The sequence below is a fragment of the Triticum aestivum genome, chromosome 5D, assembly GCF_018294505.1.
Source record: "Triticum aestivum cultivar Chinese Spring chromosome 5D, IWGSC CS RefSeq v2.1, whole genome shotgun sequence".
NCBI lineage: Eukaryota > Viridiplantae > Streptophyta > Magnoliopsida > Poales > Poaceae > Triticum > Triticum aestivum.
In genome coordinates, this window is record NC_057808.1 from 410,317,807 (window position 1) to 410,389,895 (window position 72,089).

The window sequence follows — 72,089 nt, forward strand, 5'->3', positions numbered from 1 at the left end:
TTCACATTTTCATATTAATTTCATAATTTTTGGAGTTACAGAAGTTTACTAAACTCCCAGATTACTACAGACTGTCCTGTTTTTGACAGATTCTGTTTTTCGCATGTTGTTTGCTTATTTTGATGAATCTATGGCTAGTATCGGGGGGTATGAACCATAGAGAAGTTGTAATACAGTAGGTTTAACACCAATATAAATAAAGAATGAGTTCATTACAGTACCTTAAAGTGGTAGTTTGCTTTATTACACTAACGGATCTCACAAAGTTTTTGTTCAAGTTTTGTGTGGATGAAGTGTTCAAAGATCGAGGAGGTATCAATATGAGAAGAATAAATAGAGGCAAGAGTTCAAGCTTGGGGATGCCCAAGGAACCCCAAGTAAATATTTCAAAGGATACTCAAGCATCTAAGCTTGGGGATGCCCCGGTTGGCATCCCATCTTTCTTCTTCAACAAATATCGGTATACCTCGGTTTTTTTTTGTTCACATGATTTGTGTCCTTTGTGTTTTTGTTTTTTTTTCTTTAAGAACCATGATAGTATGATTTATACCTTCATTGATTTATAGAATACTTCATGTGCTTCACTTATATATTTTAAGTATGATCTTATAGAATTGCTCTTTGTGCTTCACTTAAATCTTTTGAGTATGGTTTTATAGAATGCTTCGTGTGCTTCACTTACATATTTTGAGCTTGGATATTGGTTAGTCTATATTAATTGTAGAATGCTCCATGAACTTCACTTATATCTTTTGGAGTATGAATAATACTATCATCTAAAGTGGGTTTGTAAGAGTGTCAATTTTAGGAATTAGTGATCCCACTATTCCGAATGAGAAGAATTTTGCTTATGTGGAGAGTAGAAAAATTTCTATGCTTGTAGATCATGAAAAGAATGCTTTATGTGATGTTTATATTGTTGAATTAATTCATGATGCTACTGAAAATTATTATGAGGGAGTAATTTATGCTTGTAGGAGTTGCAATAATACCAAGTTTCCTCTCTATGTGCTTAAAGTTTTGAAGTTATACTTGTGTTGCCTTCCTATGCTAGTTGATTCTTGTTCCTATAAATTATGTGCTCACAAAATCCCTAGTCATAGGAAGTGGGTTAGATTTAAATGTGCTAGTCATATTCTTCATGATGCTCTCTCTATGTTTCAATTCTTTTCTTTTATGTGAGCATCATTGAAATCATCATGCCTAGCTAAAAGGCATTAAAGAAAAGCGCTTGTTGGGAGACAACCCAATATCTAACCTTGTTGTCTTTGTGTGTTTACATGATTAAGGTACTGTAGTAATCATGTTTTATAGCTTTTGTTTCAATAAAGTGCCAAGTAAGACCTTTGGGAAGACTTGGGTGAAAGTTAATGTGATCTTGCTGTAAAAAACAAAAACTTTGTGCTCACGGGATTAGCTGCCATTTTTTAAAGAAGAGTGCTTTTGAGTTGATTATTTTTGCAGAAGATTGATAGAAACCTTCCTCACGTGCACCAATTTATTTCATAATTTTTGGAGTAGCAGAAGTATGGTTTTTGTTCAGATCATTACAGACTGTTCTGTTTCTGACAGATTCTGTTTTCATTGCATAGTTTGCTTGTTTTCTAGTTTCTATGGCTTATATTTCTCAATATAAATTGTAGAAATGATATGGTACAGTAGGAATTGTGTGATAACAATTATGAACCTTGTCTTTGACAGTACCAAAGTGAATGGTTTACTCTTTATCATACTAACCTATCTCACGAAGTTCCATTAAGTTTTGTGTGATTGAAGTTTTCAAGCTTTGGGTGAGATATTGATATGAGGAGAATAAGGAGAGGAAAGACCCTAAGCTTGGGGATGCCCAAGGCACCCCAAGGTAATATTCAAGGAAGACTCAAGCACCTAAGTTTTCATCTTCAAAACTATCGGTATACTTTACTCGGAGCTATATTTTTATTCGTCACATGATATGTGTTTTGCTTGGAGCGTATTTTCAATTTTACTTGCTGTTTGAATAAAATCATTGGATCTGAAATCTTGAATGAAAAAGAATCCTCCCATGGCTAGTTAATTATTTGACTACTCAGTGTTCTTCACTTATATCTTTTTGGAGTAGTTTGTCATTTACTCACGCGCTTCAGGTATATCCTATGAGTAAATGGTTGAATGAATTGAATATCATAAATCTGAATTTATATATGTTTCATATGGTTATACCATGGGGAGTAATGACTTCACACAGAATAAGTATAGGTAGTAAACTTATTGAAAGTTAGCAAACGCAGAATTGGTCACTTGAACAATTCATGAAAGAATATTGAAGGAAGACATATTTCACATATAAATATACTATCTTGGACATCTTTTGTAATTGTGAGCACTCATTAAATTATGACATGCTAAAAGGTTGATGTTGGAAAAGGAAGACAACTTAATGGGATATGTTTTCCTATATCCGAAACGTTATATTGTCTTGGATCATCCAACATGTTGAGCTTGCCTTTCCCTCTCATGCTAGCCAAATTCTTTGCACCAAGTAGAAATACTACTTGTGCTTCCAAACATCCCTTAAACTAGTTTTGCCATGAGAGTCCACCATACCTACCTATGGATTGAGTAAGATCCTTCAAGTAAGTTGTCATCGGTGCATGCAATAAAAATTGCTCTCTAAATATGTATGATCTATAAGTGTGAAGAAAATAAGCTTTATACGAACTTGTGATAGGGAAGAAATAAAAGCGACGGACTGCATAATAAAGGTCTCTATCACAAGAGGCAATATAAAGTGACGTTCTTTTGCATTAAGATTTTGTGCATCCAACCTTAAAATCGCATGACAACCTCTGCTTCCCTCTGCGAAGGGCCTATCTTTTACTTTTATCTTCTACCCTTATACAAGAGTCATGGTGATCATCACCTTTCCTTTTTACACTTTTTCCTTTGGCAAGCACTTTGTGTTGGAGCGATCCGGATATATATATATCCACTTGGATGTAGGTTTTCATAAAGTATTATTGTTGACATTACCCTTGAGGTAAAAGGTTGGGAGGCAAAACTATAAGCCCCTATCTTTCTCTGTGTCCGATTAAAACTTTGAACCCATAAATATCACATGAGTGTTAGCAATTGTGAAAGACTATATGATAGTTGAGTATGTGGGATTTGCTAAATCAAAGCTCTTACATAGACCCTTCCTGAAAATAAGATGAATTGCAATTGTTTGATGACTAAGAGCACTGTTTGTTAGTTTTCAAGAAAGTTTATGATCTATACTTTAACATGTGAATAGCTTGTTACTTGATCATGAAAAGTTTTATGAGATGAGCTACTGTTATGACATATAATGATGCTAGAAAAGGTGATTGAAATTATCATTGATCAAACTTGTGCACCTGCTAGCATTCACACTTCATAAATTATTTCTTTTATCATTTACCTACTCGAGGACGAGCAGGAATTAAGCTTGGAGATGCTGATACGTCTCCAACGTATCTATAATTTATGAAGTATTCATGCTATTATATTATCCATCATAGATGTTTTATATGCATTTATATGCTATTTTATATGATTTTTGGCAATAACCTATTAACCTAGAGCCTAGTGCCAGTTTCTGTTTTTTCCTTGTTTTTGAGTTTTACAAAAAAGGAATACCAAACGGAGTCCAATTGACGTACCAATTTTTGATGATTTTTTATGGACCAAAAGAAGCCCCTAGAGTAAAAGAGTTGGGCGAGAAGAGTCCCGGGCTGTCCACGAGGGTGGGGGCGCGCCCACCCCCCTGGGCGTGGGCCCCTATCTCGTGGACGATTCGGAGACCCCCCCTGATGTGAGACCGGAGCCAAAAATTCCTATAAATACAGAAACCTCCAGAAAATAACCTAGATCGAAAGTTCCGCCGCTGCAATCCTCTGTAGCCACGAGAAATCAATCTAGGCCCTCTCTGGCACCCTGCCGGAGGGGGCCATCATCACCGGAGGCCATGGAGGAGGATCCCGGAAGGGCCATCATCACCATGAAGGCCAAGGACCAGAGGGAGAACCTCTCCCCATCCAGGGGGGAGGCCATGGAGGAGGAATCACAAGGGGGAGGACCTCTCCTCCTCTCTCTCTCGGTGGCGCCGGAGTGCCATCGGGAGGGGAATCATCGCCGCAGTGATCGTCTTCATCAACATCACCATCCTCATCTCTTTTACGCGGTCCACTCTCCCGCACCCCGCTGTAATCCCTACTTGAACATGGTGCTTTATGCCACATATTATGATCCAATGATGTGTTGCCATCCTATGATGTTTTGAGTAGATATCTTTTGTCTTTGGGTTGATTGATGATCTAGATTGGTACGAGTTGTATGTTTTATTTTGGTGCTGTCCTATTGTGCCCTCCGTGTCACGCAAGCGTGAGGGATTCCCGCTGTAGGGTGTTGCAATACGTTCATGATTCGCTTATAGTGGGTTGCTTGAGTGACAGAAGCATAAACCCGAGTAAGGGGGTTGTGGTGTATGGGATAAAGGGGACTTGATGCTTTAATGCTATGGTTGGGTTTTACCTTAATGATCTTTAGTAGTTGCGGATGCTTGCTAGAGTTCCAATCATAAGTGCATATGATCCAAGAAGAGAAAGTATGTTCGCTTATGCCACTCCCTCATATGAAATTGCAATGACGACCACCTGTCTTATTAACAATTGCCTAGGACAATTCCGCACACCGACCCATCATTATTCCACACTCGCTATTTATAATATTTAGTAATATATTCTAACTTTGTGATAACATCACCTACTTTTATATTTTAGCTCTCCGATACCATGCAAAGTTATCCTCTTCACACCCGCAACGTAGTTTTATTCCTCGTTTCTAGTTGGAAGCAAACGTTCGGTGTACGTAGAGTCGTATCAGTGGCAGATAGGACTTGAGAGAATATTGATCTTACCTTTAGCTCCTTGTGGGTTCGACACTCCATACTTATCACTTCCACCTTTGGGAATTGCTATGATGATTCCCTGCACTTGGGGATTATCAACGACCCGGCCAGCATTCGCTGGGCGGCCATCCTGGAGATTGTTGAGCAAGTCCCCGCCGCCCGCTCTGGCCTGCATCCTGTCACCCGCACCCTTGAGTACCCCATCTCTGTCCGGCTCATCAGGTCTGCCCCCCTCCCCAACTCGGCCGACGGCACCGCCAACAGCAGTGGCCGCGCCAACGGCAATGCCAACGAGGTGCGGTGGCCGTGAGGTGGCGCTTCCGGCTGCGCCAACAGCGGCTGTCGACTCGGCCGGCTGGACGCGCCCCAATGGTCGCTCGCGCGCCGACATCATGGCGGTTGTCCGCGGCTGGCCTGCACCCCACGCCGCCACCGCTGCACTTGCGCCGCCGCCCGTACACGAGTCTGCGAGATGCATGGATGCATGGCCCATAGAGGATGGGCCCCACCTCCCTCGTCGCAGAGCCAAAAGAGGAAAGCGGGGAGGAAAGAAAAAGCATCCAAGAGTTCTGGCCGCGCTCGCAAAAGCTGTGGTAGCGGCGGATCCGAGGCCGACCGCGCCATCTGGTGGATCCTACCTCACCAGTTGGCCCCAGCACATTGGTGCCAATCCGCAATCCTCCTGCAGCCGGGCCTGCTCTGAGCCTGTCTCGCGTGTCACCGTGCGCGCAGAGGGACAACCCAACCAGGGATGGGCCACCAACGACCGGTCCACGCGTGCTTGGGGATCAGGACGGCCTGTCCTCCACCAGTGAGGTCCCAGATTCCCTTCCTATGGAGCACCGAACTGCCTCCGAGGATGATCCGCTGTCGGGACAAAGCGGGGTTTCGCCCTCATTAGCTCCTGCTGCAGCAGCGGGCCCGACTGACCTGTGATCCAGCCCCACCTGCGCGCTGCGGGACAACGCGCGGGAATTTCGAACTACCGCGCTCCCAACCCCTGCTGCCTCCAATGACAGGCCCTAGCTGGGCCGCCCCCCCTCTTCGGCCCAGCCCCACAGGCGCATTCTACAGTGGCCCCAGCCTGTGGACAGTGACATTGACGGGGCCACCCCCCCCCCAGGCCCATCATCGCCCACCTCCCCAGGCCCATCATCGCCCGCTCCAGCCTCTGCACCCCACGCGATTCAGTTCGGCAGCGCCGCATGCTTCGCCTTGCCACCTGTCACCCTGCGTCGATCTCGCCAGCGCGCCAGCTCCATCAGCTCCTGGACCCTGGGAGACTTCCTCGCCGCTGCCACCAAGCAGACTTGTCCAGCCCTCCCCAACCCTGGACGCAAACGGCAACGACAACCCCTGAACTTCTCGCCGCGGCGTGGACGCTCTGCCTCCATTGCGAAGGCTAAAACTGCCGATCCGCCTACCGCCGAGCGGCATGCGCAGGTCCAGCTCCTACGTACCTTGGGCATCATCGGCATTGACCAGGTGATCTCTGCTGAAGCCATGAAGGCCTACGAGGGGGTTTTCGCCGCGCCCCTCCCACACACCGTCCTGGAGGCCATTGCCATGCTAATCAGCCGCGAGCTGCCATCTGATCCTTCCACGGTGCCAATCACCACGGTGATTGCTGGCAGCCCGATCGCAACATAGCCGCTCTGCTGCGTGCCCATCTGTCGACCTCTGTTCAATGGATCAAGGCCTCCGCATCATCAATTTGAACGTCTGCGGCTTAAACGCTCACTCCAGGTGTACTGCCATCCACTCACTTATTGTAACCTCCAGCACTTCGATCGCTTGCTTCTAGGAAACAAAGATGGAGTTCATCTACTCGTCGACTGTTCTCGAGATGTTGGGCTCCGAGTTTGATGAGTACGTTTACCTCCCTGCGAACGGCACTCGTGGCGGGATTCTGTTGGCTTGGAAGAGCCGGAACATGTCGATCACGGACCCGATGTTCACCACCAACACTCTCTCGGCCCGGGTCGCGACCACCGTTGGCTTCAGCGCACCCTGGTGGCTCACCATCGTCTACGGACCCTAAGATGACCCGGGAAATATCGCGTTCCTCCAGGAAATCCGTGACGTGCGTGTTGCGTGCCCTGGGCCATGGCTTATCTGCGACGACTTCAATCTCATCTATCGGGATGAAGATAAGAACAACGACAACCTCAACCGACGCATGATGGGTCGTTTCCGACACGTTCTCAACGGCCTCGCGCTCAAGGAGATTTACCTCAACGGCCGGTGGTGTACTTGGCCTAATGAGCAGAATCCGCCTACCTTGGTCCATCTTGATCGGGTGATGTGCTCCGCAGACTGGGAGGAAATGCATGGCGAGTGTCACTTGCGTTGTGTGGCCACACTCGTCTCTGACCACGCCCCCCTCTTGCTGGACTGCTTGTCCATGCATTCGGTTCATTGACGCTTCCGCTTCGAGGAGTTCTGGACGCGCCTCGCCGGCTTCCAGGAGGTTGTCGCTAGCGCATGGAACTCGGTCGAGGACGCTAATCCTTTTCGCTGCTTCATGCGACGCATGCAGGCCACCGCGCGCAAGCTCACAAGCTGGAGCGTGCGCTCGGTTGGCAACATGCGACCAGCTCGCGATCTCCCGTGAGTTCCTCCTACGCTTTGACACTGCGCTGGAGCACAGGCCGCTGTCGCTGCATGAGGACTGGTTACGTCGCCAACTCAAGCTCACCTGCTTGGGCCTTGCCTCCCTCGAGCGTACAATCGCCCGCCAGCGCGCGCGCATCGCCTCCCTTAAAGATGGCGACGCGAACACTTCGTTCTACCATCTCCAGTGCACCTACCGCAAGTAGAAGAACTTGATTCATTCACTGTCGGTTGATGGCGCCGTCCTCACCGACCCTTGCGACATGGTTGCGGCGACCTTTGCGCACTTTGATGCTCTGGTTGGGACCGATGTGCCCCGGGACTGCACCATCAACCTTTCTCAGCTCATCGAGCCATCTTTCCTGGAAGACCTTGATGCGCCCTTTAGCGAGGACGAGATCTGGCATGCTATCAAGCGCTTGCCGTCGCGCAAAGCGCCCGGTCCCGATGGATTCATAGCATAATTCCTCCATTCCTGCTGGCCCATCATCAAGCAGGACCTCTTGAAGATCTTCGAGCAAGTGTACGTGCTCCGCGGCCGTGGTTTCAGCTGCCTCAACCAGGCGCTTATCACTGTTCTTCCCAAGCGCGCTGACGCAAGTGGCCTTGGTGACTACAGACCCATAAGTCTGATCCATCTTGTAGCCAAGGTCCTCGCCAAGCTGCTGTCGCTCGGCCTCGCGCCCAAGCTCAATAGCCTTGTCAGCAAAGTCCAGAATGCCTTCATCCCTAGCCAAAGCCTTCATGACAACTTCATCCCTGGTGCGTCAATCCGCGCGGCTTCTGAACCAACTTGGTGCCCCACGTGTGCTTCTGAAGCTAGACCTGGCGCGCGCCTTCGACTCCATATCCTGGCCATTCCTGTTCGATGTACTGCGATGCCACGGCTTCGGCAATCGCTTCCTCGACTGGATCGCCCTCCTCTTGTCGTTGGCCAGCACCAAAGTCCTCCTCAACGGTGCCCCTGGACCTCTGATCTGGCATAGGTGTGGATTGCGTCAAGGCGACCTTGTGTCCCCACAGCTCTTCGTCTTGGCTGTCGACACGTTGGGGAGGCTCTTCCACAGCGCCATCGAGCTCCGAGTCATGCAGCCGCTCTCCATCCTCCATGTACTTATCCGGTTTCAGTGCTGCGGCAAAGCCACTTGCCAAAAAATTCCTACACATTATAGGTTTTTGGATTGCTGAGTAAATAGGCAATTTTTGACTAATTCAATCCATAAGTATATGACTAGCATGGCATTAACAGAATGAACGACATACTGATACTTATCTAAACAAGCACGTACTACGCAAACAGTAGACAAATCTACACATGATGCTAGTACTGCTAATACAGAAATAATCAGGAGAGGGATAAATGCGTTATACCCTCCAGTAGGCAATGCAGAAGCCCCGGCGGCGATGACAGCAGCAGCGGCATCCTCGACGGCCTTCTCGTCAGCTTCAACTTTCTCCTTCTCGGCGGCGGCACATTCGGCGTCGGTGGACATGGTGATGATGAGGGTGACGTGGACGTAGAGGAAGTAGACGAACAGCAAGCAGTCGCGTAGTCGCTTCCCAAAAACCTATTCGCCTCTCTCCCGTACAGGAATCGGAGAGACAGGGTTTTGGAGACCTACTCTCCCATCGACCGTATATGCGGCGGACGGGATGGAGTCACCGGCGGCAGCAGCAGCAAAGGAATGACGGTGGGCGGTTCGCGTGGAGCAGATGTGATCTGATCGTGGCGGCTAGGGTTAGGAGACACCGCACACTTATATAGGCACAGCCGCGTGGAGAGACGTGGGCTCGACCCACGTCCGAGTCCGTGACAGCCCACGATCTGACGTCTCAGATCGTGGCCCAGCTGTCAGAAACTCTCCGCTAGTGACTGGCAAAAATAAGCGCGTAGGTGTGAGCTCGGCTCGGCTCATTCCCGCAATCCGCGGCGCGGCACGGCACGTCGTGACGAGGCATGGCGTGGCGAGGCGGGTGGCGGAGGAGGACCACGCGAGGGCCTCTTCTCTTCTCAAGCTCCAATAGCATGTAGTAGAGCCACCCTTATAAGGAGGTCCAACTCCTCTTCCACTTCCGGGGTGGGACTAAACTTCCCACCTCCACCTAGTGCCAATAAACCCACATGGGCCCTTAGAGATTTTTCAGAAATTGCTATATGGGCTTAAGGCCCATCTCAAATTTCAGCAATTTGTTCTCTCTGTTTGTACACTTGTACAATTGTCGTATAATACCAACTTCTATTCATTAAACCTTCTTCTAAAAATTGCAAGATACGGTTAATGCAAGGAGAAGACGTCTCGTCACCGAGTTCGTTCTCTCACCTACCAACACGCTTGAATGTGTGAAAAACAAAATCCGCGACATCGCAAAGAAAAGCAAGGCATGAAGACGACATACATGATTCAAGATTCTATTTTTAGTCGTTTATTTTAAGTCCGGAAGCACGTTTCCAGGGCATGGACAACTTTGATTTTCTATCATTCATGTAATAAGCATGATACCTTGGATTTTGTGTGGATTTTTGGTCGCTTACGCATACATCTATATGTGTAATCCAGTCAGACGATACGTTCCATACCAATACATTTTTGTTTCCCTTCATTTGTTCTAGCTTAATATTTTTTGCTGCTGTGTTCATTCTTTTCTTCCATGGAAGAGTATTGTTGATGTTGCTATCTTCCTTTTTGTGATGCTGCCTGAGAATCCCCCTCGGCTATCGTGCGATCTGGTGTGGGATCCCGCGCCAGAGACAACAACAGATCCGGCTGACACATGGGCGATACACGCCCTGGCGACTGCCTGCTGGCGTCATCATTGCGTAGCAGACCAGGCGCGGGCGACCCAGTCGACGAGCGCCAGTTGGCGCGGGGGGACGCGCCAGGTCCGGTCCCGCCCGACCGCTCGGTGCAGACTGCCCGCATATCGGACGAAGACGGGCCACCCGTGAATCCTGCGGTGGGTGGAGTAGGCGGATCCGCCTGGGATCCCATGTGCATGATTGCCGCTGGATCTCTCGGGATCGGCGTCCCCAGCTGGATCTTCCTCGTGTCTTGCGCCAGACTCCCTGGGCGTTATGTGTTGCATGAAATCACGTTGCACAAATTTTTGTGCTGCATTTTTGTTACCCTTTTCCTTTTCTGCATCATGAAGATCAGGATTAGTAGCACCATCAATCACATGATCAACAACTCTTTCGCCCCCTTGATCAGTAGGATTTAGGAGCTCCAGTGGAAGCAAAAGAATTCCTGCGCTCAGCCAATGTCTTGCACCCGCATTAGGATGCAGGTCAGAGAAGGGAAAGCTGTTTTGAAAGTGATATAATTTATTAGTTAATATAATATACTCGCCTTGCCCTAACTCGCGTCGTTCACTGCAATTGTCAGCATTTGCAAGTGATAGGAAATTGATCTGCAAGTCATAACAGTGTGCAGGGAATCATAGTCAATACATACTTAGGCCTTAAACAAATGAACTGCCCACAATGCAGATAGGACTTGATTATTCAGTTCAACAATAAATCACAAAACATACTTAAAATTCATCACAAATCTCCTTCAGCCTCTTGATCTTATCAACATACCCATGTTTCTGTTTGAGAAAATCTGCAATAATATACCCAAGTTTTTTCTTCTCTTGCTTCAGTTGGTCCCTCTCTCTCATCACTTGGTCTCTCTCTAGCACCACCCAGTCCCGGTCTTTTTCTCAGCCTTTGCCCTTAGGACCTGATGTAGATTGGCACAACCATGGTCTGCCAACTTATTCTTCTCCAGCTCCCCTTTGAGATCGCTAAGTGACAATCCGGCACTGCCCAACTGTGTGAAGCATCCTCCTTGTCAGCCACCATTTTAGCAAAGTCCATTTTGAAAAATCTCAGCTCTTCCTCTATCCTCCTCTTTTCTCCAATTAACTTGAAGTTTTCTTCAGCATTCTTAACATTCTGTCTCAGCTTCTCGTCATACATGCTCCACAGTTCTCTGAGGCAGAACTTTGTAGCCACTAACCACTCCGGGTCTACCCATTCCACATAGTTACATTTCACTTCTTTCTAGAGTATGAAAAAATATGGTCTCAATTATGGGCTAAAACAAATATTAGACCATAAAAAGGACAGCATAAATACGGAATTTGTAAATGCACAAATTAATTGAAATTGCATGCAATTATGGGTAGAACAATGGATTACTATGAAGTAAATCGAGAACGAGCTAATGTAAACATATATTTACAGTACGGAACAACATACCTTCTGACCACAGGCAAGAAAACGTCTGCCAGTGTCCAAGGAATCAAAAGCAACTAGCCTGACGCAAGGTTCTCCATGCAGATAACGAGAAGGCAGATCGTGAGCAATGCCACTCCATTCATAGCAAGGGATAGTCGTGGGAAGCTAAACAACAGAGATAATGCACAAATCAACGCCTTGCGTTAAATACCGGAAATGAAGAACCCTAACCCCAAGCCTAGCACTATCTGGAGATTATATAGTAGGAGCGTACCTGTAGGCTAGTCACGGATTCACCATCCGAAGAAGAGCTCGACTGGTCGCTCCATGAAGCCATGGCGTAATGCGACCGGCGGCAAGACGTGGATAGGTGGCGGCGGCGGCGGTCGCAGTGGATAGACAGAACGAGCGTGGAGATCGCGGGGGAAGAACCGCCCCGACCAGGTGGCCAGCGCGGCCCATTTAAATGGGTTGTAATCAAAATAAAAATTGTTAAATGGGCTCGGCAACGGGAGCGGCCGTGTGTCGCGCCGTCTAACGGCATCCGTCGCCCCACTCCACATCATCGCGACAAGCGGCCCGAGTTACACAACAAGCCATAAAATGGTGGGTTTTTCTTTTCTTTTTGCGGGGAAAATGGTGGGTTTTTCTGTACCAAGTCTATACTCTAGACCCAAGTGTGTTGGTTTTCGGTAAATAAACCAGAGGAGTGAAAATAATTAATTATTACCACACATAATTACATCTTCTATATCTAAATAACTAGCCCCCACTAACCTATTTCTCTTAACATACAAATATGCCACCTCATCATTCAACATGCATGGAGAAAGGTCCACCACAACCTGCAATCAATAAATTCCCGCAACAACATATACATGTTCCACGTAACCAATTCTCTATGAATATATTTCCAAACATTCCCGCACCAACGTGCGGGGTATCATCTAGTTTTCTAATGTGGACAACACAAAAGATGCCATCATTACAAAGGCTAAAATGCTATCCATTTTCCATGATTAAAGTCCCTAGTGACCACCTCATGTTTAGTCCATATATGCTACAAGCGCTATCTCAAGGTCCTGGCCTCTTGCAAGAGTATATATCATGTATGCAGTAACACATTGTAAACACCTCACTATTACATCACTGGATTCATCCATACATAACTCTAGCAAGTGTTCTACTCTTCTTCGTCCACCACGTTTCTGCACATGATAATAGATAGGAAAAGTTAATGAATGACAAGTTAAAATAATTATAACCTACAATGCATACAAAAACTTACTTCTTATTTAGTTTGCATTTCTTGCTGCGTTTAGTGTGCCCTAGCAATTTGCAAGCGCCGCCCCTGATTCTGAGCTCGTCGTACCAAAGTGGCCTACCATTTTTCGACATAGGGCGGTTCTCATCTACCTTAGTTGCACCTTTCGTTGATACTTTAATAGGATCTTGAACTTCAACTATGTTGCCTTCACCATCGTCTACATATTCAATTGCACACCTACTGAGATCAGTTGTTTTCTTACTTAAATTTTCCTTTAGCTGATCATACTCATGGCTCTTAGCTATCACGGCCTTCAAACTCTCCTATAACTGATCCCACAAAGCTGGGTGTTTGCATGCCGCATGCATAGCTTCTGAAGCCAACACACTGACTTGGCTATATTTCATTCTTTCAGCTACCCCAGTCCAACCAAATCCCAACAGATTGCTTGTGCGCCTCGCGGGCAGTCCCAACCTTGCGTCTTTCGTGAACCGAGCAGGAACTAAACACTTTGGTATTTCATATATATGCAAGTACTTCAGTACATGGAATATGTGCTTGCAAGGTGGACCCTTTCGAATCATTCTTCTGCAGCTGCACCTTATAGTTTCTGTGAAATTTACTGGAGTATACTCCACCCAAAAACGGCTCTTCCGGTTATTCTTCCAGGCCACGATGTACTATTGTGATCCGTCTCCGAGCTTTATTTATACAACTTACATGCCGCCAATTTTCCTAAGATCATCTTGCAACATATAGAAGTTTGCTGGAGTGAAGACGTGAGAAGCAGCTATCTCAAGTTCCCTCGAGTAGTAACTGGCACCGGTAAACTCTATGAGGCCGTGCAGCCATCTCGCGCCTCGTTCTCACGGATACGTACAACGGCGTTCTCATAGTGCAAAATCATATCCACCAGGGTCATTTCACCGTCTAGGTGGAGGTGAAGGCATGAGTTTAGACTTTCACTCCTCTGGTTGCTTTTCATGCCAAGCCAAAACCCCTCTGTCAGATAAGCTGCGGCCCATAGTCTCCTCTTCTTATACATCCGTCTCAACCATGTTACTGTTTTTTCCGACTGACATCTTTTGGAAAACGTGTGCCATCTCTCCTCAAACGTGGTCGTGGACGTGCTGTAGTATAGAAGAGTTCGGAACTTCTTCAAGGACTTGTGACTGAGGTGAATCTTCATTTTTTTTCTATATGCCACGTACATATACGGTGCCACACGTCTGGCAAGGCGAATTGCCTTGATCATCGCAGCGTCGGCGTCCGTGATTACACTCTTCGGCATCTTTGACACATGGACCTCAAAAAAGTCTGCAGCAGCCACACATATGTCTCTTCAGTCTCGTCCGAAACTATGGCACAACCAAAAACAGTGGTCTTCCGGTGATTGTTAAGACCAACAAAAGGTATGAATGGCATACCATACCGGTTCATCTTGTACGTGTTGTCAAATACAAGCACGTCGCTGAAATCCTCATAGTCATGACGAGACTGGGAGTCACACCAGAACATTCAATCCATATGTCCTTCCTTATCTAGCTTGTACTCGAAAAAGAAGCTAGGATCCCTCACTTTCCTACTGGCCATGATGCCTATGGCTGTGGCGGCATCACCTTTTGAAAGCAGCTTCCTCTTCTCCCTGGAGCAAAGGTTGTATATATCATGCCTGGCAAAACCAACACCGCCATACCATAAATGTTTGCTGAGGAAGGAATCCATAATGTCGTGAATTCTAATCCCTGCAGCTCCCATGGACAATATCTCTGCTTTCTGGTACTCTTTGATTTTTCTGTGGGACCAAAGAAAAGGTACCTCATCCGGTCTTGCCATCATATGGCTATGCTTGTCCTCAAAACTATCAACATACCAAACCCCGCGCTTTTGGTCAAGCTTGACAGGTAGGTGCGCTTCGCAGTTGCAGCATGTCCCGGGTCTGAGTCTACGGCTGTGTCCTTCCTCGGTTATTAACTTGGTGTCACGTTTTCCTTCTGTGGAACAAACAAACCGCCTATAACGCATATGATGTGACTCGGTTTTGCTATACCTGACCTTGCCCTGTCTAATGCTGAAGCCATTATCTCTAGCATAGCTGTTGTAGAAATCAAATGCAGCATCGTGAGACATAAAAGTCATTTGTATTATCTGCATGAACATATCCCTCTTATCATCTGCACTGGCAGTATCTTGGACATTCTTTTTCCCCTCATCTTCTATCACCTACACAATCATAACATAGCCATGAAAACAATTTTCTATGGTTTAACATTACTTCCATACAACATTGATTACATACATACCTCACTCATGATGACCGACGACTGCGACTCCCCAGAATCAGGTGCATCTAATGATTCGTCATCAAGGCCTGTCTCCGCGTCGGATTCACCGTAATAGTCATACGCATTATGACATTCGGAAATGAGCTGAAAAATACAACACAAATACATAAGTACTTAACATATAATATTCCAGGATAAATTCAATTTGCATGCCAAAAAAAATTCCACTTCCATATATATCTGACTAATATAATCTTCATTCGAGATCTCCGAGTTGTTTTCCTGACCATCATCATGCTCGTCCATCTATAAATTTTCAACACAAAAATATAACCTTGTCCGATGCCACCAAATAATTACAACATGATAATGCCACTCACATTAAGATCTTCCCATTCGTCCCCATGCTCTGACCAATCTCCACGATCTGAATTTTCATCATCTGACGAATCTTCTATCCAGTCTTTCATCAGTTCTCCAAACTCCATGTCAAACATGATATCAGTTAACTCATCATCCGCCATTTCCTACAACAAATAATATGTATCATCACATCTGCAAACATTATCAATGCTTAAATATACAACACATAGCACATGATCACGGATGTTAAATAAACTACCCCAGCCCAGGGCGTTTAGATCATGCACACAATTGACGCCAATGACCTCTGACCACCCATGGATCCTCCCCCCTCTCCACACAGGTCATCGGCATTAAGGTACGTCAACCCTAGTAAGGAAGATGCCCATGGCACCAGTCGTGATCACATTGGATCGCGAGAAGCAGCGTTACTCGTGATAACATGCGCCACCGGATACCTAGCCCACGGCACCAGTTGTGATCACTTGGATCGTCGGATACCTAGGTAAGCCGCCACATCAAATAACGGAGCCGTCGTGCACACAACCAATGACAACCGACGCTAGTTTAACCCTACAAAGAAGAAACCCACTTTAGCCCGCGTGATCACTTTGTATCACGACGAGCAGCACTCCCAGAACAAGATCTGCGATGGCCTGGACCACCGGAAAGCAAGGTTACCCGCCCCGCTAGGTTAACCACTACGACGAAAACGGCGGCAGTTTGTTTGATGCTGCCGCGAGCGAGACAGATGTGGGGAAACATGATGCGGTACCTGCGAGCGCTGGAGGTTCACGATGGTGCCGCGCGCGCTCTTGGACGAGATCGCCACCGTCGATATTCCTACAGAACCTCAACAGAATGATGGAGGAGTTGCGTGAATGATGGAGTTGCGTGATTGATGGATCTGCCGTCGGCAGGTCGTACCTGGTCATGGGGTCGTGTCATCTTTTTTTGGAAGGACACCGTATACATACGTATGGGTTATACGAATTATACGGGGCTTGGATATGGGCAGCGGAGGGTCGGAGAAAAAATATATGGCGGGGGTCAAGGGGGAGCACTCAAGCAAGGCTCCAGTACTGATGGTTTGGTTAACTCTGATGCTTCGAAGGGGGCAGCAGGTGGTGTCGCCCGGTCTCACCTAGCTTCCATTTGCTTGGAGCAAACCACTACCTAGAGTTTCTGATCCTTTTAGTGCAGAGTTGGCAGCTCTTCGAGAAGGTGTTGTTTTTTCCCAGCTTCGAAGCTATTCACATATGATCATGGAGGTCGACTGCATGGAGTTAGTCAACTTACAGAACTCGCGCAGCAATTCGCTTAGTTGCTGCACCTATCTTGAAGGTTAGATGAGCTTGTCCCTAGTTTTGCTTCCTTTTAGGTTACACATGTTGGACGTACTTTAAATGTTCTCGCTCACAAGTGTGCTAAGCTTGATAGTACATTAGATGGGACAGAAAGTAGTCCTGGTCGAAGCCCTGATTTTCTTATCAGTAGCCTTTGGGCGGATTGTTACCTATTTTTGATTAATATATTAGGGTTCCTCTGTCTCGCATGAGTGTCACCTTCAGTCCGCCTCGTCTTCAGTGGCCTTAGGGCCATGGCAGCGTGATGGATCCCGGCCCTTGCTGATGGGAAGGCTTCTCTTTTAGATGTTTCTTTGAGTTTTATTAGAGTTTGTGTCCTACTCAGAAAGAGGAGACGGTGGGGGCTCTTTAAAGATGGAACAAGGTTGATGCGGAGCATCCCTCGACTACCCGCACCGACACTCCATCACCGCCGCGAGCACCAAGAGGACCAATGACAAGAGCACGTGCGCGCAACATCGAGAACGAGGTCACTTCTTTCCTCTCCGAGTTTCGTTCGGTTTCACTTGAGGATGGGATTCTACCTCAAAGAGATACACTATGCGTTCTTAGGTACAAAGAAGATGATCGTGAGGAGGAGAATACGGAGATCCAAGCATACACGGAGGAGGAGAACGAAGAAGGAAGCAAGGAGGAGAAACCCCCCTAGACACCCCGGGTGCCCGGGCTCACCACCTGGGAGCTGCCACGGCCTACCCCGGGTGACCGGCCCCTTGGCTCCCGGGTGCCCGGGCCCTCCTCTCCCAGCCGTTGGCTGCCCCACCGGGTGCCCGGGCCTGGGACCCCCGGGTGCCCGGCCCCTCCCAGTCGCCCGCCTGGCCCCACCCCGGGTGCCCGGGCTTGCAACCCCGGGTGCCCAGGCCACCTCCAGTCGCGCCCCTGTACGGGCCGGGTACCCGGTCCCCTCGCCTCTGGGTGCCCGGCCGAACCTGTGGATGGCCCCTGGCCGGTCCGGGTGCCCGGGCCCCATGACCCCGGGTGCCCGGACAACTCCGAGAGCCTGCGTGCCTCCTTGGGGCTTTGCCCTTGTATCCCCCCTCCTCGCTTATTTCGCCTCAAAACTATAAGTACCCCCCACCTAGCTCATTGGAGAGGTTAGCAAAGTATTAGATAAAACATTGTGAGCTTTGCTCCTTGTATCCCCTCCTCTTTGGAGATCAAGCCCCCACCTAGGGAAGAATCCTTTGGATTGTCAAGGCCTCCTCTTGGAGATGATCATCATCAAGACCTCACCTAGTGGGAAGAACTTACCTAGTGCTATTTTCCTTGAATTGTTCATGTAATCTTGTGGATCTCATGTATGCTACTCTAGTGGATGTGATATTTGGGTTTGTATGAGTGTTTTGTTCCTTGTGTTCTTGAGTGTTCTTCCTCCTTTTCCCCCTCCAAGTGTGAAAAGATCCCCTCTAGGGTTTGACCCTACAACATCTTGTTATCATGAGCAAGGTTGATTCACATCTTGGGGTCCCATCCCCCCATTTGCTAGCTTGATTTTGTTGTTTTTTCGTCCAAATTCAAAAATCCCCACAAAAATAGCCCCAAAAAATTTTCTTGCAATTTGTTGGATCTTGTGAGATTTGGTTGTTTTGGTCCATGGATTTGATGTTTGGCAAGTGGATCTAGCCCCTCCCCAACAATGCCCACCCTTCCCACCACGAAATCCACGGAATCTTGCATTTTCCCCAAAATTTCCGCCCAAATCGACGACCACCGGGTGCCCGCACCTCGAACCACCGGGCACCCGCACCCCCGGGTCATTTCTCCCCTGACCAGCCCGGGCACCCGCACCCCCCCCCCCCCCCGAATCAGCCCACTTCCAACACCGTTTTGGCCATAACTTCCACCTCCCAAGTCCGTTTTTCGTGTTCTTTGGCTCGTTTGGAAGCTCTTGACATCCCCCTTCCACACATATCATTACCACCACCATTAACCTCCATCCAAAAAATCATCAAAAATACCCACCTTCCGCATTTGACCGATTTTGAGTTGCGATTTGCGTTTCCTAAGGTGTTTCGGCTACTTAGGAGCGTATGACATCGACATCATCGCCTCGGAGTCATCTTCACCGCTAACCGTAAGAAAGGACGGTAACCTTGATGACACTTACCTTTGCTTTTGCATTGATAGCCCGAGCCTTTTGCATTGCTTAACCATTGAGACTAGCGATTTGAGTATTGTCGGGCCACGCTATTGTGCACCGTAGTGATCTTGTTATCATCTTAGTGCCATAAGTCTCTCCCGTGCATATCTTACATACTTGTCTCATATCATACTTGGCTCAAGCATCAAGCATAGAAAAAAAGAGAAAGAAATAAAAGCTTTTAAGCAAAAGAGGAGACACAAAGAGCTTATAAGCAATAGCATTGAGCCATTTTGCATATCATCTTGGTCACCGCATACATAGCATAGTCGGGATTGAAGACGGCACGTTTCTCTTATAGGTTGGTGCACATGCGTATCTCGCCCATTTGAGCAATCGAGCTAGTGTCTCTCTAGCATTCGCACAACAAGAGCATTTTCCATGGTCACTCCCATTTTGAGCTCACCCCTTGGTTGTGCGGATCCCATCTATCTTCCGTGTGTGTGTTCCTAGTGATACTCTTGGCTTTGATCTATTTGCTTTACTTGCATTTTTGTGAACCTTCTCAACCTTTTCGATATCTTGACTAACATTTGCTTGAAATTTTTGCCACCATCCTAACCAAGCTACTCCATAAGCCTTTTACTTGTAGGTGTGAGAAACAAACCCGGTTCCAATTCTACTATTGTGGCATTACATTGAGTGACACTTGTTACATCCTCAATCCACGGAAAAGGTAACTTTGATATAGTTCTCTCATTTTCCTACTCACCCCACTTGGTTATGATGGATAGGCCAAGTTCGTCGGCGAACCCGCTTTTCGAGGAGCAAGGTGATGATTCCGGCTACGTCACAAAGAACGACTTCTTCATCGCACAACGACCGCTACATCAAGAGGGTGAAGCATTGGGTGAACGCATGGAGCAACTCGCCTCCGACCTTCATCAATCGATCGACGACAAGTTCACTACACAAATGGAAGAACTACGCATCATGATCGTGCGACGCCCGTCTTCCTCATCCTCTTCATCAAGACGGCGCCACTCAAACCGCCGCTCAAGTAGCCAATCTTTGGAACGCCATCGAGCTCAAGCACTAAAACACCACCAAAACGGCGCTACGGCTACAACAACCACTTCGACATCTTCACCAAGTGCTATCAAGGCATCTTCGCTTTCGGACGTACGGCATCTTCGCCTACTTCCCACGAGTACGCCTACAACAACTTCCTCAAGTCCAAGGCGACCACCTACGAGCGAGGGTGCCACTTCATCTTAGGAAGCCCCTCAAGGAAGATGCCCGAGCATGGGAAATTCCCTTCGGTCATGGAGACGAGCTACGACGTGCCACATCATAGGGGCCTCCAACAACAAGACGGCGACAAGAAGGTTGAGCATGGGACCATCCCTTCAACCAAGGCGACGATAGGAGTTGAGCATGGAGACATTTGCACCAACATCTCTCCGCCACCCACATATGACGAGACACCCCAATTACCATGTGAGGAGAGCCACCCCACCATGAGTGATATGAGTGACTCCACCATACACGACATTGAGTGCATTTCCTATGAGAGGATGAGTGTGACCACCACTAGCCCCACACATGAGAGAATGCCACACACCCTATGTGAGGTTGAGAGCCATTTGAGTGACTCCATCAACCATACGAGTGAGAGCATCCACGAGGGATTGAGTGAGCCACAACACTTAGTGAGTGAGGTAGTTGAGAGGGCACGTGAGGCCACTATGATTTCTAACAACTTAACCTCTACTCCGAGTGTGTTTTTTTCTTTGGTGCTAGGTCTCCTACATGACGACATGCCTATCCTCGACGAGTCCATACCTCCAATGGAGACAACGATAGCCATGGTGGAAGATGATGCACCCCCCACATGGTTCCATCAAGATGAAGATGACAACGAGTGGATCTTCGACACCTCACCTACAACACATGAGCGACGCTTCAAAGGTAACATAGGTGATGGTGCTTCTCTTGTCCCACTAGTGGACTCTCTTAACATTGATTGCTCCCATGATGATGATCACCTTATGGATTCACCACATACTATGTCTTCTACATGCTTAGATATGCCACCTATTTATGATGAATATGATGATGAGCATGTTCATTTGCCTAGTTGTGATACTATGCTCCATAGGATATCTTGTGAAAATTCTAGCGGTCATGTCATGTTTGACAATCCATTAAACTTGTCATATGCTATGGGTGATATTTCCCATAATTGCTTGCATCATATGCATATCATTCATAACAATGCTCTAGATATCACTAGTGATGCATTCCACAATTTGAGTCTCCATTATGCTATACATAATAACAAACCTCTCATGATGGATGACATGTTTCTATATCACGCATCTCATTTATTTGAGCATTGGCTATTTTGTGCTAACCGACACATGCACGTGTGCATCATAAGGGATGATGTGTACATATACCACGCACACACAATTTTTCCTTTGTCTTTGTTTTGTGTAGGTACTCACGTATACTCGTCAACCTCTCAATCCCAAGAGTTGACAAAACGAGCTCTTGAGAGCAACGATGATTTGGGATCCCGTGGACTATCCTTACCAACGTTAATTTCTCGCAAGGACTACGCTCATCTCTTTTACTTGGCTCTCACACGGCTTTGGGATATATATCACTTGTTACGTTATGCCCATTTTCTCGTGTTCACTTTGCATGCTATGCCTTTGCCATGCAATTATGACCCTTGCTTGCACTTACATATGATTCACCATTATGCTACTTCTATGATTATTTGCATGCTTGGTGGAGATACTTGTTGCTATTTCCATGTTTACCATGTGCTTCATGCTATTGTTGATTCTTGTGTTGGGAGAGTCATGATGTCTCATTGCTATTCACATATGGCCTCTCACCAATCCATTGATGTTATTTTGCTCATATGTTGCTTTCATGCTTGTGCTATGTCATGTGAATTATTCATGCACACTATTTGCACCCATGACATGCTTGCCAAGATTCCTCCTAGTATGTTGCATCTTCGCACTACTAGCTTGCTTGACTTAATCGCTATGATTGCTTGCTATGTTGCATCACCCATGTTCCACTATTACTCACTTTCTTGGGTTGATGACATATATGCCCATGCCTCTCACATGATATATATTGCTCATTGTCACTTGCCTCCATTAGTTGCCTCTCTCATATCCACTTGTATTGAGTGCAATCATACTATGCTTCTTGATCTTGGAGACTTTGACAATTTACTTGTGATGCATGCTTGTTTGTTTGAACCTATTGTATTTGGTTGTTATCGCATCATATTCTTACATACCATGCCAAATTCCCTTGTTCTTTCTTATGATGAGCATGATACATAAACTTGTAGGGTATCTTACCACACGAATGATAGGTTTTGCATTTCCGCTAACCTCATTTGTTTTTCCGAGTGTTTGTCATGTTCTTTCGTTTTGAAGGATTCAGAAGGCGGTACCATGGCAAGACAACTTGGTCACGTGAAGGCGTACACGATGTGCGACACCAACATTTTTGACATCCTCATAAAGGTAAACTCCTTCCCTTTGAGCCATCCTCAAATACGCACATTGGACGGGTCACTCTTTTATTGTTGTTTCCTTCTTGTTGTCTACATGATAAATCTCGCAAATGGAGGAGCGACATTGGAGATGGACCCTTTGGACCTTCAAGTTGAGGAGCGCTTGCACTTATTGGATGCACCTTCGGAACTCCACTCATGCGACGACATCGAGCTTTGGTACATCAACACTCCTTTGACTTTTTGTACCACCACCTTCATATTGGTTGATTATGCTTCCACATGTCATGCTCGATGGACATCTCATAATCATCACAAGTTTGCACCCCATGCATGGATCGACTCACATTATGCTTGCCTTGTTGCATCTATTCCCATGTCCTTCATGATATTTCAGCTTGTGCATTTCCTTAGCAAATTTTTTGTGATCTTTCTCGATGGCATATTCATACATCATGATCTTATTGCTTACCATCAATTACATGATAACTTATTCATATCGAGCATCCATTGCCATATTCATGCTATTGATAAACCGTCTCACTATGACATCATTTTGCACCGTGGTTGCATTGATCATATTTACAACACATTTGTGTGCACAATGAATGCTTTTGATCCCATGAACGCTTTGCATCTCATTCTATATAATATTGATAAGCTTCATGCGCTTTGCCACGAACAATCTTGCCGCACGGACTCATTCTTACTTAATGGACACTTTGTATGCGCTAACCATTGTATTTTTGAGTGTCGTTTGTGTTTGCTCTTTTTGCACGTATACTCCTCCGGCGACACCTTGGAGTACTTGGATTCGCCATGACTTCCACCTCGTCCAACTACAAGTCCATCCACGACAACTGTTTCCGTGGTGATGAGGATCACGATCCGAGGTCGGATCTCTCCCAAGGGGGGAGATGATGCGGAGCATCCCTCGACTACCCGCACCGACACTCCATCACCACCGCAAGCACCAAGAGGACCAATGACAAGAGCATGTGCGCGCAACATCGAGAACGAGGTCACTTCTTTCTTCTCTGAGTTTCGTTCGGTTTCACTTGGGGATGGGATTCTACCTCAAAGAGATACACTATGCGTTCTTAGGTACAAAGAAGATGATCGTGAGGAGGAGAAGACGGAGATCCAAGCATACACGGAGGAGAAGAACGTAGAAGGAAGCAAGGAGGAGAAACCCCCCGGGACACCCCGGGTGCCCGGCATCCCCAACCCCGGGTGCCCGGGCTCACCACCTGGGAGCTGCCACGGCCTACCCCGGGTGCCCGGCCCCTTGGCTCCCGGGTGCCCGGGCCCTCCTCTCCCAGCCGCTGGCCGCCCCACCGGGTGCCCGGGCCTGGGACCCCCGGGTGCCCGGCCCCTCCCAACCGCCCGCCTGGCGCCACCCCGGGTGCCCGGGCCACCTCCAGTCACGCCCCAGTATGGGCCGGGTGCCCGGTCCCCTCGCCTCCAGGTGCCCCGCCGAACCTGTGGATGGCCCCTGGCCGGTCTGGGTGCCCGGCCCCCATGACCCCAGGTGCCCGGACAACTCCGAGAGCCTGTGTGCCTCTTTGGGGCTTTGCCCTTGTATCCCCCCTCCTCTCTTATTTCGCCTCAAAACTATAAGTACCCCCCACCTAGCTCATTGGAGAGGTTAGCAAAGTATTAGATAAAACATTGTGAGCTTTGCTCCTTGTATCCCCTCTTCTTTGGAGATCAAGCCCCCACCTAGGGAAGAATCCTTTGGATTGTCAAGGCCTCCTCTTGGAGAAGATCATCATCAAGACCTCACCTAGTAGGAAGAACTTACCTAGTGCTATTTTCCTTGAATTGTTCATGTAATCTTGTAGATCTCATGTATGCTACTCTAGTGGATGTGATATTTGGGTTTGTTTGAGTGTTTTGTTCCTTGTGTTCTTGAGTGTTCTTCCTCCTTTTCCCCCTCCAAGTGTGAAAAGATCCCCTTTAGGGTTTGACCCTACAACAAAGGTTCTCCTCGCCTAGCCCTCATCCCGGTGGTGCGTCTAGCATCGTCGGTGGGCGTGTATATGTGTGTCTCCGACGGATCTGTCCTTAGTGAATTTGCTCGGATCTGGTCCTTGTTCGTCTACGTTCGTGTGTGTCTTAGGTTGGATCCTTCCAATCTACGCTGCTATTCAACGGCATCGGTTGTTGTTCTGGTGTGCTGGTTCTATGGGGTCTTAGCACGACGACTTCCCAACTGCCTGCTACAACAAGTTTTGCGTTACTCCGACAAGAGAGAGGCGTTAACGACGGCGTGCCTTCGGCTCGTTTCAGTGCTTGTAGTCGTTCCTAGGTGGTATACGGACCTGGATGTAATTTTTATTGTTTTTTGTGTTCGCTATACTGCCATGATTAAAGATGAATAGATTGAAAGTTTTCCTGAAAAAAAATGGTTGATTAATAAATAAAGCTCTTTGATTCGTTGCAAAAGAAAGTTTAGAGTAGAATTAGGAATTATACTCCCTTGTTTAAATTAGATAGAGATATATTCTTGACACGCAAGTCAATCTCGTTGGAACGTGCAACATGTAATCTCTGCACCTATTATATATATACTAGAAGAAACCACGCGGCCTTCCCAGGGCGTGGTACAATCGCTTACCAAATTCATACAATTATAAGGTCACCGAACCAACCCGGAATCAGCCAAAGCACTGCAATTGCAGATTTGCAATGCCTCGGAGCGGTTCCATCAAGAAGCAGGCGATGGCCGGCGATGCCAACGATGCCCTCCCGCGAGACGTCCTGGCCAGCGTCCTGCTCCGCTTCCCGGCGAGCGACCTCCGGCGCTTCCGCCTCGTCTGCAAGGAGTGGTGCGAGGTCATCTCCGACCCTACCTTCATCGATGCGCACATGGTCCACGGACCACGGGCCCTGACCCACACCATTGTTTTTTTTCGTGGACGTCGGGGAGGCGGAGCTGACGGGGCCATAGAGCCGCGAAGCAGCGACGGCTACCTCTTCGACGAGCAGTGGCGACTGGTGGCCAGGTTCACGGCCGGCGAGTCAGAAGACATGGTGGGCACGTGCAACGGCCTGCTCTGCTTCCTCGACCTCCGCCAGGGGGGCATCAGGGTGGTAGAGCCCTTCACCGGCGAATCGCTTGTCCTGCCGTCGCCGCAGAGGCGGTTGTGGCACGCTCGTGGCGCCTACAGCTTTGGCTTCGACCCCAGCTCGAGGAGATACAAGATTTTGCACCACGAGAAAGATGCTTACATGTACACGATCGGAGGAGGCGAGAAGTGGAGGAGAGCGCATGGGGCCACCGTGTCTTACGGCTGCGTATTCGCTGACGGAGCAGTGTGGTCCGTTGCTACGAATCGGCGTCGGCTCAGAAAGGTCGTGCGCTTCGATCTGGCGACGGAGAAGATCACGTCGGAGCCCATGGAATCGGCTGGCTGGGGTACAGCTCTGTCAACGGTGTCGGACGCGCGGGTGTTCTTGATGGGCTTAGGGGTGGCCGGGGAGTTGGAGGTGTTCTCCATGGGAGACGGCGGCCGGTGGATGCGATATAGCATCGCCGTGAGGGCGCCTCACATGCGGTTTCCCGCGGTGCCGCATCCCCTGCAACGGGGGCACGTGCTGATGCGGGACCGTAACAGGGATTCGCGCGGTGGCGTGTACGCCCATCCGATTGCGCCGGCGAGCAATGATCTGGGCTCGGGGAAGCTGCTGCTTCAGATGCCAAAGGACTGGCCGGGAGCTGACGGGACACCTAGATGCGATAATAAGACGCGATGGCTGTTTGTACCGGTCCCGCGTGAGGAGGAGACGGCGGCCAGAGTAAGACGAGTCCCACAAGAACTGCACCCTCCAAGGGTGTTCTCCTATGCCCCACCAGTGTCTATTTTCAAGAAAGCAAAAAATGCCCCACCGGTGTCTCCTCCTCCCTTGGCACGCTACTTTGGAGGCCTGCGCGAATTATAAAGCCACAAATCGGTGGTTATTTGTATCGGCTTCTACAATTTGATTATCTAACGCTACTTTTATTTCTATATATATATATAGATCGACTAATCTCGCAACAATGTACTACCTTGTGTATTTCGCTGAAGAGCTGGCCACTTTTCGACTTTTCTTCCATTAGCCACATTCTTTCCACTTCATGACCGTGTTGAAAATAGTGTATCATTGTTGGAGTAGCGACTTCACATTGTAATTATGGATCACATTCAAATTATAACGCGCGAAGAACCCCAAGGAGACACATTGTAATTATGGATCACATTCAAATTATAACGCGCGAGAACCCCAAGGAGACTTTGAATACGCTCCTGACCTGCTCCCGCGAGCTGGGGGGGGGAGGGGAGGAGGGACGACGTACGCGGAGGCGCATGGCGCTTGGCGGGGCGCGGTGGCCGATGAAGGCGTCGTGGACGACTGGTGGGTCCTGCGGGGCCGCGGTTCTTGGCGGCGGGCGTGTGCATGCAGCGGGCGTCATTTTGCTCTAGATCTGGTGCAGATGGGCGGGCTTGGCGGTGCGCGCTCATGGTGTGGTGGTGCAGCGGCGGGGATGGACGGTGGCGCAGCGGCGGGGATGGACGGTGGCGTGGTGGCGGGGATGGCTGGTGGTGGCGCAGCGGCTGCATGTGCCTGTGCCGTGGATCTGGAGCAGGCGGCGGCCATGGTGGCGGGTGGCGCGGGTGCGTGCCCGACGGCTCCGACGCTTGGAGCTCACGGGGCAGCGCGGGTTGGGCAGTGACCTAGTGTGGCTGCTGCTCCGGCCGTGGGTGGCTCCACGGCAGCTTGGCAGGTCGGTTGCGGCGGCGGTTCGCATTTTCGGCGTCGGCTCGTCTGTAGGCGGCTTGTGTTGGCCTTCGTTTCCTTTCCTCGTCGTCCGGACGCTCCTTTTTTTGTAGGGTTGACCCTCTCTCAACTGTTGTCCATCGCTTGTCTCACGCTCGGTGCTACAGGACCAAGCTCGTCTCGCGCCCAGGGGTCTGAAAGGCGGGGCCTTTCCGCTCATCTCTTTGGTTGGGGCAGGGGCGGATCTCGGGTGAGGTGCCAAGGTCTTGGATGCCGGAGCGACGGCCCTGGTGATGGTAGCGCGTTGCTTATGGGCAGAGCCCGTGGGTCGGTGCTGCCCAGTGGCCATGGCCGTGTGGGCGGCCATGACAGATGCTTATCACTTTTCGACAAAGCGGCTATTTAAACTGGTCGCCACGATCCTCGCACGGCGAGGTGGGACGCAGAGCCAACACGGATGTATCTACACTAGAAATCTAAGTAAGAACAACCCCGCGGGGCCAACACGGAAGTCATCTACACTAGAAATCTAAGTAACAGCAACCCCGCCGGCCCAACACGGACCATCAGTTGGGGTCATCTACACTAGAATTGACATCCAAATCCAAAATGATCGACGTGCATGTGTTTGTGTGTGTTTGATGTTTTTGAAAATAGGGTACGTGATTATAAAGGTCCGCATGATCACTATGCGCGGGCGCGTCGTTTTAGAGACCAGATTAGTTGTGTGTGTGCTTGTAGATGCTCTAAGAAAGAATTGACGAAATTAAAATACTCCTGACCAGTTCAGGGAAACAAACTATTCTTAACAATTTTCTTGACCATTTTAAGAAAATAAAAAGTAAACTACTTTCTCATTCCGGAACGGAGCAAAGAAAAGCTCGTGCCTGCTAGCCAGCCAGGTTCTTCGTACCGGCTAATCCCAACATGCATGACACCATGAACGAGCATGCATGCGGGAATGCCAGTAAGTAAAAGCTAGATAAAGAGACTAGACTAACACAAGTTGTTCCCACTAATCGAACTACCGAGAGATCCTCACATGAGGTTTCGTTGGCATTGGACGGTTTTACATAGTGTGTAGTGACAGTGACAGATGCATGCATGCACTCATTACCTAGCTTCCTCGTTTAACTCGTCATGCATGCACCAGAGTATGTTTCTTTAGCATCAACTTTGCCTTTTCCTTCACTTTTGGCAGATTCGCCGCCTCTAATGGATCATGTTTATGCAATGCCAAAACTCCAGTGAGCATTATATGAGTGCCCTACTGCGAAAGTGCTCCGACATTAGTGTAGTTGGGCTTTTAATAAAACAAACATTAGTTGTGGGGCTTATCTAGCATTTGGCGTGGATGTAGCACGTGAGGAAAAAGAGATCGAGGTAACTTCTTTTAATCAGATTCTTACGAGTTTAGACTTAAAGTAGGTTATAATCAGTGATGCGGTGAACAAGATTGAAGTACTTCCTCTGATTTAAATTAATTGTCGCTACTTTAGCACAACTTTGTACTCCCTCCGTAATTTCTTTACCGAGGGAGTACTTACTGGTTTGAATTGTGAAAGAATGAATTGATCGAACTGTTGCTATTCCATTAAGGACCACAGTATATATACAAGCAGAACAGACGCGATTGAAAGGACGTGTCCGTCGTGGGGGCGTGGGAGAACCGCCGCGTCGGTTGGCAGCAATCTGCACATGCGGTTTGAATCCTAACACCCCCCCCCCCCCCCACCCCTAATCCTCGGTTGTCTTTGAGGCTGGTCACCCTTGAAATATTCTCTGATCATCCTTGAAACATTCTTCTCTAAAACCCAATGGAAAAAATGAGAACAAAATATACAGCATGCCATGAAAAACTCCTTCCAAAAACCCAGTAGAAAATAAGGAGAAAAGGGCATACATCGTCCATGCTTGCATTGATATTGCCTCATTAAAAACCTTAAATGAGAAACCATTTGGAAAAACTCACAAAGGAAACGAGTGCAATATTAAAGATCCCATGATCTTAACAGGTTATATCTAGGAAATTTCTCCCCTTGAATTTTGCAAGTCTCGAAGTCGTTTCATACCAATTCCAGTTGCATGTTTATGAAACACAGAACTTGGTAAGGACTTAGTAAACAGATCAGCGAGATTGTCGCATGACTTCGTTTGCAAAATACTTATCTCCCCCTTTTCTTGCAGATCATGGGGATAAAATAATTTAGGAGAAATATGCTTTGTAATATTGCTCTTAATATAACCCGTTTGCATTTGTGCAATACAAGCAGCATTATCTTCATAGATAATAGTGGGTGATTTCAATGAACCAATCCCACTTGAACTTTGGACAAAGTTCATCATTCTGCGAAGCCATACACATTCACGTGTTGCTTCGAACAAAGCAATTATCTCAGAATGATTGGTGGACATTGCCACTAAGGTTTGCTTTGTTGACTTCCAAGAGAAGGCCGTACCTCCGTGTAAGAAGACAAAACCAGTCTGCGATCTGGCATCATGGGGATCTGACAAGTATCCGGCATCGCAATACCCTACCATGGTTCTCTCTTGATTTTTCTGATAGAATAAACCAAGATCTTTGGTGCCCTGAAGATATCTAAAAATATCCGTCACACCAACCCAATGCCTTTTCGTTGGTGATGCGCTGTATCTAGCTAGTAAATTAACTGCAAATGCTATGTCAGGCCTGGTGCAGTTTGCTAAATACAGTAGTGCTCCAATAGCACTGAGGTAAGGAAACTCAGGTCCTAATACCTCTTCATCATCACCCTTAGGTCTAAATGGGTCTTTATCTCTATCAAGAGATCTAACGACCATAGGTGTTTTTGACGGGTATGCTTTATCCATATTGAACTTTTCCAATATCTTTTGGATATAAGCAGACTGATGAACAAGTATTCCTGAAGAAAAATGTTCAAGTTGCAAACCAAGAAAATATTTGGTTTTACCCAAATCTTTCATCTCGTGTTCCGTCTTCAAATGATTACATGCCTCATGTATTTCCCGTGTAGTCCCAATGATGTTCAAGTCATCAACATACACGAAAATTATGCAAAATCCATCAGTGGATTTCTTGATGAACACACTGTTGGAAATATGCCCTAGAGGCAATAATAAATTGGTTATTATTATATTTCCTTGTTCATGATAATCGTTTATTATCCATGCTAGAATTGTATTGATAGGAAACTCAGATACATGTGTGGATACATAGACAACACCATGTCCCTAGTAAGCCTCTAGTTGACTAGCTCGTTGATCAATAGATGGTTACGGTTTCCTGACCATCGACATTGGATGTCGTTGATAACGGGATCACATCATTAGGAGAATGATGTGATGGACGAGACCCAATCCTAAGCCTAGCACAAGATCGTGTAGTTCGTTTGCTCAGAGCTTTTCTAATGTCAAGTATCAGTTCCTTAGACCATGAGATTGTGCAACTCCCGAATACCGTAGGAATGCTTTGGGTGTACCAAACGTCACAACGTAACTGGGTGGCTATAAAGGTGCACTACAGGTATCTCCGAAAGTGTCTGTTGGGTTGGCACGAATCGAGACTGGGATTTGTCACTCCGTGTAAACGGAGAGGTATCTCTGGGCCCACTCGGTAGGACATCATCATAATGTGCACAATGTGACCAAGGAGTTGATCACGGGATGATGTGAGTTACGGAACGAGTAAGGAGACTTGCCGGTAACGAGATTGAACAAGGTATCGGGATACCGACGATCGAATCTCGGGCAAGTACCATACCGGTTGACAAAGGGAATTGGGTACGGGATTGATTGAATCCTCAACATCGTGGTTCATCCGATGAGATCATCGAGGAGCATGTGGGAGCCAACATGGGTATCCAGATCCCGCTGTTGGTTATTGACCGGAGAGTCGTCTCGGTCATGTCTGCATGTCTCCCGAACCCGTAGGGTCTACACACTTAAGGTTCGGTGACGCTAGGGTTATAGAGATATTAGTATGCGGTAACCCGAAAGTTGTTCGGAGTCTCGGATGAGATCCCAGACGTCACGAGGAGTTCCGGAATGGTCCGGAGGTAAAGATTTATATATGGGAAGTCTTATTTTGGTCGCCGGAAAAGTTTCGCACTTTACCGGTATTGTACCGGGAGTGCCGAAAGGGGTCCGGGGGTCCACCAAGGGGGTCCACCAGCCCCGGGGGGCCACATGGGCTGTAGGGGGTGCGCCTTGGCCTGTATGGGCCAAGGGCACCAGCCCTAAGAGGCCCATGCGCCAAGAGATAAGGAAAAGGGAGAGTCCTAAAGGGGGAAGGCACCTCCGAGGTGCCTTGGGGGGGGAGTACTCCTCCCTGGCCGCACCCTTCCTTGGAGGAAGGGCCAAGGCTGCGCCCCCCCCCCCTCTCCCTTGGCCCTATATATAGTGGGGGGAAGGGAGGGCAGCAATACCTAAGCCCTGGCGCCTCCCTCTCCCTCCCGTGACACACCTCCCTCCTCCCGCAGCGCTTGGCGAAGCCCTGTTGGAATCCCGCTACTTCCACCACCACGCCGTCGTGCTGCTGGATCTCCATCAACCTCTCCTCCCCCCTTGCTGGATCAAGAAGGAGGAGACATCGCTGCTCCGTACGTGTGTTGAACGCGGAGGTGCCGTCCGTTCGGCGCTAGGATCATCGGTGATTTGGATCACGACGAGTACGACTCCATCAACCCCGTTCTCTTGAACGCTTCTGCTCGCGATCTACAAGGGTATGTAGATGCACTCCCCTTCCCCTCGTTGCTAGATTACTCCATAGATTGATCTTGGTGATGCGTAGAAAATTTTGAATTTCTGCTACGTTCCCCAACACACACATGGGCAATCATTGTTGTTTGAGTAACCCTTCTTTAGAAGGAACTCACTTAGTCGGCTATACCACATTCTACCCGACTGTCTCAAGCCGTATAACGACTTCTGTAGCTTTACGCAATACATGTTGCGGTTAGCTTTCGGATCTGGAATCTTCAGTCTCTCGGGAACTTTCATAGATATCCGTCTTAAGTGACCCATACAAATATGTTGTCACCACATCCATCAATTGGATATACAAATTCATTTCCACTGCCAGTGATATCAAGTATTGGTACGTGATTCCACTCATCACAGGAGAATATGTTTCATCATAATCGATGCCAGGTCTCTGTGTAAACCCTTATGCTACAAGCCTCGCTTCATATCTCGCCACCTCATTGTTTTCGTTCCTTTTATGAACAAAAACCCATTTTGCCCCCACGGGGAAAACATTAGGATGAGTAGGTATTACTGCAGTAAATACCCCTCTCTTGGTAAGCGAGCGCAATTCGTCCTCTATTGCAACCTTCCAGTTGGACCAGTCTGAGCGTTTCATACACCCTGCCATGGACTTAGGTTCACGATCCAATGACAGGTCATCTACAATCTTTGAGGCAAAAAATATGTCAACAATTGCAGTCTTTCTGTTGAATGATTCTCCTGATTCAACATAGTTGATGGAAATCTCATCAATACCTTCCGACTCATCATGATTTCCCACAACTATCAAGTCAAGGTGTACCGATGCCCCACCACCAATATTTGTGTGCCCAGTTGTGCTGGGTTCTGGATAGATATCATCCTTTAGGTGTCTTTCAACACTAGGTTGAATATCAACTTGTGGTTGACCTGCATTTACTATTTGAGGGATCCTCACTTCCCGCGGACGCTTCTGAGAAGCCTTGTCCTTTTTGGCCAGTTTTCTCCCCCTCTTGGGTGGTTGAGTGGTCTTATGAGATATCTCAACTCTCTCTGGAACATTCATAGCGGGAACATGGGATTTAGTGACACCTTTATAATCAGTAAATGCATCTGGCAGATTATTTGCAATATTTTGCAAATTAATAATCTTCTGAACTTCCAGTTCAGATTCATTCGTACGTGGATCTAAGGGCTGAATGCCTTTGACATTCCAATCTATTTCCCGGCATTCTTTGTGGTTCTTTTCTCCCCCTAATGCCGGAAAAATTGTCCTCATCGAAGATACAATCAGCGTACCGGGCTGTAAATAGATCCCCTGTTAGAGGTTCCAGGTACTTTATAATCGACGGAAAATTGTACCCCACATAGATCCCCATTTTTCTATGTGGACCCATCGATGTATGCTGAGGTGGTGAAATCGGTACGTACACAGCGCAACCGAATCTTCGAATATGGGAAATACTTGGTTGATTTCCATGTACTAACTGCAACGGGGAGGCCGTATGATATGCAGTTGGTCGAATTTGTGTCAACTCCGCGGCATGCAATACCGCATGTCCCCAATAAGATGTTGGAATATTACAGTTCTGTAGGAGTGGTCTTGCTATCAACTTGATCCTCTTGATAAGTGATTCCGCAAGAGCATTTTGTGTGGGTACATATGGTACAGAATGCTCCACGGTTATGCCCAAAGCTAGGCAGTAATCATTGAATGCTCGTGAACTAAATTTAGCAGCATTATCCATTCTGATGGATTTTATCCCGTGTTCAGGATGATTTGCCCTCAATTTAATGATTTGAGCGATCAGCTTTGCAAAAGTATGGTTCCTTGTTGATAATAGACACACATTGGACCATCTTGTTGATGCATCTATGAGCACCATAAAATATCTAAATGGTCCCGATAACGGTTGAATTGGACCACATATATCTCCTTGAATGCGTTCAAGAAAATTAAGTGGTTCTTTCTTGATCTTCAAGTATGAAGGTCTTGTGATTAATTTCCCAGTTGCACATGTAGTGCATACGAAATCCGAGGATTTGGGGAAATTAGCAACCGTTATGTTGTGTCGAATTGAACCATCAATAATTTTTCTCATCATCCCCACACCAGGATGACCCAGGCGATCATGCCATATCTTGAACTTGTCAAGATTCTGAAAAATTATTTTGTATGCCAAATGTTGCTCCGACTTGATGTATGTGTAATACAGTCCAGAAGATAGAGCAGGCAGTCTCTCAAGGGTTTCCTTGTCGGATCCCTTCTGCTGAGTTATGAGCAGGCTTTCAACCGCATTGTCTTCGTGAGTTTCAATGTGGTAGCCATTCATGCGGATATCCTTAAAACTCAACAGGGTACGAGTTGAATCCGGATACAATAAAGCCTCCTGGATTTCAAGTTTTATACCATTCGGGAGAGTAAATGTGGCTTGACCAGAACCAACAATTACCGTGTCATGACCACCAATTGTCATAACACTTCCCTTACACTTTTTGAGACTTCGGAAGTATTTAACTTCCCGTAGAATTGTGTTAGAGGCACCACTGTCCACTAAACAAATTTCCTCTCCATTGGATTGTTTCTCGAAGTTTTCTTCTCCTTTCTTCCCTTCTAGTTTGCTTTCTCCGGCGATTGTCGCCGGCGTGATTTGCCTACGTGTGCTCTGGGCAGAGTCGAAGTGCTAATAACGTGTGAAAGAATGAATTGATCGAACTATTGCTATTCCGTTAAGGATCATATTTTATATACAAGCAGAACAGACGTGATTGAAAGGATGCGTCCGCCGTGAGGGCGTGGGAGAACTGCCGCGTCGGTTGGCAGCAATCCGCACGAGCGGTTTGTACAAGGAAGGATTATCCTTAATTATAGAATTAAATTAATCCTAACATGAATGACACGATCCACCTCCATACCGGCTGATAGGTTGGCCCTCCATGTCACAAGAGTGGCATCCGTTGATTGATTAATGTTGAAGTTTCTCCATGCAGCTCTCACTTGCGCTTTTGAAATTTGTGTGGGTAACATATAAATTACGACCCAAAACAATTTCTACTTGCAATTTGACCAAAAATGTGTCAACCCAAAAGACATGAGATCGGTCTGTCAAACATGGTTTACTAGAGTAATTAGCACGCAGGATAATCCTAGCTTATGCACCCAAGAGACTTACGTACAGACGCGAAAGCGTGAAATGTCGCATAGGTTTGGTTGTTGCCATGTCGACTTTGGAGCCGGACGACTGCTGTCCTTTTCTCACGTAGAATGTATGACCGGCTGACTGGTTGTACGTGTCCCCACCTGTCGAGTTAAGAACATTATTATATGATGATTCGGGCAAATCGTCAAGTCAAGACGTCAAGTATGACACACAATGTCATGCCGGGCGCTGATCGAAAACGTTGAGGCTCTTATACTCTACCTAACGGCAACGAGCGGCGTGAGGAGAAGTTTTAGCGTGCTTTCGCTCCGAAAATGTGCAGATTCTTGTTTGAAGTCACGCTTTACCAAACATTGATCCCAACATTTATGCAACTTGCAAAGCCTTATGTATTCCTCCTGTTCTTTTTACTCTGTATATAAAAATTGTCTGAAGTCAAACTTCATAAAGTTTGATCATATTCATATGAAAAAATATTAACATCTACCACGCTAAAGTTATACAATATGGAAATTTAAGTCATGGCATATCTACTGATATTGATTTCATACTGTGAATGTCGATATTTTTTCTATAAAGTTGGTCAAACTTTACGAGGCTTGACTTTAGACAAATCTTATATGCGAACTAAAAAGGACCGGAGAGAGTACGCAGCAGCTAACCAACGTGCGCATGTATTAGCGAGAGGCAAGCCCCATCCTCATTTCCCGATGATACTACACCTACATAACTTTTACGAAGCTTTAAGTAATCCTTCCAACCAATTAATCTCCCCCCACCTCCTCCTCCGTCCGATTTTCAGGGGGGTGGGCCCATCCCTCTCCCGACACCCAATAATAATCCCCCACATTGGACAGCCCGTTAACTTACGTATCTTTTTAACGTATGTCTAGCATTACCCCTCGTTTCCTCGCTTCCTTGTTTAACTCACCATGCATGCACCAGCATATGCATGCTTGTATATTTCTTTAGCATAAACTTTTCTTTACGGCACTTTTGGCAGATTCGCCGCCTCTAATGGATCATGTTTATGCAAAGCCGAAACAGCAATGACCATTATACGAGTGCCCTACTGCGAAAGTACTCCAACATTAGTGTAGTGGGGCTTTTAATAAGCAAAAATTACTTGTGGGGGCTTATCTAGCATTTGGCGTCATGGACGTAGCACGTGACAAAAAAGAGACCGAGGTAACTTCGGCTTTTAACTTTTTTTTTCTTGCGCGTGTTTGGACTTGGTTAAGTAGGTTAATTAGTGATGCGGTGAACAAGCTTGAACTACCAAAATTCCAGTTTGAGCGACCCCTATACCAGCTGATATGTGTCAGCCCATAGACTCGCGAGGAGGGGCCTCCCACACCAAGCCCACTGCCCGTTTTGCGATCAGGGTGAGGAAACCATTAACCACCTTCTGGTCCAGTGTGTGTTCGATAGGGAGATCTGGGACAAGGTATGCCAGGCTCTGGGCACAATTGGTGCAGCTCCAGCGGCGGAGGAAGACCTACTGGCTTGGACTACGAGACTTGTGTTATCCGGGAGACATGCCAAATCTCTACGTGCACTACATCTCCTGATCATGTGGGAGTTGTGGAAGCACAGGAATTCCATTGTGTTTGAGGGGATGACACCGGACGTGCAAGTACTCTTACGGAAAATAGCCTCTGAATGTGCGGTGTGGGCGAAGGCCGGGATCTTTCATAGTGATTTCGAGCCCTGGGCGGCCGAGATAGGTGCGTGGGCAGCTAGGGAGTAGTCCATGTATGTTTTCTTTTCGGGTGGAGTGCGCTTACTTGTGTAACGCGCGTATGTAAACTGTGGATGGGGCTTCTCTTCCCTTTCTCTTCTTCAATAGATGATACGCACACTCGTGCGTATTCAAGAAAGAAAAAGTGATTAGCAAGATAATCCTAGCTTTCTTTTCTTACAGAAGCATGATAATCCTAGCTTATATGCATCCAAGAAACCTAGTAGAATACTTATGTACAGACCCGAAATGTGAACTGTCGCATAGCTAGGTTTGGTTGTTGGCATGTCGAATTTGGAATTGGACGACTGCTGTCTCCTTTTTCACGCAGAATGTGTGACCAACTAATTGTGCGTGTCCTCACGTGTCTAACTAAGTAGTAAGTACTACATTATTATATAATTATCCGCTCCGGCAAATTGTCAAGTCAAGACGTCAAATATGACACACGAACGCTGACCAAAAACGTTGAGGATCTTACTCTACCGAACGAGGAGCGTGTGACGTATATGGTAAGCAATTCAAACTAAATCGAAAGAGGAGTGTGTGAAAGTCACGCTTTCTAAACATTGACCCGAGCGTATGATATGCGAAGCTCAATGTACTTTACTCCTTCAGAGTATCTACATCCGGTCACCCCAAACCGGCCTTAAAAGCCCGGGCAGCCCGCCCGGTCACTGACCGATCACGAAAATCTAACTCTAATAGAGGAGTGCTACTATTCGGACGACGTTGTCCAGACGATTCTTGCACGATGGCATGGATCCAACCATGTATGGACATGGGCAAGTGTAGCACATTCGCTGGATTAAGCGTCGGCTGCAAATCGGCCACTAAAGCGTCCGCTGCATGCAGAGTAGTTTCGAACCGACCAACTGGCAACTGACTGTACCTGTCCCCACCTGTCTAATTAAGTACAGTACATTATTACTCGTATGTGAATGTGATTATACGCTCGGGCAAATTGTCAAGTCAAGGCGTCCAAATAGTTTATGGACGACAGAGTCAGCTAAGCCTTTGATCAGATCTGATGCGTGAATTAGCACCTTTAGATCATCGGTCGCGCGAGGAGTGTCTTGCTTAAACTAGTTTGGCGCGCCTAAAACGTGCAGATTTTTCTTGTGTGAAAGTCACGCTGTCCAAAGCATATACAGCATGCAAAGCTCTATGTACTTACTGCTTTACCACGTACCGGACCGGCCACGGCCAGAGAGTTGAGACTTGAGAGCCGTGACATTCGATCGAACACCTTTGCGGCAGCCCAGTCAAACGTGCGCATGTATGAGCGAGGGGCGGCCGGGTCAAAACTCTCAGCTAAGCATTCTTGGAATAGTAATTCAGGCACATGAAACAAGTTGTTTAAATGGGATTTCACCAACCACTTTAATTTCCCGTGCTCCCCACTACGTACGTACGGCCCCTATATATGTCGCCACTGGGACCATCAAACGAGCAAACCGTACAGGCAGCACAAGCATTGCGGCAGCTACCTAGCTAGCAAACTCCTCGTCGCCGATCCGACTTCAGTGCACGGAGCTCGACTGACCTCGCTAGCTAGCAATGGAGGTGAAGGTGCTGAGCTCCAGGCTCGTCAAGCCCGCCTACAAGGCCGGCGCTCCAGCCACGGAGTACATCCCCCTGTCCGTCTTCGACACGGTCACGTACCAGATCCAGATGGCCATCATCTACGCCTTCGCGCCGCCCGCGCCGTCCACCGCCGCCATCGAGAAGGGCCTCGCGGCCGTCCTCGCGCAGTACCGCGCGTTCGCCGGGCAGGTCGGCGAGTCCCCCGACGGCGCGCCGGCCGTGGTCCTGAACGACCGCGGCGCGCGCCTCGTGGAGGCGTCCGTGGACGCCGACCTCGTCGACATGGCGCCGGCCAAGCCCACGCCGGCGCTGCTCAAGCTGCACCCGGACCTGGACGCGGAGCACCAGGAGGTGGTGGTGCTGCAGCTCACGCGGTTCCGCTGCGGCTCCCTCGCCGTCGGGTTCACGTCCAAGCACGTCGTCGCCGACGGCCACGCCACCAGCAACTTCCTCGTCGCGTGGGGCCGCGCCACCAGGGGGCTGCCCATGGGCCTCCCGCCAGTGCACCACCAGAAGGACCTCTTCAAGCCGCGGTCCTCGCCAGCTCGCCCGGAGCACGACCACCGCAGCAGGGAGTACCACCGGCCGTCGTCCGCCGCCGCCGCCGGCGGCCATCATCACGGAGACGACGGCGCCGAAAGCAACATCGTCATCCACAAGGCGCACTTCACCAAGGACTTCATCGCGGGGCTCCGCGCCAGGGCCTCGGAGGGGCGCCGGCGGCCGTTCAGCCGGTTCGAGACCATCCTCGCGCACCTCTGGCGCACCATGACGCGCGCGCGCGACCTGAGCCCCGGCGAGGCCACGTCGATCCGGATATCCGTGGACGGGCGGCACCGGGTGGGCAGGCCGGCGGAGTACTTCGGCAACCTGGTGCTGTGGGCGTTCCCGCGGGCCACGGCGGGCGACCTGCTGAGCCGGCCGCTGAAGCACGCGGCGCAGGCGATCCACGACGAGGTGGCGAGGGTGGACGGCGGCTACTTCCAGTCCTTCGTCGACTTCGCGTCCTCCGGCGCCGCCGAGAAGGAGGGGCTGGCCCCGAGCGCCGTGCTCAAGGACGTGGTGTGCCCGGACGTGGAGGTGGACAGCTGGCTGACGTTCCCGTTCTACGAGCTGGACTTCGGGACGGGGAGCCCCAGCTACTTCATGCCGTCCTACTTCCCCACGGAGGGGATGCTGTTCCTGGCGCCGTCCTACCTCGGCGACGGCAGCGTCGACGCCTTCGTCCCCGTGTTCCGGCACAACCTGCAGGCCTTCAAGGAATGCTGCTACTCCATGGAGTAGAGTCATGCATTAATGGTGCAATGAACAAGAAAGAATGTTACCGTACGTGCGAGAGAGATGGAACAGAACAGCATGCCAAAGCGGCGCGGTTGTTGGGTCGGGTTGGTGAGGGGTGGTCGAAATTTTTTTAGTTGTGAGTGACGACGCACTTTATGGTGGCGTCCTCCGATTGGTCGATCGATTGGTTATTTGTGCCCTGCTCGAAGTTAATAATGTTGATGGATTTTCTTAATCTTCCTTTTGGTTGGCTCCAGTGCACCTTTGAGGCCTCATTCGGTTTGAAGGATTTTCGTAGGAAAAATAGAAACAAAAATTTTGAAGGAAAATTTTCTATATATGCTATCAGTTTATAGGAAATGCGTATAGGAATTTCGTAGGAATACTACTCATTTTCTGTGTTTTTGCGGAAACTACACATCCACTCAAAACTCATTTTATGCGTAGGAAGGAGGCAAGTCAATTCCTTAAGATGGCAAGTGCCATCCTATCAAATTCCTATACTACTTCTAATTCCTATGTTTTGATTTCCTTCAAATCGAATGAGCCATGAATGATGGGAACTACTGTAGGAAGCATCTCGCGATCGGACCAGCACATTCTTGTGTTTCGTCGGGTGTTGATCGTAGTTCTGATAGCGATCCCGTACGAGCCGGTGGCTGAACCATGCATGCATGCATGCAGTCAATGTGTGCAGTGTAGACAACGGTAGTATATGTGTCCACTGGACGTAGCGTACCGCATGTTACGTGACCATGCACGACCCAAGACTCGTGTGGACGCATGTCGCGCCACTCACAAGATCCAACCAGCCCCAACCATATCATACTCCTAGATCATCAACGCCTAGCTAGCAGCCAGGAATCTTGCTCTGACCCGTCCTAAAGCCGGCGCCCACATGCAGATGCACATCGGCCAACTGCTGCGTGCATGCCTCCAGAGCAGAGCAGAGCCTCCAGGCCGGACGGTTCACCAACCGCCGCCCTACAGCGAAGGATGGTACCGGCCTTGCCAGTCCGTCTGTTTTGTGTAGCGCCGCCGTGGTTTTGCCCTGCGTCCAGCCCCGCCGATCAAGCTGGACGGGACGGACGAGATGATCGACAGGCGGCGCGCGTCACCACGGCCGTGTGGGCTCTAGCATGGACACGGACGGCAACCGGTTGGGAGCGCTAGCTGTAGACTTGTCCAGTTGTCCTCGGTCGGGCTCGGTGATGAGTTGTTTTTGCGGGTGGGTCTGCTGCCTACTCTACTTCTCAAGTTCTTAACCAATAAGCAGCGACATGAACTTTAAAAAAAAAAAAGAAGCAGCGACATGCTTCGTCTTTTCCGGGACAGGCTGGTGACTTGTTTTGGCTGCCCACAAGTATAGAATGCTTGCCTTTTAGGGACGACAGGTATGCCATCACAACAAGTCAAGACCGTACAGAACTACACATGCATGCAATGATGCAAAGGCTCCTCGTCCGTGAACTGATTATTTTGAAAAATCGTGAGAATAGACTCTACTCCCTACGTCCCATGATGTAAGATGTTTTTGCAAGCTAGAGGGAGTACGTTGCACTTTTTGTATAGACATAATAGACTCTACTCCCTACCTCTAACGTTACCTTTTTTAGAATTTTTAGAACCCTTTTCACCGATAATTCATCCTGGAGCCCGGGCTCAGCTGCTCCCGGTCAGCAAAAAATTCAAAAGAAATACTAGCAAAATTCAAAAAAATCCAATTTTTTTTTGTGTGGTAGATAATTTGATGCGTGAGGTCCGCTCCAAATTTCAACTCATTTGGATATTTGAGTAGGTCTCGGCAAAAAAGACAAATCGGGTCAAAACAATTCATGAACAGTAAACTTTTTTACAGACCCCGATTTTGTCTTTTTTGCACAGACTTGCTCAAATGTCCAAACGAGTTGAATTTTGCAGCGAACCTCACGCATCTAATTATCTATCACACAAAAAAATTGGAATTTAAAAAAAAGTTGTATTAGTTTTGATTTTTTCCATGAGCGTGGGTGCAGATTCGCCGCACTCCCTTTTCACTTGGTTTTCACCATATATTTTTCTCTCTTCCCACTCCCCACGTGTGAGCGGCGTGAACAACCCGTGTCCCCCACCTCATGCAGGACTCTTCACCGTAGGCACCTCTTTGTACGCCAGCCTTGGTCCGAGCTAGCGACCATCAGCCTCCGTGTATTTGAGCGACATGACCACGGAGAGAGTGTGGGGATGAGCCGTCCGTAGATTGTTAGATCCACAACCGACTCCCTCACTTTTCTCTCCTTATTACAACTGCATTTCACACACATCGCCTTCAGCCCTTGACTAGAGCGTCGTCTCATCTTCATTTTCATCTTGCGGTGGTTCATTAAGTAGGTTAAGAATTTTAGAAAATTAGTGACAAAGAATTTCAGCAATTTTTGTGGTTACTGCAATTATCTTTTACCTCAAAATTTTGAATTAGATCCAAAAAAATTTCACACTCTGTAAAGATACTTCAATAAGATCTGAAATATTTTTTCTACCAAATATAAACCCACATGAACCCCGGCGGCTTTCGTAAGATGCACGCCAAATGTGATGTGATATTTTCAGAGGAGTTGCAAATAGATCCGCCGGTTCACCGATCATTGATGGTTCGAGAACCGCTAAACTAGTACTCCTACATAGTACATTACATGCAATTGTACCTACAATTACTATCAGAAAATAAAGCTCCAAGGCGTTCAATGCATAACTCTTGCGATATTAGTTAATTATATCTCCCAACTGAAAAAAACTAATTATCTCTCCGTATGATCTTATTTATCTTGCCAAACACACCAGCTGGAATATTTGTCATTTTTTCTTCTAAGGGTAAAGGATCATTTTTCTTTTGTGGGGTAAAGGGTCATTTCACATTCAGGTTACATATATAGAGATACACGGTACATTGCTACCAAGAAAAAAGGACACACAGTATATTGGAGAAAGGCGGTCTATCATAAAGAGCAAATGTAGCACTCCCTCCATTCAATATTATAAGATGTTTTAAATATTTAAATATGAAGTACTCCCTTCGTCTTAAAATTTTTGTCTTAGATTTGTCTAGATACAGATGTATCTAACACTAAAACGTAACAAGATACAGTCGTATTTAGACAAATCTAAGATAAGAATTTTGAGACGGAGGGAGTATATACAAAGAGAAACGAGGAAACAAACACACTAGTAAAAAGTGTCTACGTGCATTCAATTTATAAAAAAAATTAAAACATCTTACAATAGTGAGCGGATGGAGTAACTTTTAGCATGTGCGTTGCTCGATATTTATACTGTGCACATGCATCGTGGAATTCCTAACCGTTTGTCTGTATGTACTCAGCAAGCATCATGAATGACACCGGAGGTTCTCAGTTTCTCACCATCTTAAACCGCAACTTGTGCTAGACACATGTCAGCGGTCACCAACCTCTGCCCTAGGCCTGGCCATTGGCAGCCCGGCCCGGACGGCCCGACCCGAAAATCCCGGGCCGGGCTGAGCCTGAGTGTGCCATCGGGCCGGGCTCGGGCCTGCACAAAACGCGTTTTTAGCCGTAATCAAATCGGGCTGTGTTGGGCTTTCTCAGGCTCAGGCCCGATTTTGTAGGCCCGATGGCCGGGCTTGGGCCTGAGTTTTTAGCATCGGGCTTTTTTTGACCGGGCCCAAGATATGCCCAGGTATACTCTGCCCGCTTGAAGCTAAGAAGAAAGAGAGACATTGCACCTACGGATGATTTTCACGGGAGTTGAGTTATGGGAACATTTGTCAAGGTGAGGTGTGATTGAAAATGAAAGGGAGAGGGGGCCACCACTGGAAATCAGGAGGAAAACCAATTTGTGGGGAGTATACCTGGCCACGGGCAGCCCGACCTGACCCGACCCAAAAAAGCTTAGCCCGACCCGGCCCGACGTTGCTCACAAGCTGGGCCTGGGCCTAGATATTGAGCCTGAAGGCCGGGCCAAGCCGGGCCCGGGCCCGTCATATTTGTGAGTTAACGAAGAGACCCGGCCCGAGGCCTAATGGGCTTTTACGTTGACGGGCCAGGCTTGGGCCTGATTTCTAGGCCCGACTCCCGGGCAGGGCCGAGCCTGGGATTTCTGCGTCGGGCTTGGTCAGGCCCAGCCCAAGGGATGGCCAGGTATAGTGGGGAGACAAGTCCGTAGGTGGATTCTGTAGATGGTTTCCATAAGTCTAGTATTTTCAAAGAAAAAAACCTCTGCCCGCTTGTGTGTGCAAGCGCACGCGTTTTTCTTTTTTGCAAAAGTCTGCTCGCCTGTGTTTGAATGGCCACAAGGCTGGTTGCGTGGAGTGGATTAGTGTTTTTTCCCATCGCGATCCGTGGAAATGTTATTTTCTTTCTGCTGGGAGATTGATCTTATGCTTTTAGCCAGTCTAAACATGTGCACAGACAGGGTTTTGACCTATGGGCCCCTGCCGGCCCATCAGACTGTTGTACAAGAACACGTTTAGGTTGTATTTTTCTTTTTCCCATAAAACGGAACTGAAAACGATCTTTCCCCCTCTATGCTGACATGCTGTACAACTTGAGAAACAGTAACTGACATGCTTATGGGTGCCCTATATCGGCCATTTCACAGATATACATAAAGAAGCCAACAGTGTATACACCACAAGGTCTCTTACTCATCCTTCTTTGAGGCAGCCAATCACATCAGATTTGGACTAAGTTACTTACAGTTACAGGTCAGATCCACCGGGCCTTCTTCTCGGTATAAATAACATTATAAACTATCACTGGACTGGACGGTAGGTCAAATATAGTTACTGATCACCAGGTATGTCATCGGTGTCTGGTGCCGTATCCTGGCCAAGATCTTTGTCTTGTTGGTTAGGAGAGCTAACCTCTTGCATATACGACTCCGCAAATTCTAGCATTTCTCGAACTTCCTTCTTTAACTGCAATATTTTAAAACACAATTACCTTAATCACGACATGCAGAGACTAAAGATTGAATTATGAGGGATTTGTATTTGCATCTCGACATGCAAGACTTTTTTTCATCTAAAGTTCTGAACCCATGCTCCTATGTGCTACAACAAGCAAGCAAGCAAAAGCTACATAACCAGCCAGTCAATCTCTGTATTTTTAATGTCAAAATCAATCTGATCATATCCAGATTGCAGTGTATCTGGAGCCAAGAGTTGCTGTCTTATCTATTTCACTAGCATATTACTACTAAGTTTGTGGACAAATTAGATTAAATTCCAACTGGCAGATTATCATCAAAACAGAGGTCAATACTAGATAAACCCATACCTCGTCCACAGCGCCACTCTTTATTTTAGACTGCATTATGCACCATTTCTTGAAATGTGCACCTGAAAAAGGCAAAGTAACCACCATATCCATCAAATTACAAATTTTCATTTGCAGTTTAAACTGAGAACAGACATCGTAACATAAAGTACAATAAGAGAACACGAGTTACACATGGAGATCAGAAGAAAACACTAACCAGCACTTATGTTAACACTGCACGAACTAGAATCGATAGTTTTCACAGACCATCTACAGTGTACCTGAAAAGTAGAACATCGGTTAATCATATTACCACATCATAGTTGCGATTTCATTGCAATGAAAAGAACATATAAATGTATCTGTCACAGAGACTAACTGAACATGAAGTACCTCAAAAAAGGAACCAAATGGAACATCATGTACTTGTTGCACAGTCTCAAATACCTAACAAGTATCCAGTGAGAAATTAGTATTATTTATGATCTGAAGTACTCTGTCCCATAATATAAGAGTACATTGGTTGTAATGACATCTTATATTACGGGACGGATGGAGTAGTATATAACATAATGTAATACTATGATTCAAGAAAGATTTCCCATCATATTGGGTGTTCACTTTTGCACTTAGACATACCAGATCGGTTTTGTTAGCTGAAAGAACCATATGCTGCCACTCTGTCATTGCTGAATATGGAGGGCACATCGGACTGTGGCATATGGATTTACAGTTAAGTTCTCTCACCTGACCATCATACTCGTCTGCAACATGCCACTGGCCCAGCTGCGAAAAGAGACATTTCTAGTCAGCAATAATTCATGACTGAAAGAGCTGGTACTCTGCTGGATACTTACGTTGATATCTTTATCCTGACGAGCTGTCCTATATTCTGTTATGTAACTTGAGTCATCACTTAATAGATTATTAAAAAACTGTTCTGCAGTGCACGGGAATGTTCCCTGCGATGAGATTGAATTAAATAATTAGTTCTGTTATCAACTGCAAAATCATGAAGATACAGTTAGCCATCATTACATTAAATACAGAGACTAGAACTTCTTCTTTGACAAAAGGTTGTAGTTGCCCTGTTAAATCAGCACAATCTTCTGGAACATTTATCTCCTTGCTGCTATTTTTTCTTGAGCTACTGAGTGCGCGCAATGCAGATTGAGCACGTTCCTATAATCCAAAAACCAAATATATTAAAAACTATCATCAATTCAGACAAGCAGTTTATGGAGATCACAATCATGTAAACCAAAGCCTACCATGAACAGCAAAACAAGCAGAAAGCACGCTTCAAAACTAGTGCACCAACAGTAAGATTGCCGATACACAACAGCAACATGCATCCTATATTTAAATTCTTACTTAAAAATATGTACAAAAAGGGCGGTTTGTCACTACCTGCTTCTCAGCCTCTATCATTGCATGGAAGTTCTTCATAGCTCGTTGCAATGCTCTAAATGTGTGGTTTCTGTTCCAAAACGATGCAAATTTGTACCTAACCCTTCCTGCAAAAATAATATAAGGTGACATAAAGCAAATGACAAAACATCCCATCTTATCTAGATTACCATTTCCAGTCCTTTTGCCAGCCTCCAGAAATTGTGTGAATATTGTAATTTTGGTTATCAGTGCCCTCTTAGTCTGTTTTCTAGCATAAATGCATAATCAATAGCTCCATCCACACTTCTTAAGTTTGCAACTAATTTTGCATCAAGATAAATCTACAGCCCAATTCATGGTGGAATCTTGCAATCTGCACTCACAAAACTAAAATCTACATCAAGTCATGGACTAATAAGTAGTAATACCAACCATGTTGATGCTGCTGAGAAACAGAAGCAGGCATCAAGATCCAAAAGGTGGAACTGGAAGTTCAAGATTGGAAGGGAGCAGAAAACTACGTGTCAAACTGAAAAATAGAGAAAACCACATTATGTATGTAGTATATACCTAGTTTAGCTGGATAGCCATAATGAAATTAGAAGGCATCATGATTTATAGTGCCAGACAATAGGATGAGATTTGACAACTGAGCATTGCAAATCAGTGAAAGGGCTTTAAGTTTGCAGCATTATCCAAAAGGTGGAACTGGAAGTTCAAGATTGGAAGGGAGCAGAAAACTACGTGTCAAACTGAAAAATAGAGAAAACCACATTATGTATGTAGTATATACCTAGTTTAGCTGGATAGCCATAATGAAATTAGAGGCGTCATGATTTATAGTGCCAGACAATAGGATGAGATTTGACAACTGAGCATTGCAAATCAGTGAAAGGGCTTTAAGTTTGCAGCATTATCCATGTTTAGTGCCAGCAGAAGAATCAAGAAAGATGCAAAAGGTTTGTGTGACTAACTGACTATGCAAGATTGTGAGTGTTAAATCCTACCATCAGGGCATCCTAAGGGAGGAACTCCATGTCCTCCAGCTCCCGTTCGAAGGAATATCGTAATTGCTGGATTAATAACTGCATGCTGGCTTCTTCTTATCTGCTTGTAAAAAAAGGGACAGAAGTGATCATTACATTTTTAGCAAGAAAATGGTGCAGTATATTACAAAAAGGAGTAGGGCAAGGCTCACCTCATCAATATCTCTCAAAGGGAGCATAACCTTCATACATAAGAAAAACATGTTATCAGTCACACGATGTACCACAGCCAATGTGACAAAATGGATATGTTTCTAAGACAAGCTTTCTAGCTTAACAAAGCTAAACTTTCTGCAGCTCGTAGGATCGTAAACTTATCCAACCCAATCTAGATGGCATCGGAATACATACAGAAAATGCTATTGTTGACCAGGATTGGTAGCTTCAGTGATTCAGACTTATGAGGCAAACTGGCGTATAGCAGCCAATGGGGAAATTACATTTCTATCAAGCTGGAATTCAACAGATTTTTTTCTACTGATCGTGGTGCTGGCAGCTGTAACAGTCAAATATGGTACTGGATTCCTGCTAGTGTGGCCAGAAATACCACTAAGAACAAGAGACGTAAATCTTGTTCAGCAAGTACACTGGAATCAATTGTTTCTAGAATGATTACTGACAAGTATATGAAACAACAAATTTAGCACCTCAACTATGGAAATACTGGAACAACAAAAGTCATTCAGGTCTTATATCCGAATCATGATTAATTATTAGACGGCATAGCCTATCTTGCGATGGCATTTTATCGGATCATAATCAACAGGACAAGGTCATATAAGTAGTACTCCCTCTGTAAACAAATATAAGACGTTTTAGATCACTATAGTACTCCCTCCGATCCATATTACTAAAGCTGCGACAAGCAATATGGATCGGAGGGAGTACTTTAGTGATCTAAAACGTCTTGTATTTGTTTACAGAGGGATTACCATTTAAGAACCACAGGACAAAAGGATACGATCATCAACATTAGAAGAAAACGACAAGATCAGTATTTCTACATTAACTCTGTTATCCTATTGTTTCCTCATTTACAATGCTATCCAACAAATAATCAACACAGCACTAGAAAATGAATCTTTTCTGAGAAGCATGGAAAATATTAAGTGAACATAACGAACCAAGTAAATCCACCAATCAAAGGATGCAATTGAAAAATACTGAATGTGAGCGTACCTTAATCTGCTTAGAGAAGACGTTTGAATGGAAGCAAATGTGCCATGAAGAAACATACATGCGACCGTGGTATAGAAATGATCTCTCAAGTGCACATGAATAGCTGTGTTCAACAACCTGAATGACAAAGAAAGCAAGAAACAGTTAGCTCTTGCAAGTTGGAAACACTGCTATCAAACCTATGCATTATTTAATTAGCAGTAGCAGCCGTAGGTACTTACCTCATCTGGAGGGAGCCCAAAAATTGTCTGCAAATGACCTGGCTTTTGGTGAACTACAGTAGGGCCTTGTTTGTCTAAGGAAATCCTTCTACGAGCATCAGCCTCGGCAGTGTTGTTTAGAGCCCTAAAACACACCGAAAATGAAATGTCAGAAAATTACTGACAAGACCACGTTATAGTTTTCTTGTGTTGTCCAAAGGGACAAAGTAAAAATAGTGAAGCAAGTGACTGCGACATGCCAAAGCTGTTGAAATATGCAAATTTTCACATCTAAAATAATTTAAAAAAACTTCAGAGCAAATTAATAATAGATGAGATATTTACCTGGAGGAACTCTCATGAACCTTGATCGCCTTAATATGGAGACAAACCTAACAAAACAAAAAAAAATGATGTGATAACTGGAAGAAATAACCATTCTGATAAACCAAGTTGCTCCATAAAAACCAATTACCTGACCTGATGAGCTGTCAAGTGTATACCAAACCGGTCCACTCTGCCCCTCAGACTCGACTGGAACAGTAACAGAACCAAGTGTTGTGCTCTTCCATACAATGTCCCAATCATATATTTTCACCTGTATCTGCGATAGTGTACAGGACAAATGTGTGAGTGTATCTTTGACGAAGTACCATCGATAACACCAATCGAAAAGACTTGTTGTGATCGATATGACTGTTCTTAAGGAGGGTCTCCAAGAAAATATTGCAAGAAATGGATTTCTTAAGGAAAGTGCTGGTAATAACCTTTACAGGAAGAGAGTCAACAACAAAATTGAATTCCTCTCCCCACATTGGGTTTCTTGAGCCAGGAACCATGGAGCTGTAAGGTGTAAGAGATGAAACAAAGGGGATAAGTAGAGTACTACAAAATTACCTACTTGACTCCAAAATTCTATTAAGCAGAATAAAATTATCTAATATTAGAAGCAGTGTTTATTTGAAATTGTTTCCGTCAAACCCCTTCCACGATTGCTTTTCCTACAGAAATATTTTTAGGATGGATGAGTTACATCAGTCTACTTAAGACCCCAACCCCTTTCTCTCCTTCAAGGGATTTCTGGCAATCCTGAGAGCACCCACATTCATTCATCTCCAAATTATCTCATCTGCAATTTAGATCTATAAACTGAACTTCTCCTGCGCCGAATCACTCCTATACACCGATTGGTAGTTGTCTAAACTGAGCCACCTCCCATCTCTCGTCTAATGATCTAGTGAGTAGCAATAATTTATCATTTAACTTGGTTTTACTGTGCCCTTAAAAGGACAGCATTAGCCGCCAACAGAACCTTTTGGGCAACGCGTTCGATTGGTTGTTGGATAAAGCTTGAACCTAGTTTATTCACACATTATCTGTACAGGTCATCAAATGAAATGCTGTTACAATCCTCTCCTCCGTACTTCAATTCAATCAGTTAATGTTTTTCCCTAAAAAAGTGGTTTATTGAGTATTGTGCAGCCTAAATTCCAGGAGACAGGGTCATTTTCCAATGAAAAACCTTTGATGAGTCATATGAGTGTGATGGCCATTGCTAAGTTTTTAGTCAGAAATGTATCAGGAACAGAGTTCTTCCTAAACCAATATAATATAGTCTGATAATGCTGTAACCATAAGTCAAATCATCCAAACTAACTAGAATTGACAGCATTGGAGAAGAGATTGTACATATAAATACTGAACCGAACCTGAAACGCTTCTCTTCGCCGCAGGTGATGAGTGCATAAGGGTCCGAGGTCCCATTCAAGTTCGCCGCGATCAAATTCTTCGCGGCTAGCAGCTCCAGCTGTTACAGGCACGCACCCAAGTCACACGACCGCTCACAGAGTCAATCACAATCAGGGGGGCGCAACAAAATCAGAGACAAGGGGCTGATCAGCCTCACCTTGACCACGTACGCCGACGGCCCCGTGGAGTACTGAGCAGCAATCCCCGCGCGCAGAACAGACAAAGCCAAACCAAAAACGCTAGCAACGTTAGCACGGGTGATCGTTCGTCGGCGCATGCCGTAACCGCCCAAAAATTTCCCCACTGACGGACCCACGCAACCGCCGGTGCTTGCTTACCTTGTCGGCGCCGTCGAGGTCCCGCGCGAGGGCGAGGTCGTCGGCGCCCGCGGGCGGGGGGCGCGGGCCGAGGAGCTCGTAGGCGGCGTAGAGCGCGACGATGAGCATGGCCGCGGCGCAGGTGACCTCGATCTCCCAGCACGTGGGCAGGAGGAACCCGAGCGCCGCCGCCGCCTGCGGCGACATGCTGCCGACCCTCCGCGAGGCCGACGCCGACGCCGAGGGACGGGGGGTCTAGGGTTTCTCGGGGGAGAGGGAAGGGAGGGACAAGCACGCGATGGCCATGGAAGGGGAAGGGGGCAAGGGGCGAGGAGGTGGTGGTTACGGGACGGGAGGGGGCGCGACGTGGCGGAGAAGGTGGAACCGGTCGGGACAGCGTGGCCCTCCAGTGAGATCGGACGGTTGGGGCCGCTTGCGCGTGAGGTGGCGCGGATCTCCATGTGTCGGGGAAATGCCGGATGGGACGCTGGTCGGGCGGGCCCACCCGACGGTCGCGCTCCGGCACCAAGTCAAAACCGCTTTTCCTCTTGGAATTTGCCATTCTTCTTTGTTTTTCCTTCGGACATAGGGATTTTTCCTTTTTCCGAAAATGTTAACTGTGACCGTCAGCGACCCCGATTTTCACCGTTACACGAATCTCGGTGCAAGGCCACTGCCACATCAGATTTTCTAAGTAGGTCGCTATAGACAAAAAACAGCGAATGTTTCCTTTTTCAAACACAAAAAAAACACTACCGCACTGGCTAGAATTTTTATTTTTAACATGGCAGTTTATTCGTTTTTGAAGTATGTCACATGGCAGTTTTATATTTAAGAGATGGCTTTTTTTTGCGAATCAACCTGTGGTTGAGTTGGTTAGGTGGACAGTGGTATCCCCAACCCACCAGGGTTCAAATCCTGGTGCTCGCATTATTCCTGGATTTATTTCAGAATTTTCGGCGATGTGCTTTCAATGGGAAGAGACGTTCCCGTCGACGACGAGACGTCTACGGTGACTTCGTAAATCTCAAGATGATATGCCGGCTCAGTCTTTCGGAGGTGCTCATAAGGGTAGGATATGCGTGTGTACGTTCATATGGGTGAGTGTATGCGCGTGTATATGAGCGCTTGTGTCTGTACTGATGCTCAAAAAAAAGATGGCATTTTTATATTTAAAAAGATGGCAGTTTTTTTGGGGTAAAAAATATGGCAGTTTTTTATTAAGAGATGGCATTTTTTAATTGAGAGATGCATTTTTATTTTCAAGGGATGGAATTTCTTAAATATAAAAGAGATGCCATCTTTTAGGTACGTGGCATTTTTCTAATATCATGGCATTTTTTACTCTGTTTTCACTGTCCATGGTATTTAAAATAAAAATAAAATAATAATTTGGCCTATGGGCCGATGGGGGCTTCACCCTGGCATCTTTCCAAACATCTTTACAAGGTACGTACTTCCTCCGTTTCAAAATAGATGACTCAACTTTGTACTAATTTTATACAAAGTTGAGTCACCTATTTTGAAACGGAGGAAGTATAAATTATGTATATAAGCGATAAATGACCGTGTGTCATCCTTTCAGGGGACTTCGTGTGTCCCTAGTTTCAGATGGCCACTTCGGTATTAGGTGGTGGGAGCATGGTATGTTGTTCGGAGCCTCTATTGTTAGGTACCTTGAAGAAATGAGGTTCATCGGTCATTTTTTGTATGGACCGTTTGATCTTCATCCAACCTCTCAAAATAGATCTAGTATTGTTTATCTTCTTCCTCCTGCACGCTCTCATCTTGCCCCACTCCAACCGCCGGCCTCCACCACCCACTGCCGGCGAGCGCTTTCGCACACCGCTCCGCCACCCCACCTTCCCCTCAACCTCTCCCCACCGCCGTTGTTATACCCGCCACCCAAGTCATCCCTCTAAGCCCCACACCGGTGAATAACTCTGGCGCCCCCTGTACCCCGCACACCTATAGTGGGGTTGCTGCTTTCCGGAGAACCTACAACCCCACATCCCTAAGATAGATAGTGGGGTTACTTCTCCAACGAGGTCCGACCTTCCATCTCGCTCGCTAGAGAAGAAGGAAAAAGTAATTGACGCCAACAAAAATTCTAGGCACCTGAAGTTTAGCAAAACCGTATATTGTTTGTTCCTCAAATTGTTTTTGTATTTCAAGCAGCGATGTCATGGGAGTGGACAAGTCGCTATGAAAACTAGATGATACTCCCCATATTGTTGTGGGAACGTTTGCAATATATTTGAACGGGATTTTGTCGTAAGTACTAATACAATAATCAAAACTGAAAATACGATTTGTTGCTTTGCTTATTATTTAGTTGTAAAAACCAGTTTTCCTCTTGGAATTTTCCATTCTTTTTTGTTTTCCTTCGGACACAAGGGGATTTTCTTTGTTCAGTAAACTTGAAGGGACTTTTACATTTGTGTCCCTAACTCGGACGCACTACTCATATTTCCCTCTAATTTTGAAGAGTGCTCAAATTTACCCCTCTGTCGTTAGATTCTCTTATAGAAATGCCCTTCTGTGTCGTTACCGTCCAGTCAAAGGGCTTTGACTATGAACGGGGGCGTTTGCTGGACATTTTACTGTTGGGAAACGTAGCATGCAATATAAAAAAAATCTACGCTCACCCAAGATTTATCTAGGAGATGCATAGCAACGAGAGGGGGAGAGTGTGTCCACGTACCCTCGTAGACCGAAAGCGGAAGTGTTTGACAACGCGGTTGATGTAGTCGAACTTCTTCTCGTTCCGACCTATCAAGCACCGAACGTACGGCACCTCCGAGTTCTGCACACGTTCAGCTCGATGACGTCCCTCGAACTCTTGATCCAGCAAAGTGTCGAGGGAGAGTTCCGTTAGCACGCGGTGTGGTGACGGTGATGGTGAAGTGATCCGCGCAGGGCTTCGCCTAAGCACTACGAAGATATGACGGGAGGTGTAATCTGTGGAGGGAGGCGCCGCACACGGCTAACAGATGTTGTTGTGTGTTCTAGTGGTGCCCCACCCCCCACATATATATAGGTTGGAGGGGAGGAGAGGCAGCCAAGGGGGCGCCCCAAGTAGGAGGAATCCTACTTGGGCACCTCCCAATTCGGCCTCCTCCCTTACATATCTTCCGGAGGGGGAAGGAAGGAGGAGGGAGGAGGGAAGGAAGGGGGAGGCCGAATCCCTCCCCTTCCTTTCCCTCTTCCCCTCTTTCCTTCCCCTCCCATTTCAGCCTACATGGGGCACACCAGCCCCTTAGGGGCTGGTCTGTCCCCTTCTTGGCCCATTAGGCCCATGTAGTTGCCGGGGGGATGCCCGAAACCCCTTTCAGTGACACGATATGTACCTGGTACCCCTAGAACACTTCCGGTGTCTGAATATCATCGTCCTATATATGAATCTTTACCTCTCGACCATTTTGAGACTCCTCATCATGTTCGTGATCTCATCCGGGACTCCGAACAAAATCCAGTCACCAAATCACATAACTCATATAATACAAAATCGTCATCGAACGTTAAGCGTGCGGACCCTACGGGTCCGAGAACTATGTAGACATGACTGAGACACCTCTCCGGTCAATAACCAACAGCGGAACCAGGATGCTCATATTGGTTCCTACATATTCTACGAAGATCTTTATCAGACGTACCGTAATGACAACATACGTTATTCCCTTTGTCATCGGTATGTTACTTGCTCGAGATTTGATTGTCGGTATCTTCATACCTAGTTCAATCTCGTTACCGGCAAGTCTCTTTACTTGTTCCGTAATGCATCATCCTGCAACTAACTCATTAGTCACATTGCTTGCAAGGCTTATTACGATGTGCATTACCGAGAGGGCCCAGAGATACCTCTCCGATACTCAGAGTGAAAAATCCTAATCTCAATCTATGACAACCCAACAAACACCTTCGGAGATACCTGTAGAGCATCTTTATAATTACCCAGTTATGTTGTGACGTTTGATAGCACACAAGGTATTCCTCCGGTATCTGGGAGTTGCATAATCTCATAGTCGAAGGAATATGTATTTGACATGAAGAAAGCAATAGCAATAAACTGAACGATCAATATGCTAAGCTAATGGATGGGTCTTGTCCATCACATCATTCTCCTAATGATGTGATCCCGTTCATCAAATGACAACACTTGTCTATGGTTAGGAAACTTAACCATCTTTGATTAACGAGCTAGTCTAGTAGAGGCTTACTAGGGACACAGTGTTTTGTCTATGTATTCACACATGTATCAAGTTTCCAGTTAATACAGTTCTAGCATGAATAATAAACATTTATCATGATATAAGGAAATATAAAAGAACAACTTTATTTTTGCCTCTATGGCATATTTCCTCTAGTCTCCCACTTGCACTAGAGTCAATAATCTAGTTCGCAGCGCCATGTGATTTAACACCAATAGTCCACATCTTTATGTGATTAACACCCATATTTCACATCGCCATGTGACTAACACCCAAAGGGTTTACTAGAGTCAATAATCTAGTTCACATCGCTATGTGATTAACACCCAAAGAGTACTAAGGTGTGATCATGTTTTGCTTGTGAGAGAAATTTAGTCAACGGGTCTGCCACATTCAGATCCGTATGTATTTTGCAAGTTTCTATGTCTACAATGCTCTGCATGGAGCTACTCTAGCTAATTGCTCCCACATTCAATACGTATCTAGATTGAGACTTAGAGTCATCCAGAGCAGTGTCAAAACTTGCATCGACGTAACTCTTTACGATGAACTCTTTGTCATCTCCATAACCAAGAAGCATTTCCTTAGTCCTCTTTAGGTACCTAAGGATAATTTTTTACCACTATCCAGTGATCTACTCCTGGATCACTATTGTACCCCCTTGCCAAACTCATGACAAGGTACACAATAGGTATGGTACACAGCATGGCATACTTTATAGAACCTATGGCTGAGGCATAGGGAATGACTTTCATTCCCTCTCTATCTTCTGCCGTGATCGGGTTTTGAGTCTTACTCAACTTTATACCTTGCAAAACAGGCAAGAACCCTTTCTTTAACTGATCCATTTTGAAATCTTGTCAAGGTATTGATACGTATCCAACGTATCTACTTTTCCAAACACTTTTGCCCTTGTTTTGGACTCTAACTTGCATGATTTGAATGGAACTAACCCGGACTGACGCTGTTTTCAGCAGAATTGCGATGGTGTTATTTTTGTGCAGAAATAAAAGTTCTCGGAATGACCTGAAAATCCACGGAGACACGTTTTGGAATTAATAAAAAATATTGGCGAAAGAATCAGCATCAGGGGGCCCACACCCTGTCCACGAGGGTGCAAGGCGCCCCCCTAGGGCGCGCCCCCTGCCTCATGGACCCCCTGGGACTCCACCGACCTCAACTCCAACTCTATATATTCACGTTCGGGGAGAAAAAAATCAAAGAGAAGGATTCATCGCGTTTTACGATACGGAGCCGCCGCCAAGCCCTAATCTCTATCGGGAGGGCTGACCTGGAGTCCGTTCGGGGCTCCGGAGAGGGGAATCCGTCGTCGTCGTCATCATCAACCATCCTCCATCACCAATTTCATGATGCTCACCGCCGTGCGTGAGTAATACCATCATAGGCTTGCCGGACGGTGATGGGTTGGATGAGATTTACCATGTAATCGAGTTAGTTTTGTTAGGGTTTGATCCCTAGTATCCATTATGTTCTGAGATTGATGTTGCTATGACTTTGCTATGCTTAATGCTTGTCACTAGGGCCCGAGTGCCATGATTTCAGATCTGAACCTATTATGTTTTCATGAATATATGTGAGTTCTTGATCCTATCTTGCAAGTCAATAGTCACCTACTATGTGTTATGATCCGACAACCCTGAAGTGACAATAATCAGGACCACTCCCGGTGATGATCGTAGTTTGAGGAGTTCATGTATTCACTAAGTGTTAATGCTTTGGTCCGGTACTCTATTAAAAGGAGGCCTTAATATCCCTTAGTTTCCAATAGGACCCCGCTGCCATGGGAGGGTAGGACAAAAGATTTCATGCATGTTCTTTTCCATAAGCACGTATGACTATATTCGGAATACATGTCTACATTACATTGATGAACTGGAGCTAGTTCTGTGTCACCCTATGTTATAACTGTTGCATGAGGAATCACATCTGACATAATTATCCATCATTGATCCATTGCCTACGAGCTTTTCACATATTGATCCTTGCTTAGTTACTTTTTCGTTGCCACTATTACGATTACTACAAAAACTGCTACTGTTACTTTTGCCACCGTTACCGTTACTTCCATACTACTTTGCTACTAAATACTTTGGTGCAGATATTAAGTCTTTCAAGTGTGGTTGAATTGACAACTCAACTGCTAATACTTGAGAATATTCTTTGGCTCCCCTTGTGTCGAATCAATAAATTTGGGTTGAATACTCTACCCTCGAAAACTGTTGCGATCCCCTACACTTGTGGGTTATCAAGACTATTTCTGGCGCCGTTGCCGGTGAGCATAGCTCTATTCTTTGAGTCACTTGGGATTTATATCTGTTTATCACTATGAGGAACTTGAAAGATGAAAGAACCAAGATTTATCCCTCAACTACGAGGGGAGGTAAGGAACTGCCATCTAGCTCTGCACTTGATCACCTTCTGTTTTGAGTAAACTTGCGACACCTACTCCTGCTATTGATTCTGATATGTCGCATGTTATTGATGATGCCACTTCTGCTATGCATGATGCTTATGATGAAACTACTTCTATGCTTGATAATACTGTGCCATTAGGTGAATTTCTTGATGAACAACTTGCTAGGGTTAGAGAGAATGAAATTATTGAAACTGATAATATTGATGAAGATTCTCCCCCTAGATATGAATTGCCTGATGTGCCTGAGGGTTATGTTATGGATGAAGAAACTGCTAGAGACCTTTTTGCTTGCAAAGATAGACATGATCTTAAGAAACTGTTAGCTAAGCTGAAAGAAAAGTCTTTGAATGCTAGAATGAAATATGACCCTGCTTTTGCTACTTCACCTATCTGTATTTCTGATAAGGATTATGATTTCTCTGTCAATCCTGAATTAATTACTTTGGTTGAATCTAATCCTTTTTATGGCTATGAATCTGAAACTGCTGTAGCACATCTTACTAAATTAAATGATATAGCCACCCTATTCACTCATGGTGAAAAAATTCGTTACTACTATATCCCTAAGTTATTTCCATTCTCATTAAAGGGTGATGCTAAAACATGGTTTAATTCTCTTGCTCCTGGTTGTGTGCGTAGTCCCCAGGATATGATTTATTACTTCTCTGCTAAATATTTCCCCGCTCATAAGAAACAAGCTGCCTTAAGGGAAATATATAATTTTGTGCAAATTGAAGAAGAGAGTCTCCCACAAGCTTGGGGGAGGCTTCTCTGATTACTTAATGCTTTGCGTGATCATCCTCTCAAGAAAAATGAAATACTTGATATCTTTTATAATGGACTAACCGATGCTTCCAGAGATCACCTGGATAGTTGTGCTGGTTGTGCTTTCAGGGAAAGAACCGTCCAACAAGCTGAATTTCTATTGAATAATATATTGAGTAATGATAACGATTGGTCACTTCCTGAACCAACTCCTAAGCCAACTCCGAAGAAAAGGGGTATTCTATTTCTCAGTCCTGAAGATATGCAAGAGGCAAAGAAATCTATGAAAGAAAAGGGTATTAAAGCTGAAGATGTTAAGAATTTACCACCTATTGAAGAAATACATGGTATTAATAACCCGACACAGGTAGTAAAGGTAAATTCTCTCTATAGATTTGATGAAGGTGATATTCCTCGTAATAAGTCTGCTAGCCAATGCTTGGATGAGTTTGATAATTTTATTGTTAAACAAGAAAACTTCAATGCTTATGTTAGTAGACAATTGAAACGTAATGCTTATATGGTTGAACACTTGAGTGATTATATGTCTAGAGTTAAAGCTGACCTTAAACTTATTAGTAAACATGCTTCTATGGTTACCACTCAGGTAGAACAAGTGCTTAAAGCTCAAGATGATTTGCTCAATGAATTAAATAATAAGAAAAATGATAATGCTGTTAGAGTTGTGACTAGAGGGGGTAGAATGACTCAGGAACCTTTGTATCCTGTGGGCCACCCTAAGAGAGTTGAGCAAGATTCTCAGAGAACTAATGTTGATACATCTAGTCCTTCTAAGAAGAAGAAAAAGAAAAATGATAGGACTTTGCATGCTTCTAGTGAACCTGTTGTTGACACACCTGAGAATCCCAATGATATTTCTATTTCTGATACTGAAACACAATCTGGTAATGAACATGAACCTAGTAATAATGATGATGTTCATGTTGATGCTCAACCTAGCAATAACAATGATGTAGAGATTGAACCTGTTGTTGATCTTGATAACCCACAATCAAAGAATCAACGTTATGATAAGAGAGGCTTCGTTGCTAGGAAGCACGGTAAAGAAAGAGAACCATGGGTTCAGAAACCTATGCCTTTTCCTCCTAAACCATCCAAGAAAAAGGATGATGAGGATTTTGAGTGCTTTGCTGAAATGATTAGACCTATCTTTTTGCGTATGCGTTTGACTGATATGCTTGAAATGAATCCTTATGCTAACTATATGAAAGATATTGTTACAAATAAAAGAAAGATACCGGAAGCTGAAATTTCTACCATGCTTGCCAATTATACTTTTAAAGGTGGAATACCTAAGAAACTAGGAGATCCAGGAGTACCGACTATACCATGCTCCATTAAAAGAAACTATGTTAAAACTGCTTTATGTGATCTTGGAGCCGGTGTTAGTGTTATGCCTCTCTCTTTATATCGTAGACTTGATTTGAATAAGTTGACGCCTACTGAAATATCTTTCCAAATGGCCGATAAATCAACTGCTATACCTGTCGGTATTTGTGAGGATGTGCCTGTTGTGGTTGCAAACGTTACTATTTTAACGGACTTTGCTATTCTTGATATTCCCGAGGACGACAGTATGTCTATTATCCTTGGTAGACCCTTTTTGAATACTACAGGGGCTATTATTGATTGCAACAAAGGCAATGTCACTTTTCATGTTAATGGTAATGAGCATACGGTACATTTTCTGAGGAAACAACCTCAAGTCCACAATATCAATTCTATTGGAAAAACTTCAACGATTATTATTGGAGGTTTTGAATTCCCTCTTCCTGCTGTCAAGAAGAAATATGATATTCTTATTGTTGGGGACATGCATATCCCTTTTAAGGTAACCTAGTGTTGTTTGAAAATTCTCCAGTTTCATGCAATACGGAAAGAATTTGTTAACAAGACTTGATCAACCTTGTTAGTGGATTCATTTTGATGAGCACGAGATGGATGAAGTTAGAAAGCACAACTCTCTGTACCCTCCTTTTACTTTCTGTTATTTAGATTAAATAAAGCAAAAATAGTATTTTCTGTCTGTTTTCTGAATTATCCTTGCAATAAAAAATACCCTGAAAATAAAAGTTCTCCAAACGTCCTGAAAATGAAATATGATTTTTTGTAGAATATTTAAGAATTACTGGCACTGAGAACACACCAGGGGCCCCCACCATTTGGCCACGAGGGCGTAAGGCGCGCCCACCCCCTAGGGCGTGCCCCCTGCCTCGTGGGCCCCATGTGGACCCCCTCCACTTATTCCTGCATCCAGTCACTTCGTCTTCCTCCAGAAAAAATCCTCCCAAAGCTCAAACCCGTGTTCTAGCTCATCTTGCTGCCATTTTCGATCTCTTTGCTCAAAGCTCCATTCACAAAACTGTTTGGGGTGATTGTTCTTCGGTATGTAACTCCTCCAATGGTCCAATTAGTTTTTGTTCTAGTGCTTTATTTATTGCAATTTTTTGCTGCTAAGGTGACCCTATTCTTGAGCTTGCATGTCAAATTTATATGGTCCAAAGTGGTTTTAATGCATGATATAGCCTCTAGGCACTTGTGGGAGTAGTTGCTATCAATCTTGTTGAGTTTGGTTCACTTTTATTTTGAGTCACTAAAATTTCAGAAATTTTTCAGAGAAAGAAAAATGTTTAGGAAAATGTACCAAGGTGGTTTCTCAAGGAAGCAAGGACCAATGCTCGCGATACGTGAGCCGGACGATGAACCACCGAGGGAAGCTCAAGTGCGGCCTTGTGAATGGCCGTCAGAGGAGTTTATGATCCAAGTAGGCATCAAGGATGAATTTGACGCGTATGTGTGCAACGCTGATCTTGAGGGCTTCATGTCAGATAAGTGCCTACAATACCGCTACCTAACTGATTCCTTTGTGAGGAGGTTTAAATTTACATCCTCGCGCAATTCTCACACTGTTTTATTTGATCTTTATGATAAATCATATACCTTGGACTTAGAAGATTTTAATTCTGCTTGTAGACTCCCGAAGTGGGGCAATGTTAGTGAACCTCGCAAATCTGAATATAAAGACTTTCTTGCTAGTATTACTGTGGGGGAATCTAGAGAAATCACACAAGCCACCATAGGGAGCATTCATTTCCCTTCCATACATTATTTTGCTCTCTTTATAGGTAGATGCATTAACGGTAAAGATGAGGCTTGTCACATGTACGTTCCAGATCTTAGTGTCCTCAAGAGTGCGATATTAGGTGATAAACAATATAACTTGGGGGCCACTGTTGCACGAAGGTTGCATCGTAACGGTACAAGTGGAGATTTGTTTGGTGGAATTTATGCAACTCGTGTAGCTAATTATCTTGATGTACCCATACATGGAACTGATATGGAATTGCCTCCTGCTTATCTAGATTATAGTGCTATGGTTCGCCATCAGTTTGTTGAGAGGAATGAATAGTTCCTCCAGTACCGACTAATCTTTGACAGACGGCGCACTGTCCATGTTGCCCTCCCTGCTCCTACTTTCTTTGACTTTCAGGCAAAAAGGAGATATGTTATAACCAGGGAGGAGGCGGACGAGTATGAAAGGAGGACGGAGGCAGCTCGCCTCCAAGCTGCAGCTCGTCAGGCAGTAGCTGCTGCATCTCAGTATGACCCTAGTTACGACTTTGGGTATCCGCTAGGCCAGCAGTGGCCATAGATCAACTTAGGCCAAAAGCCTAAGCTTGGGGGAGTACGTATCTCTCACCGACATTACATTCATGTTCACACACTCATGCCAGTTGTCGGTGCTCATACTTTTTCATTGTATTATCCATGCTAGTTTATTTTCTTTTCTAAGCCTTCTTCCTGTGTGTCTGAAAAACCTTAAAAACAAAAAAATCGTTGTAGCTTTTAGCTAGTCTACTTTTCATGCCTGTAGTAGTAGTAATTTAAAAGAAAACCCAAAAAGATTTCTCGTTCTTCTTTTGCTTGTTGGGAGCTTTCCCGTGTAAATAGTTTTATTTCTTTTCTTTACTTTGGGGGCCGAGAGAAGAAGACCATGATGAAAATGTTGAGTGGCTCTCATATGCATTATTGTTGATTTAACCAAGAGCCCATATTACCTTGTCTTCTCCCTTGTATTAAATGCTTGCAGATTCCACCTTAGTCCAATGCACGTGCACTATTATTATTATCCACACCCGTCGGCGTTCTGGGAACGGGGGTCCCCAGACTTGCCTGCCTGCGGCCTGCAGCGTGGCTCACCAGCGGCCCAGTACGGCCCGTCTTCATCAACCCAAGCTCAAGACCCTCACGAGGGGCCAAGCCTTGCGGGGCGGACGACACAAGGCCTCCCCAGGGGTGGCCTCACCAGGCAGGCTCGCGAGGAGGCGGAGAGATCAAGGTGAGGGGTACCTCGCGAGGTTCCCGTGACGCAAGCCATGACGATCAAGACCAGGCGGGCGCCAGCCTGCGCAGTGTCCTCGTTTCCTCTTTGGTGCAAAGGGGGCAAGGGCAGGCGCGGAGTACCGAGGCATCAAGCAAAGGTTTCCTTATCGGTGCAACGAGACCAAGACCAGCAGAGCGATAGGACGGAGGTCACCGTGGAGCCCAAGACGGCGTCATCGCCAGTGCTTTTGGCAGCCGAAGACCACCTTTAGTCAGGATAGCTTGTACTAGCTGTCCCCTTTCAAAATGGCCGTTGTTGGCTTCCTTCCCGCTCAATATTTGGGAAGAGGACCAGGGCCTCTATAAATAGGGCTAGCCACCACCTTAGCAAGGGACGATTCATTCAGATCATCCTCAACCACACAAGCTCACCAAGCTCAAGAACACCTCTCGCGAGGTTGTTCTTCCTCTGTACTGTTCATCATCAGCCCAAGAGGCAATCCACCACACCACACACTGGAGTAGGGTATTACACCACAACGGTGGCCCGAACCAGTATAAACCTCGTGTCTCTTGTGTTGTTCATTGTGCTAGCTTAGATTCGCGGCGAGGTTGCGAGCGCAGTTTGGCAGGGAGTAGATCTTCGTGCGCACCCCGGTGTTCGAACCTTAAGGGTTTTGCCAGAACCCCACATCCGACATTTGGCGCGCCAGGTAGGGGTGCGCCGAAATCTTTTCCGCTGGTCTGCGTCCCGTCACTTCATCGCATCCATGGCAGACGCTCGCCGAGCTCGCGCCGAGCGCCGGGCTGCTCTCGCCGCCCGCGTCGCCCAGACGGCTCCCGTCGGTGGGCCTCCTCGTCGTTCTCTGTTGCCTGCAGCCACTGGCCCGACGGGGAAAGAGCAGCAAGCATCTTCGCTGCACCCCTCGGTGCGGCGCGAGGGCCGCACCGCCACTCCGTCGCCGACCCCAGCCGGTTCGTCGTCCCACGCTCATCGCGCTCCCACGGATGCACAGGCCGCGTTGCTCCTGGCACGTGAGCTCTTGCACTACCGCCCTGTACCTCTACGAAGAATGGCTCGCTTGCATCACCGAGCTCGTCAGCGCCGCAGGGGGCTCTCCCGCGCTGTCCCTCTCGCTGCCTCGCCCTCCGTCATGCATGGGCGACGCAGCTCAGGGAGCGCCTTCGCCACCTCCTCCTCAAGAAGGCGCCCTGGCTCCAAGGCGCGCGACCCCCGGACGCGACCCGCCGCGCCCGGTGCCCGCCCACCAAGAAAGAAGCTGCCAAGAAATCCCTCGGCCTCGAGAAGGAGCTCACGTGCTCCCTGCACCAGCGCGACAAGACCGCGCCCCTGCACCGGCGCGTCAATACCCGGTACTGCCCCTGGCGGCGGCACGTGGGAATCACCAGGAGCAAACTCTGCACCAGCAAAGGGTTCTGGCAACCAAAGCAGGTTGCCGCGCCTTCACCACCGAGCTGCGTAGCGTCGCCTGGCCCGGCAAGTTCAAGCCGGACCTGCCTCCTCGCTACGACGGCACTGCCGACCCCGCGGAGTTCCTGCAGCTCTATGAGCTGGGCATCGAGGCGGCCGACGGGGACGAAAAGGTCATGCCGAACTGGTTTCCCATGGCGCTCTAGGATGGTGCCCGCACCTGGCTCCTAAACCTGCCTCCCGGCTCGATCTCCTCTTGGGACGAGATGCGCGGCCGCTTCATCGCCAACTTCCAGGGCACTCGCGACCGCCCCCCGGCCGCAGGCGACCTGCATCGCATCAAGCAGCAGCCTGGAGAAACCCTGCAGAAGTATATCCAACGCTTTAACGGCGCTCGCCTCAAGATCCCCAAGGTGACGGACGAGGCCGTCATCTCAGCATTCTCCGATGGCGTCCGCGACATCAAGATGAAGGAGGAGCTCGCCATCCACGAGGATCTGTGCACATCCTTGGAGCTGTTCAACCTGGCGACCAAGTGCGCAAGTGCTGAGGAAGGACGCCTCTCCCTCCTCGAGCTTCCAGCTGCTGACCCAGAAGAGAAGAAGGCCAAGGCCAAGGACGTGAAGCGCAAAGGAGCAGCCGTGCTCGCAGCGGAACCAGACATGAAGCACGGCAGGGACCAGCCGGAGTCGTCCAAGGGCAACCGATTCTGCGCCTACCACAACCTCTACACCCACAACACCAACGAATGCCAGGAGCTCAGGGCCGTTCGAGAAGGACGCATCGGTCGATGCCCCGAGCGCAACGACCGGTGCTACGGCTGAGGAGGAGGACGATGGGACGACCGAGGCCCTCGCCAGGAGTGGCGTGACAGACCTCGCGAGGATAACTGGCAGGATCAGCCTCGTGAGGGAGCCTGGAGGGATCAGCCTCGCGAGGACCGCCCGCAAGGCAACGCAGGCCTACCTCCACTGCCGCCACCGCCAAGAAGGAATGACAACCACCATCAAGACGAGGGGGCTGGGGGCTTCCAGGAACCGCGAGCTATCGCCTGCATCCTGGGCGGCGCCCAGGCCCCGGCTTCTCAGCGCATCTTCAAGCAGTTTGCTCGTGAGGTGAACGCAGTCCTCCCCAAGCTCGAGGCCACGCGCCCTCTCAGGTGGTCCAAGTACGCCATCACGTTTAGCTCAGCAGACCAACTCAAGTGTGCGGCTACCGCTGGCGTCCTCCCGATGCTTTGCTCCCCAGTCATCAGCAACGTGCAAGTTACCAAGACCCTCATCGATGGCGGCGCAGGGCTTAACGTTCTGTCCGTCGAGATGTTCAACAACCTTCAAGTGCCATATGATCAACTTCAGCCTACCAAGCCTTTCTCCGGAGTCACTGACAGGTCCACCACCCCGATAGGGCAGGTCCGCCTCCCTGTCACGTTCGGGCAGCGCGACAACTACCACACCGAGCTCATCGACACAACGCCATCCTCGAGTATCCAGCCCTAGCCAAGTTCATGGCAGTGACCCACCATGGCTACAACGTCCTCAAGATGCCAGGAAGTGGTGGAATCATCATGATCCCCTGCGAAGAGAGAGATGCGGTGTGCTCCCTTGAGCGCGCCTTCCAAGCTGCATCAATCGAGGACCCGGACAGCCGGGGCAAGAACCCTCCTGAGGTGGTCCCCAAGAAGAAGAAGACATCGCCCAGCTCAAGGCCTCAGGAGGTTGGCATCTCAGGCGGTGGCACGTCAGGACCGGCGCCCGTGCAAGGGGCGCCTCCCTCCGTCGCATAGGAAGGTGCGCCTGGCGCCCTCCTCGGGCAGGGCTCGGGGGATCTCTTGTGGAGGGCTTGAGACTTTGCCGAGATCACGAGGGAGGTGGTCGGGCACCACCTGGAGGCGTGCTTCGCAGCACGTTTCCCTCAGGAAGTCTCAGGGCGTGGAAGGCCCAACCCTCAGGAGTTCATCACCAAGACCACTTAGGAGCTCCAGGAAGCAAGAGCCATGCGGCGACGATCGCCGCTTGCCCGGCGTAGCTCCCCATCCAGGCGAGGATGGCGGGCTGCGCGTCTGCATCGACTACCAAGGGCTCAACCGAGCCGCGTCCCAGGAGCGCTTCTGGCCTTCGCGCGCGGGGCGTTGCGAGGGTCCGCCACACAGCTATGTCCGCATGCTTTTTGGCCTGCCGAACGCGGCTGCTACTCGCCAGCGCCGTCTGCAGAGCATTCTGACGGCTCAGGAGGCCAGGCGTCACGCGGTCCTGGCGGAGATGGAGACGGTCCTTGAGGAACCGCCTGGGCCCCCAGGGCCTCTTGAGGCTCACGACTCCGGTGGCTCGGGAGGGTCGGCCTCTTCACTGCGCGTCTTCAGCTACTTCGACACCCCTTCTACAACGGTACCAGGTGACATCTCTCGAGTTCATTTCAGCTGGGAGCGCCCTCAGGGCAGCATCATTCCCAGGCCGCGTGGGTCCGTCCCTGTGGTATTTATCCCTTTTGCTTATGTCTACGATTTACCTTGCTGGGGGCGCCCCTCGGGCTGCATCATCCCCAAGCCGCTCGGGCCTGACCCACTAGCATGTATCCTTTCTGCGTTTATCTGAGCTGATTTGTCCTTCATGCTTAACCACCTATGATTATCTTCTGCCGCCTACCATGGGCCCTTATGCAAATCGCTTGCGCGTTGAAAGGGGGGCTCCTGAGCATCACGACTCAGGAGCTCTTACTGGCTCTCCAGCCCTCACCCCCTGGCCTTGTCCACGATATCGCGACCTGGCATACCAGCGGCTGCTGAGCTCGCTCGAGGGCCGGGACCCGAGGACGTAGAGCGTTTGCACCTAACCATCTTGCAGGAACACACAACCGTCCAAGGCTCAAGACCAGGCGCAACCCGCCTTGAGGTAGGGCCTCGTGAGTCCCGCGTTGGCTCACGAGTGCCCAAATACACCTCGTGCCCAGCCGTCCAAGGCTCAAGACCAGGCGCAACCCGCCTTGAGGTAGGGCCTCGTGAGTCCCGCGCTGGCTCACGAGTTCCCAGATACACCTTGTGCCCTGCCGTGCAAGCCATGTGTCAGGGTGGGGTTGTACACGCCCCTGGGCTCCTCCTGGAGGGCCCCCCCTCCCATGCACCAGTGGAAGCACCATGCTCCGTGCTGGCTAACGACACTGCCGAGGAGCGGCTATGCCCGTGCACATACGGAAGCGCTATGCTCCGCGCTGGTGATAAACAACTGAGGGTGGCCCATGGCCGTATCAACCTCAGGGAGCCCAGAGCTCAGTGTGTGTCCTCATCGCAACCCCTCCCCTCGGGAGCGTCATGCGAGGGGGCTGGACACGGGGGGTGTGCTCGGGTCACGCCCAAGCACACGCCACCCAGCCAGGTCCCACGGACCTGGTCATCACGCGCCCCTCCCCGAGCGGAGCCAAGGTATGAAGATCGTTTGAACGTCAAGGGGGACTACTGAGCATCATCACTCAGGAGCCTAACTGGTCACGTAGCCCCTCACTCCTTAGTTCCGCAAGGCTAACGGCGGTTGAGGTATGCACGCGCCCGGGCCCTGCCGACGTAGAACGCCAGATCCACTCCTACACTCCCTCCCTATTTGCTGTTCGCGCGTCAAGGGGGACTCCTGAGCATCCCGACTCAGGAGGCTAACTTGTCACGTAGCCCCTCACTCCTTGGTCCCGTCCTGGTGATCCGGTCGGGGCTAACGGCGGTTGAGGTATGCGCGGGGCCGGGCTCTGCCGACGTAGAACATAAAGCAAATAGGAAGGAAACCGCAAGATTTCGAAGCAAATCCAGAAGCAAATATTACAGACCATAATTGTCTTCACAATACCAAATGCAAGTTTAAACGCCTCCATGAGGCACGGTGCATATTGCAGGAGTTAAAACAGGAAAGAAGCCGCAAGAAGATCACCCTTGGGCAACACCGTCGTTCGCCAGGAGCCCCGCCTCTGCGGTAGTGTCGCCTCCACCAGCTCCACCTCCCGAGACTGCGGAATCAGCAGCGTCTGCCCTGGGCACAGTGGCAAAGGCGCGGAACTTTGCCAGCAGGCCTTCCACCTGGCCCTTCACGGCTTCAGTAGTGGCGGCGAAGCGCTCGTCGTCTACGGGCTCCAGCAGCTCGTCGAGGTTGGCCCCGGGGTCACGAAGGTAGATGTGGCTGAAGACACGCGTCAGCGCCGCAGAAGAGAGGACACGAGCTTCAACTTCGGCCATGGGACCGACGCCGGTCACAACTTCCTCGAGCGCTTCGACCAGGAAGGGAAGCAGCTGGGCAGGGCCCTCCTCGGCGCCAGCCAGCGGCGTCTCCAAGCCGCCCTCGTAGTGTGTCTTCAGCGCCTTGCGAGACCTCTCCTCAAGATCCGTGAAGGCCGCGCGGTCCTCGGCCAGGACCTTCACCTTGACATCCAGCTCGGCCTTCTCCGTCTTCAGCTTCTGCTCCAGCGTTCCCAGCAGGCCGCGTTCAGCGGTCAACTCCGCATCGCAGTCCCCAATGGCGTCCTCCCGAGCCTTCATCTCCTCCTCCTTCGCCTGGCGGCCGCGGACTTCCTTGGCGAGCTCATCGCGCAAGCCCTGCAGCTCGGCCTCCAGCGCCTTGCAGCGGTCCTGGGCGACCGTGGCCTCCTTCAGTGCCGTATCACGGGCGGCCGTGGCCTGGATCGCGGTTTGCTTCTCCCCCTCAGAACCTTCTGCGGCCCGCTCCAGCGCCACGCGGACAGAAGCGTCGGAGTCAACCCAGCCAGAGATCAGCTCCAGGCGCCCGGCTACCAGGTGGGAGTCGGTGCCCTGGAGATCCTTTCGCAGCTGACCTAGCCCGGAAAAGGCACGGTCCAAGACGGCAGAGGAGGCAGAAGGACCCGGGACCAACGGAGAAGGAGGAGAAGGCGGCAGTGTAACCATGGCTCGGGAGACTGGGGGGCTCCTGAGCCTTGGCCACCTCAGCAGCAGCATCGGGCGCCGGCACCTCTGGAGCCAGCGGGGCCATGGGGGCTGGCACCCCGCCAGAGCGCTCCTCCGGGCCTCGCGAGGAAGATCGGGCAGGGGAAGTGCGAACTTCACCGCCTCCCCTTCTCACAGACGAAGACGCGGCCACGACAGATGAACCTGCCCCAGGCAGGGCCACCGAGTCTTCCTTCTTCTTCTTTGCCGCAAGCGGCGGCCTAACCAAGTGATGAAGAGCGTCAAGCCCCGGCAGCGAAAATAAGGACAAGACGGAGATGGAGCACTTACTGGTCAATCGCGGCATGGGCCATCAACCTCTTGCCAAGCTTGAAGCCCGACAGCCTCTTGGTCCGGGGAGCAGCCTCGAGAGGACTAGGAGCAGAGGAGGGCACAACGGAGGGGCTGGAAACGGCCTTTGGCGAAGCATGGGCAGAAGTGGCCCCTTGGGAGATCAGCGCCAACCTGTCCTTCTTCGGGATCGCGGGCGGGTTCTCTTCCTCTTGTATGGCATCAGCCTCGTCGTCATCCGACAGGGTGTGGAGGATGCTGGCCCTGTGCCAGGGGGAAGTCTCCCCTGTCCCCTCAGCGGTCGCCTCCGAGTCGTGCTCCTCTTCTTCTTCGCCTTCCTCTCCTCCCTCGCGGGAATCACCAGAAGACACGTCCACCGGCGCCGACGTCCCCTGAGCCATAGGAGGCTCCGCCGGCACCAGGCCACGCCCATCAAAGGTGGGCATGGCATCCACGACCTGCTTCCAGTCCTGCTGGAGGAACAGGGGGGCAGGAGCACCCTCCAGGCCTTCCAGGTCGTCTCCAACCAAGAGGCGGAGAGCCGCGACCAGATCCTCGTCGGCCAAGGCCGCCGGGTTCAGGCGAAGTTTGTCGTCCGCGCCCCAAGCGTCCACAACGGGCGCGAGTGCACCTGAAGTGGAGCCACCCGCTGCGTCAGGAACTCCCTCAGGAGCGTGGCCCCTGTCAGCTTCGCCGCTTTCACGTTGCCCGGCCTCAGATCGGCGTTCATCTTCTCCAGCACCGACTTCGCCCGTCTGTCCTCAAGCTTCACGCGAGACCACGCCTCGTCAGGCTAGGGCGGTGCTGTTGGCAGCGCCAGCTGGGGGTGGATGCACCGGGCGTTCATCATGACCCACTTGCTCCCGAAGCCGTCGACCCTCTTCCCGGTCTTCGAGATCGCGTTGGCCTTGGAGTACGCGACGAAGCCGGCGCACGCCGAGGTATGGTCGCCGTTGATTCGGAGGGAGAAGAAGTGGCGCAGCAAAGCCACAGACGGCATCACCCCAACATGCGCCTCGCAGTAGTAGGCGAAAATCGACAAAAGGAGAATAGAGTTGGGGTGGAGATGAAGGGCCTGCAACCTGTAATGGCGGAGGACGGCGTAGAAGAACTCACAGAATGGAGGAACCAGGCCGGCGACGACGTCATTCATGAAGAAGGGGTAGAAGGTGCTCCCCTTAGCTTCCGGCTCGGCAGAGCCGGCCCGGAGTTCGGTCACCCCCATCTCGCTGCCCTCCGCCGCCGTCATCAGGCGCGTAGCGGTGAGATTCTTCTCTGACATATTGGGGGCATCCAGTGCCGGCGAGTACCAAGCCGGCTCGGCGTCGGCCTTAACCTTGCGCGGCGGCATGGCTCACCAGAGGGGAAGGAATGGAGCAGATCTGGGGATTTCGGAAGCAAGGGAGCAAGGAAGGGGATCTGGAGCAAGGCGAAGGAGAGCAATGAGGGCAAGCCTTACCCAAACCAGCCTTTTGTCAGTCGGGCAGTTGCCGAGGCAGCGTGGGGAAGTGGAGACGCCCACGTCCAGTCAAGTCGCCACGCGTCGACCGAGACCGCAGGCTGTGGGGGGCCCGCGGTGCCCCGCACTTGCCCTTTGGCTTCGCTGCTAAGCCAAGTCCGAGCGCGCCTTGGGCCCAGGGGCTACTGTCGGCGTTCTGGGAATGGGAGTCCCCAGACTTGCCTGCCTGTGGCCTGCAGCGTGGCTCACCAGCGGCCCAGTACGGCCTGTCTTCATCAACCCAAGCTCAAGACCCTCGCGAGGGGCCAAGCCTCGCGGGGCGGACGACACAAGGCCTCCCCAGGGGTGGCCTCACCAGGCAGGCTCGCGAGGAGGCAGAGAGATCAAGGCGAGGGGTACCTCGCGAGGTGCCCGTGATGCAAGCCATGACGATCAAGACCAGGCAGGCGCCAGGCGGGCGCCAGCCTGCGCAGTGTCCTCGTTTCCTCTTTGGTGCAAAGGGGGCAAGGGCAGGCGCGGAGTACCGAGGCATCAAGCAAAGGTTTCCTTATCGGTGCAACGAGACCAAGACCAGCAGAACGGTAGGACGGAGGTCACTGTGGAGCCCAAGACGGCGTCATCGCCAGTGCTTTTGGCACCCGAAGACCACCTTTAGTCAGGATAGCTTGTACTAGCTGCCCCCTTTCAAAATGGCCGTTGTTGGCTCCATTCTCGCTCAATATTTGGGAAGAGGACCAGGGCCTCTATAAATAGGGCTAGCCACCACCTTAGCAAGGGACGATTCATTCAGATCATCCTCAACCACACAAGCTCACCAAGCTCAAGAACACTTCTCATGAGGCTGTTCTTCCTCTGTACTGTTCATCATCAGCCTAAGAGGCAATCCACCACACCACACACTGGAGTAGGGTATTACACCACAACGGTGGCCCGAACCAGTATAAACCTCGTGTCTCTTGTGTTTTTCATCGTGCTAGCTTAGATTCGCGGCGAGGTTGCGAGCGCAGTTCGGCAGGGAGTAGATCTTCGTGCGCACCCCAGTGTTCGAACCTTAAGGGTTTTGCCGGAACCCCACATCCGACAACACCGTTCGGTCGTGCGAGTGAAAGGCAATAATGACGATATATGATGGACTGATTGAGA

At 48.2% G+C, this 72,089-nt stretch overlaps 2 protein-coding genes across 2 annotated transcripts; one reads left to right on the forward strand and one right to left on the reverse strand.

The window, feature by feature from the left end:
• The first annotated feature begins 38,397 nt into the window (after positions 1 to 38,397).
• On the forward strand, positions 38,398 to 40,147 carry LOC123125180 (putrescine hydroxycinnamoyltransferase 3-like). Its single transcript, XM_044545709.1, has one exon. The coding sequence runs from the start codon at positions 38,605 to 38,607 to the stop codon at positions 39,913 to 39,915; it is 1,311 nt and encodes a 436-aa protein (XP_044401644.1). The 5' UTR covers positions 38,398 to 38,604; the 3' UTR covers positions 39,916 to 40,147.
• Positions 40,148 to 44,472: 4,325 nt separating this feature from the next.
• On the reverse strand, positions 44,473 to 51,404 carry LOC123122204 (BAG-associated GRAM protein 1). Its single transcript, XM_044542349.1, has 18 exons — positions 51,093 to 51,404; positions 50,912 to 50,944; positions 50,715 to 50,812; positions 49,773 to 49,848; positions 49,481 to 49,609; positions 49,351 to 49,397; positions 49,027 to 49,150; positions 48,806 to 48,922; positions 47,779 to 47,808; positions 47,588 to 47,687; positions 46,599 to 46,705; positions 46,227 to 46,370; positions 46,046 to 46,150; positions 45,828 to 45,974; positions 45,582 to 45,635; positions 45,406 to 45,469; positions 45,207 to 45,268; positions 44,473 to 44,845 (listed from the first exon to the last, which is right to left on the reverse strand). Exons 1-18 carry the CDS (start codon positions 51,276 to 51,278, stop codon positions 44,711 to 44,713), a joined length of 1,758 nt encoding a protein of 585 aa, XP_044398284.1. The 5' UTR covers positions 51,279 to 51,404; the 3' UTR covers positions 44,473 to 44,710.
• Between the last annotated feature and the right edge of the window lie 20,685 nt (positions 51,405 to 72,089).

Bases quoted from the DNA above. Each gene is read 5' to 3' on its own strand.
- LOC123122204 (XM_044542349.1), bottom strand. From the start codon at position 51,278: ATGTCGCCGCAGGCGGCGGCGGCGCTCGGGTTCCTCCTGCCCACGTGC. The intron at 49,151-49,350 runs GTAAATATCTCA...GGTGTGTTTTAG, and splicing joins GTTCATGAGAGTTCCTCCAG to GGCTCTAAACAACACTGCCG. The intron at 48,923-49,026 runs GTAAGTACCTAC...TTTGTCATTCAG, and splicing joins TTGGGCTCCCTCCAGATGAG to GTTGTTGAACACAGCTATTC.
- LOC123125180 (XM_044545709.1), top strand. From the start codon at position 38,605: ATGGAGGTGAAGGTGCTGAGCTCCAGGCTCGTCAAGCCCGCCTACAAG.